Source organism: Oryctolagus cuniculus, chromosome 19 (genome assembly GCF_051225735.1).
Source record: "Oryctolagus cuniculus isolate XC-2025 breed Fujian yellow rabbit chromosome 19, ASM5122573v1, whole genome shotgun sequence".
NCBI classification, from domain to species: Eukaryota; Metazoa; Chordata; class Mammalia; order Lagomorpha; family Leporidae; genus Oryctolagus; species Oryctolagus cuniculus.
Genome location: NC_142885.1, coordinates 34,229,335 through 34,291,248, shown reverse-complemented (window position 1 = coordinate 34,291,248; position 61,914 = coordinate 34,229,335). Strand labels below are relative to the sequence as shown.

At 43.7% G+C, this 61,914-nt stretch overlaps 1 protein-coding gene across 3 annotated transcripts; it reads right to left on the bottom strand.

Moving 5' to 3' along the window:
• Positions 1-19,636: 19,636 nt before the first annotated feature.
• Positions 19,637-59,313, bottom strand: CRCP (CGRP receptor component). 3 transcript variants are annotated; one of them, XM_070064752.2, is made up of 6 exons: positions 59,191-59,313; positions 45,632-45,668; positions 43,265-43,363; positions 41,105-41,375; positions 24,446-24,503; positions 19,637-21,275 (listed from the first exon to the last, which is right to left on the bottom strand). In XM_070064752.2, exons 4-6 carry the CDS (start codon positions 41,125-41,127, stop codon positions 21,129-21,131), a joined length of 228 nt encoding a protein of 75 aa, XP_069920853.1. In that variant the 5' UTR covers positions 41,128-41,375; positions 43,265-43,363; positions 45,632-45,668; positions 59,191-59,313; the 3' UTR covers positions 19,637-21,128. The 3 variants fall into 3 exon arrangements, with proteins under 3 accessions (XP_069920853.1, XP_002722327.1, XP_069920854.1); XM_002722281.6 differs by having other exon boundaries at positions 41,105-41,199; XM_070064753.1 differs by lacking the exon at positions 41,105-41,375.
• Positions 59,314-61,914: the final 2,601 nt, after the last annotated feature.

Sequence of the window (61,914 nt, the reverse complement as noted above, 5' to 3'; positions counted from 1 at the left end):
AAAAAAAAAACTTAAAAAATATCAGTCGATGTGACATCATGGGCCTTCTGATGTGATGTCATGAGAACACACCATCACTCATGACAAGTTTCTGCCCAAATGTTGGACATGAATCTGACTGAGACAGAAAAAAAAAAAAAAAAAAAGAGACAGACAAATCCAAATGGAAGGACGATCTGCAAAACAGCTGCCCTGGACTTTCCAAAATGCCTGTTTCATGAGAGTCACAAAAAACTGGGAGGAGACAGAGTGTGGCCCAGCAGTTAAGTTGCAACTTGGGACCTCTGCATTCTGTATCAGAGTGCCTGGGATGGAATCGCACCGCCACTTCTGATCCAGTATCCTGCTAATGCACCACCTGGGCAGCAGCAGATGATGGCTCAAGTATCTGGGTTCCTGCCACCCACCTGGGTGATTTGGATAGAGTCCCTGGTTCCTGACTTCAGCCTGACCCATTTCTGACTATTGCAGGCATTGGAGGAGTGAGCCAGCAGATGGAAGATATCTCTCTCGCTCTCTTTGTTTCTGTTGCTCTGTGCCTTTCAAATAAATAAAAATAGATAAACTTTTTAAAAAAGACTGAGTGGGTGGGAACTCAGTTTATTGGTTAAGCCATCAATTGGGACTGCATCCCACATCTGAGTGTTGGGGTGTAAGTCCCAGCTCTGCTCATGATTATAGCTTCCTTCAATGCAGACCCTGGGACACAGTGGTGATAACTCAAGTAAACTGGATCCCTACCATGCAGATGGGAGACCTGGACTGAGTTCTGGCTTCTGGCTTCAGCCTGGTCGAGTTCTGGCTGTTGTGTGCATTTAGAGAGTGAACTAGTAGATAGGAGTTCTCTGTCTATTTCTCTGCCTCTCAAATAAATAAAATCTGCTTCGATTACTTTAATGCCTGGTTTTGTTTATCTCGAACAGAAGTCAGAGATGCCAAGTCTTAGGATGATCCTCTGCATTGTTGCTGGCTTGAAGCTGGAGGGAGCCACTGGCAAGGAAGACAGGGCAGCCCCCAGCTGGTAGCCAGCAACGACACGGGGACCTCAATCCCAGGAATTCTGCAGTTGAATTTTCTTGGAAGTGAATTCTTTCTAGCACTTCCAGGTAAGAGTCCAGCTGACACCTTGATTTATCCTTTGTGATCATCTTGGGCAGAGAATCCAGCCAAGCCTGCCCAGACTTCCAACCCATAGAACTGTGGGTGTTGTTTTAAGCTAAGTTTGTAGTAATAACTTGCTATGCATTAGTAGAGAATGAACACATCCTTTGCTTGACCCAGCAGTCCCACTTCTAAGAATTTGTCCTGAAGATATACCATCAACAATAAAAAATATGTTTTGCAATAATTCATTACAATATTATTTTTAACTGCAAAATACTGGAAACTATATAGGTCAAGCAAAGAAGATTGTTTGACTAAACTATGGCATACATAACTGAGCTGTAAAAAGAATGAGTATTTCTATGAACTGGTGTGGAATGATTTCTGGAATATATTAAATGAAGAAGTTAAAGCAGAAATAGAAAAGCATATACAACATGCTGGCTCTTGTATTAGAAGGAAGGGGAGGGCAGGCATTTGTCATAGTGGTTCAGAAAATAATTAGGATGCTGACGTCCTATATCACAGTGCCTGTGTTAGAGTCCCAGCTCTGTGCCTGATTCCAGCTTCCTGCTAATGTAGCAGGGACAACTCAAGTCATTGAGTCCCTGCCACCCACCTGGGAGGCCCGGCTTGAAGTTCTGGTTCCCAGTTTCAGCCTGACCCAGGACTGTCATTGGCTTCTGAGAAGTAAACCAGCAGATGGGTGCACACGCAACTTTTCTCTCTTTCTTTCCCTGTCTGTATCTCAAATAAATAAATAAATTTAAAAAGGCAACATAAACGTACACAAATCTGCTTGTCCCTATAAAATGAGACGTAAGGATGAAATTAGAAAACAAGGCAATTGTTTGTCTACAAGGGACAGAGGGGAATAGAGGGATGTAACATTGCTCCAAGCATAGGTGGATACTTACAAAGTCATGCAAGGGGTGGGCTTTGGCACGGTGCTAAAAGTCACCACTTGGGTTCCCCACATCCCATGCTGGTGTGCCTGATTTGAGTCCTGGCTCCTACTTCTGATCCAGCTTCCTGCTAGTGTGAGTTCTGGGAGGCAGCAGGTGATGGCTCAAGACTTTGAGCTCCTTCCAGCCAGGTGGGAGACCCCAACTGAGTTCCAGGCTTCTGGCCTCAGCCTGGCCCAGTTAAGGCTCTTGCAGGCATTTGGAGCAGTGATTAAGCAAGTGGAAGATCCCTCTCTCTCCCTCTTTCTCTTTGTCTCTCTGCCTTTCAAATAAAATGGAAGTAAAGGAGAAATCTATAAAGCTCACAGAAAAATAAAGTCAAGTTTATTTTGGTGCAAACATTTTTGAAATCCACACACACTTTTTCTAAAAATTCATGGAAATGTGCATTATGGAAAGCTATAATGGATTTCAAAATTTCTCTGCACTGAAATAAATGTTTAATTCCATTTATCCACAAACTTTTTGAAGTTCCCTTTTTTGTATAGCTTTGACTTTTGAAAGCAGGGCAATACCTCATATGTTTAAGAACTAAATAAATCAATAAGAGTGGAAACATGGTAAACTAAAATGGAAGCAATGAAATGAATTGTATTTCAAATGAATACCATAACCACACTGGAAGAAAAAAGAAAGAACAAATTCAAGTAATTTAATACAGTATTTCTCTATATCCCTCTAGCTGGAGGCAAGAGATGGGATGGGGAAGAGAAAGAATTGCCAACAAATCCTGGATTTTTTTAAATATTTATTTTATTTATTTGAAAGAATTACAGATAAAGAGGGAGAGCTAGAGAGAGAAATCTTCCATATATTGGTTCTCACCTCCAATGGCTGCATCAGCCCAGGCTGGACCAGGCTGAAGCCAGAAGCCAGGAGCTTCGTCCGGGTCTCCCACATGGGTGCAGGGACCCAAAGACTTGAGCCACTTTCCTCTGTTTTCCCAGACACATTAGCCAGGAGCTGGATCAGAAGTGGAGCAGTCGGCTTCCAATCCAACTTTCTGCTAATGGCCTGGGAAAGCAGCAGAAGACGGCCCAAGTGCTTGAGTCCCTGCACCTGTGTGGGAGACCCAGAAGAAGTTCCTGGCTCTTGGCTCTGGATCGACACAGCTCCGTCCATTGAGGCCATTTGAAGAGTGAACCAGCAGATGGAAGAGATCTCTCAGTCTCTTTCTTTCCCTCTCCCTCTCCCTCTGTAACTCTGCCTCTCTAATAAATCTTAAAAGATAAATTAAAAAATAAAACTTAAAAAAAAAAAGTGGAGCAGTCAGGACTTGAACCAGTACCCATTTGGGTTGCTGAATGGAAGGCAGCAGCTTAAGCCACTGCGCTGCCTCCAAGATTCTTTTTAATATGATTGCTATTTACAGTGGTCTGGGTAACGCCATCCAGAAAGTATTTTAGATGTAATATAGGATTCAGCTAATGTATTGGATGCAGCTGGGAGCCAGACTTCTCACTGAGGAAGAACGAACATACAAATATGGAATGATGGAGGCAAGAAATTATCTTCTGGCAGGGCCGCCACTCTGGCACAGCAGGTTACGCCGCTGCTTGGGACATTGGGTATCCCATGTTGGAGCAGCAGTTCGAGTCCCAGTTGCTCTACTTCCCATCCAGCTTCCTGCTAATGGACCTGAGAAGCAGCAGGTGATGGCTCAAGTACTTAACTTCTTGGCACCCACGTGAGCGACTCAGATAGACTTCCTGACTCTTGGCTTCAGCCTGGCCCAGCCCTGACTATTGTAGCCATTTGGGGAGTGAACTAGAGAATGGATGATCTTTGTGTCTGTCTCTTTATTCCTCTGCCTTTTAAATAAATAAATCAATCTTTAAAGAAAAGAAAAGAATCATGTGAGTAGGTGTCAGTATATGATTTCTAATATATATTTATATATGCATGTTTGTCACCAATACATATATGTACATATATGCAAACATATGGTGTATTACACAATGCATCTATTTCTTTCTTTAAAAAACATTTTAAAAGATTTGTTTACTTATTTGAGAGGCAGAGTTACAGAGAAAAGGGTCTTCCATCTGCTGGTTCACTCCCCAAATGGCAGCAATGGCCAGAGCTCTGACCCAATCCAAAGCCAGGAGCCAGGAGCCTCGTCCAGGTCTCTCACATGGTATAGGGGCCCAAGGACTTGGGCCACCTTCCACTGCTTTCCAGGCCATAAGCTGGATTGGAAGAGGAGCAGCCAGGACACAAACCAGCACCCATATGGGATGCTAGAGTGCCAGCCCCACAATGCATATATTTCTTAGCTTTGTCAGTTGGAAGAGCCAATAAGTGGACACCTCAGAGGTAGGAGGACATCTAATATCCCAGGCTTGATGTCTAACACTGCTCAGAACTGATAGGAAGTGGCACTCCTCAGAGAGATGGTTGTGTCCAGGGCTCATAGAAGATATGAACAGAACACCTGTTATACCACAAAGTAAGGAAGTAATTTGGGTTACATCACAAGTACACAAGACACAGCTTGTAGGGATTCCTCAGAGGTAAATCTAGGGCAATTTTAACACCAATATAATTTAAATAGTAAATTATAATTCACTAAAAAAGCAGGAACATGAGTCCACACCCTGAGTCTATAAATATGAAGTGTTTCAAAATTTGCATGGATTTCAAATTCTTTTGCACCAAACTAAACATCTTTTAATTTCATTTTCCATGAATTTTTAAATTTATTTTATTTATTTGCAAGGCAGAGTAACAGAGAGAGAGGGAGAGGCAGAGAGAGGGAGATCTTCCTTCTGATGGTTCATTCCGCAAATGACTACAAGGGCCCAGGGTTTGGCCAGGCCAAAGCCAGGAGCCTGGATCTCCATCCAGGTCTCCCATCTTCCCCCGCTTTCCCAGGCAGATTAGCAGGGAGCTGGATTCAAAGTGGAGCAGTTCTGATACGAGCTGTTGGTTTCACAGGCGACAGCTTAAGCCACTGCGCCCCTATGCTGGCCCCTTCCCATGAAAATTTTTTTTTTAAGTACCCTTACACATAACTGGAGAGGAGGCAGGTCTCTTGTTCATGGGTGAAAGCTGAGGACAATCTGGAAAACATAGAGCAAGCGCTAGAGTTTGCAACCACCACGGTAAAGATTGGATTAGGCAAGAAACATGGGTGGATCCAAGGGGGGCGATTTAGATAGAAAATGCAGAATTTGCATGGTCTCCCACACTGCGTATTACTTGCAAAGGAGAAATAAAGAACAAGGATTACACGATGACATAGTTAGGGGTGAGGGGCCAGGATATATTTATTTCACTTTAAGATGGTTCCAGGGAGGAAAAATATGCTTTTATAGTGTGCTATTTTCATGTTTGCAAGCTTTTGTAAGTTTGCAATTATTTCCAAATAGCTTAAAAGGGAGGCAGGGGGGCGGGGAAGCCACTCCATGGAAAGTCTCTGAGCGAGCATCTCTTTAGCGAATTCGAGAGGATTGGGGCTGACCGAGCAGTCGCAGCAGCTGATGGAGGGCACCCCCAAGGAGCACACACTCCTGGCCTTGTGCATGCGTCCCAGCCCAGCTGTGGGCCCCTGGCAGCCGTGGAGAACAGGCGCCAGCGCCAGAGAGCACACGTTCAGGCTCTCCCATCTCAGCTTCTCCCATGTGATCCCGACTCGCTGGGGCTTGTACCGTGACCTCGCCCACATCTGAACTTCCCCCACCCCCTAGCATTGGGGAGACCATGGCTTGGCTTCAGTTTCTCTGGCTCAGCGTGCCCTGGCCTGGCCATGACTCCTCGGGCTCCTTATGACTCAAAGTTCTGGCTCCCCGCCCAAGGACCCCACCCTGCCTATACTCGGTCCTCCCAGCCGAGGCCTCACGAAGGGAACAACACGAGTGGTCCAACCCGGAACCTGCCAACGTCCCAAGACCCTCTTCTGTGCCCTGTGAAGGACATTGTGGAGCTTCCGGTTCTGGGAAGCCAGCTCCTGACCTGGGACACTGCAGATGTGTGCCGATCAGGGGATGAGTTTGGGTAGCTGGTGCTTGATCAGGAATGGCCTCCCGAATGCAGAACACGCCCGGCCCAGCCCAATCACAGGCCACTTCCCCAGAGTCAGGCGGCCCTACCCCCTCCCTCGGTCATGGTGTTGGGGAACCACAGGAAGGAACTAGGGAAACAGACTTGCTCTAGCAACCTGACACTTGAAGTTCAAGTTTCCAGCAACACTTGCTTCCCGAGTTCCAGTGCATGATCCCCAGCTCTGGGGCTGACGTCAGTCCTGGGGTCTGCTCCCACTCCCCATTTCTTCTTCCTTGCTGGGTTTGCTCTGGTCCCCTGTTTCAGTTTCTTGTCTGTGACACAGCGATAATGTATGTGAATAGTGTCGAGCAGTGCCTGGAGCTTAGCTGATGCTCAAAAATTAGAGCCACTGAGATGCTGGCACTGTGGCACAGTGGGGTAAGCCACAGCTGGGGATGCCTGCAGCCTGTCCTGGAGGGCTGGTTCGAGTCCCAGCTACTCCACTTCTGATCTAGCACCCTACTAATGTGCCTGGTAAGCAGCAACAGATGGCCCAAGTACTTGGGTTCCTGCCACACTTGTGGAGGAGCCAGATGGAGTTTCCGGCTCTTGCTTTGACCTGGCCTGACCCTGGCTGTTGTGGGCATTTGGGGAGTGAACCAGTAAATGGAAGATTGACCTCTCTCTCTCTCCCTCTCCCTCTCTGTCTTTTCTGATAAATAAACAAATCTTTAAACAGAGAGGAAGGGGGGAGAGAGAGAAATGCAAATCAAAACCACAATGACAAACTAGTTCACACCTCTTAAGATAACTACTATTAAAAACAAACAAAAGTCCAAGGAAATGAAAAATAACAAATGTTGGCAAGGATGTGGAGAAATTAGAACCACATTGTACCTTGCTGGTGGGAATATAAAATGGTGCTGTTGCTGTGGAAAGCAGTTCAGCATTTCCTCAATAAGTTAAATATAGAATTACATTATGACCCAGGGTTCCACTTCTAGATGTGTACTCAAATGAGCTGCATCACGGACTTACACAGATACTTGTACACCAGTGGCCACAGCAGTGTTATCTACAGTAGCCAAAAGGAACAAGCCAGGTGCTCATTAATAGATAAATAGGTAACCACAGTGTGGGCTACAGGTACAACAGAATATTATTCAGTCATAAAAAGGAAAGAAATTCTGATCATGCTACAGTGTGAATGAATCTTAAAAACACTGTGCTTAATGACATAATCCAGACACAAATGGACAAATTCATGAAGACAGAACTAGAACAGAGGTCAGCAGGGGCTGGGGGCGGACGGGGAGTTCCTATTTTACAATATGCAATCTGAGATGACGAAAAAGTTCTGAAAAAGTTGAGCGCACACTGTTGAAGTCTGCATAGTACCTGATGTGATCGAAATGAAAGCTAAAAATGGTTACAATGGTTAATTTTACATTACATACATTTTACCATAATCTTTTTAAATATGTGGATGAGGGCAAAGGGTTTGTGAGCAGTCTGCAGCATCCTTGGGAATTTTTTTTTTAAGATTTATTTATTCATTTATTTGAAAGGCAGAGACACAGAGGTAGAGAGAGAGAGAGAGAGGCCTTCCATCTGCTGGTTCGCTCCCCAAGTGGCCAAAACTGCCGACGCTGGGCTGATCCAAATCCAGGAGCCAGGAGCTTCTACTGGGTCTCTCATGTGGGTGCAGGGGCCCAAGAAATTGGGCCATCTTCCACTGCTTTCCCAGGTCATAAACAGATAGCTGGATCAGAAGTAGAGCAGCTGGGACTTGAACTGGCACCCATATGGGATGCTGGTACTGCAGGCGGTGGCTTTACCTGCTATGCCACAGCACCAGCACCTCTTTGTGAACTCTTTTGAAACTGACTGCTGAGGTCTTCTGGCCAGGACAGGGCCCCACACTGAGAAGAAACAGCTGGAAGTAATATCCAAATTGAACAGAACCAGGACAACACAGACAAAGGAACAAAAAGTCTAAGGCAGGCATCTTAAAGGGCTAGCCAGTAAATAGTAGTGGTTTGCAGGGTATCGGGTCGTGGTATAACTTCTTGATTCTACTCATTGACTCTAAGAGCCATCATAAACAGTATGAAAATAAATGGCCATGGCTGCACTCCAGAAAAACAATAACATCTGCCCCTACTGGTTGGGGCAGATGTTTGGTGCAGGGGCTAAGACACTGCTTGGGACACCTGATTATTGCTAATGGGCACCCTGGGAGGCAACAGGGAGGGCTCAAATTGTAGATTCCCCCTCCCCACCCCGCCACCCATGTGGGAGGCCTGGGTTGAGTTTCAGGCTCCTGGCTGTGGCCTGGCCTAGCCCTGACTCTTGTGGGCATTTGGGGAGTGAACCAGCAGCTGGGAGAGCTCTGTCTTTTAATTAACAAAATGTAAATAAATAAAATCATAGGAGAAATAAGAAAAAAACATGATTTTTGCCAAACCTCTGGTCTAGATAAAAATGTGGGAAGGGAACAGAATCAGCAGCCATCATGGTTTTGAATATTATAAGGAAACAACAACAGAGGAGTTCTGTGAAGTTGGAAAATCATCCTGAACCACACAACTCCTTCTAGAAATTGCAGAAAACTGATCCCACACACAAGAAAAGAAGAAACTTGTTGAGGTCAAATGCCTCAATTAAGTTATTTTTAAAAAGAAAATAAAAAGCAAAATAGTGTCCCTACAAGATGTACTAGGACACCAGAAACACAGGCCTACCAAGAGAGCTCAAACCTGTACCTCAAGTATTGTATTTTCAACTACTTCATTGAGGTATGATTGACATACAAAAGCTGTATGTATTTAATGTAAACAACTTGATGAGTTTCAAGATAAACACATTTGTGAATCCATCACCACAATCTATGCCATTAACCTACTCAGCACTACCCTAAATTTTGTTCCACCCTCTTTAACAGTATTACTTTGGGGGATGAGTATTAACCATGGACTCTGGGCGGAATAGCACCTCTATAGGACTCACTCATCTTTTTTAATCCCCTTAAAGGATTTGTTATGCGGGGCCGGCATTGTGGCATAGAGGGTAAAGCTGCTGCCTGCAGTGCTGGCATCCCATATGGGCGCCAGTTCGAGTCCTGGCTGCTCCACCTCCGTTCCAACTCTCTGCTAAGGCCTGGGAAAGCAGTAGAAGATGGCCCAAGTCCTTGGGCCCCTGCACCCACATGGGAGACCTGGAAGAAACTCCTGGCTCCTGGCTTCTGATTGGTGCTCCGGCCGTAGCAGCCATCTAGAGAGTGAACCAGCGGATGGAAGACTTTCTCTCTTTCTCTTTCTCTGTCTCTGCGTCTCTGTAACACTGCTTTTCAAATAAATAAATAAATAAATAAATCTTAAAAAAAGAAAAAAGGATTTATAATGCACATAGAGGGAGGGGGTACAGTCCTTGAGAGCCGCTCACCTCATGGTGAACCAAGACCTTGCTCAGTTCCTCTGCTGTGCTCTTGGCATGGGTGTGTGTGTGTGTGTCCAGCCTGTTTTTGATTAACTTGAGGGCCTGTTTGTCCTTGGAGACCTTGAGCAGTTCCATGGCCCTGTGAGGTAAAGCCATACACCTCTCAGATCCCGTTCCACTTGAACGAGGTGTCTTGGTGGTGATGCATGCTCTGGGCTTTTGTTGAGACCCAGGGCCATGGGATGGCACAGAGCTGCCACTTTCTGTAGGTGCCACAGTGGAAGGCTGTTCACCTTGTCCAACCAAGCCTTTGTTCCTGTGACTCACACTCCCCATTTTCCACTTCCTCTGCAGCCCCTGCACCTGTCCTTCCACCCTCTGTTTCCTATAAGATTGGCTATTTTCATATTATCCTGTAAGTTATAACCTGTGATTTTAAACCAATTAAAATCATTAAGAAAATAACAGAAGGCATGAAAGTACCATAGTAAATGAAGTGAGACAACTCAGAAGAAGCAAAGAATTAGAAAAAAAGGAGAAAATTAATTAGAAGAAATAGGATGGCAAATAAATATAGTAGATAACGTGTTAGGGGATAGAAATGGACAGGGTTTTTTCTAATTTATTTGAAAGAGTTGCAGAGAGAGGTCGAGACGGAGAGATGTCTTCATCCACTGGTTCACTCCCCAGATGGCCGCGACGGCCGGTGTTGTGACAATCCAACGCCAGGAGCCAGGAGCTTCTTCCAGAAACCTCAGAGACAAAGTGGAGCTCAATTTTAATGACTGCACCTACATTCCTGGTACACTCTGCTCCTCTACCTTTCCATACTTAGATTTCTATTTTTTTTTTACTGTGGTAAAATACATATAACATAAAATTTACCATTTTAGCCATTTTAGGCGTCTAGTTGCATGGCATCAAGTACTGTTGTACAACCATCACCACCTTCATCTCCAAAGCTTATGCATCTTTCCAAACACCAATTCTGCACCCATTAAAGGACTACTCCCATTTCCCCCTCCTCCCAACCCCTGGCACCCACCATTCTACTGTCTTTATGAATGTGACCATTCTAGCACAATCATACAAAATCTGTTTTTTTGTGTGTGTCTGGCATACTTCACTTATCATCACTCCAAATTTCAATCGTGTTGTAGCACCTGTAAAACTTTCATTTTTTAAGGCAGAGAATATTACATTAAGATGTATTTACTTGAGATGCAGAGCAAGTGAGTGAGTGAGAGAGAGAGAAATTTTCCTATCCACTGGTTCACTCCAAAACTCCCCAAATGATTGCAACATCCAGGTCTGGGACAGGTTGAAATCATTAGCCAAAAAAAAAAAAAAAAAAAAAAAAGAAGAAGAAGAAGAAAGAAAGAAAGAAAGAAATCAGTAGCCAAGAATTTCTTCCTGGTCTCCCACATGGAGCAGCGGCGCAAACGCTTGGACCATCCTCTGCCACTTTTCCAAGAAAGCTGGATTGGAAGTGGAGCAGAACTCCAATATGGGACGCCAACATCACAAGTGGTGTCTTAGCCCACTGTGTCACAACACTGGCCCCTGTACTATATTCATCCACGTATCTTGGTGAAACAGTTATTATCTTTTGGCTGTTGCAAATAATGCTGCTGTAACAGGAGCATATATATTTAAACTGCTTTCAGTTGCTCTAGGTATATACCAAAAAGTGGAATTATTGTATCATATGGTAATTATATGCCTGTTTTTAGGAATAACCATATTGTTTTCTGCAGTGGTTACTACATTTCCACTAGAAATGTACAAGGGTTGCAATTTCTTCATATCCTCATCAACACTTGTTAACTTTCTGAAAAATCATAGTCATTGTCATGTAATTTGTGGTTTTGAAGTGCAGTATTTTAATGACTAGTACTATTCAGTATCTCTTTGTGAGCCCTTGAGCTATTTATGTATCTTTGGAGAAATGTATATTCAAGCTCTTTGCCCATTTTTGAATTGCATTTTTTTTCTGTTGAGTTATAAGAGTTTTGTAGACATTCTGGACATTATCCCCTTTCCAGATAAATGATTTGCAAATACTTTATTCCATTCCATTGTCTTTACAGTCTTATGACAGTGGCTTCTGATGCACATACATTTTTAATTTTGATGATGTTCAAATGGCCTGTTTTTGTTGCCTATGCCTTTGGTGTCAAACTCAAGAAATCACTGCCAAATTCAATATCTTTCCTCCTATGTTTCCTTCTAAGTGTTTTGTAGCTTTAGCTCTTATATTTAAGTCTTTGGTCCATTTTGAGTTATTTTTGCAAATAATGTAAGGTAAATGGTCAACCTCATTCTTTTGCTTGTGGATATCCAGTTTCTCCAGCATCACTATTGAAGATAGTCTTTCACCATTCAATGGTCTTGGCCCATTTGTCAAAAATCATTCATTTATAAATAGGAAGGCTTATTTCTGGGCTACCTATTCTATTAGTTCATGTTTTTTTTTTTTTTTTTTTAAGATTTTGTTTATTTATTTGAGAGGCAGAGTTACAGACAGAGGAGACAAAAAGAGAGAGAGAAAGAGAGAAAGAGAGAAAGAGAGAAAGAGAGAGAGAGAGAGAGAGAGAAAGGTCTTCCATCTGCTGGCTCACTCCCCAAATGGCTGCAATGGCCAGAGCTGCACTGATCTGAAGCCAGGAGCCAGGAACTTCTTCTGGGTCTCCCATGTGGCCCCCAAGCACTTGGGCCATCTTCTACGCTTTCCCAGGCCATAGCAGGGAGCTAGATTGGAAGTGGAGCAGTTGAACTGGACTTGAACTGGTGCCCATATGGAATGCTTGCATTGCAGGCAAGGGCTTAACCCACTATGTCACAATGCTGACCCCAAGATTCCTTAGAACAGATTTTTCTATTTCTGCAAATATCATTAGAATTTTGTTAGAGACTCTTAAATATCATCATTTTGTGCAGTATTGACATCATGATGTTAAGTCTTCCAATCCATGAACATGGGAGGTATTTCCATTTAATTGTGTACCTTTAATTTCTTCCAGTAACATTTTCTAGTATTTAGTGCATAAGTTTTACATCTCCTTGCAATTGTAAATGGAAGTTTTTTTAAATTTTCAGATTGTTAAGGTATGCAAATGCAATTGGTTTTCGTGTGCTGATTTTGTATCCTGACACCCTACCACCTTGCTGAATTCATTTATTAGTTCTAACAGTGTGTGTATGTAATCTTCAGGGTCTTCTGCATAGAAGATTATGTCATCTGTGGATGGAGCTCATTTTATTTCTTCCTTTTCATTGTGGATGTCTTTACTTCTTATAGCCTCAAAACTCGGCCTAAGGACTTCAATTCTTCATATCTGAGTTGGATAAAAGTGACAAAAGAAGTCATTCTTGTCTTGTTCATGATCTTATGGAAAAAGCCTTTTCAGTCTTCAACACTGAGTATGACATTTTCTCTTCCCATACAGTCTTTATGTTTATGATGTTTTCCTTCTCTTAGTTGATTTTTAAAAGGTGTTGATTTGTGTTGTATGCTTTTTCTGCATCAATGGTGATGACTACATGGGTGTTTTTCACCTTTCTGTTAATGTTGTGTGTTACAGTCATTGGGTTTTATTTGTAAAGTCATCGTTGTATTCCAGGAATCTCACTTAGTCATGGTGCATAACCATTCTAACATGGTGGTATATTTTGTCTAGGATTTACTTCAATATTCATAATGGATATTTTAATTGTCTTTTAGTCTTTGTCTGGATTTGCTATCAGAGTAATACTGGCCTCAAAGAATGAGTTAGGAAATATTTCCTCTCTTCAATACTTTGGAAGAGCTTGAAAAGGAGTGATATTAATTCTTCTTTAAAGGTTCAGTAGAATTCCCCAGTGAGCTCATCTAATCTTAGGCTTTCCTTTGTTGGGAATGATTTGGTTATCAATTCAATGTTTCCATAGTCATGGTCTTTTCAGATTTTCTATTTCTTTAGAATTTATCTTGGTAGGTTGTAAAGTTGTAAATTTGAAGAAATTTGTTCATCTTTAATATCCAATTAGTTGGTATACAATTATTCATGTTACACTTTTAATAACCTTTTAAGATTTTATTTATTTGAAAGCCAAAGTGACAAAGAAAGAGGGACACACACACACACAAATCCTCTATCTGCTGGTTTACTCCCCAAATGGCTGCAACAGCCAAGGCTGGGCCAGGCAGAAGCCAGGAGCCCGGGAAATCTATCCTGCTCTCCAACGTGAGTGGCAGGGAGCCAAGCATTTGGGCCATCTTCCCTGCATCAGCAGAGAGCAGGATTGGAAGAGCATCAGGGATCCAACTTAGTACCCCTATATGAGATGCTGGCACTCCAAGCTATTGCTTTAACCCACTGTATCACAATGCTGGTCCCTACAGGATTCCTTTAACATTTTTTAATTTTCATTTTATTTGATAGACGAGAGGGACTTTCCATGTATTGGTTCACCCCTCAAATGCCCACAACAGCCAGTGTGGGGCCAGTCTAAAGCTAGGAGACTAGAACTCAATCCAGGTCTCCCATGTTTGTGGCAGGGATCCATGGGCATCCCAAGTGGCAAATGCAACTGCTGTGCTAACCATCTACCCTATATACTATAATTTCTATTTTATTTATTTATTAATTTTTTGGTAGGCAGAGTTAAGACAGTGAGAGAGAGACAGAGAAAGGTCTTCCTTTTTTTGTTGGTTCACCTCCCAAGTGGCCGCTACGGCCAGCACGTTGAGGCTGGCGCACTGTGCCGATCCAAAGCCAGGAGCCAGGTGCTTCCTCCTGGTCTCCCATGCGGGTGCAGGGCCCAAGGACCTGGGCCTTCCTCCACTGCTTTCCCGGGCCACAGCAGAGAGCTAGACTGGAAGAGGAGCAACCAGGACAGAATCCAGCGCCCCAACCGGGACTAGAACCTGGGGTACTGGTGCTGCCAGCTATAATTTCTGTAAAATTAATAATTAATACTTTTAGCAAACGGAGGTTTTTCTTTTTCCTCAATGTAGCTAAGGTTGGTCTTTTTGAAGAACTAAATTTTGGTTTGTTGCTTGTTTGACTTTTTAATTTATTTTTTAAAGATTTATTTCATTTACTTGAAAGGCAGTTACAGGGAGGAAGAGGAAAAGAGAGAGAGAGAGAGAGCAAGAAAAAAGTCTTCAATCCACTGGTTCACTCCCCAAATGGCAGCAACAGCCAGGGCTGGGTCAGGCCAAAGCCAGGAGCCAGGAGCTTCTTCCAGGTCTCTCACATGGGTGCAAGGGTCCAAGCACTTGAGCCATTCTCCAATGCTTCCCCAAGAGCATTAGTAGGAAGCTGGATTGGAAGTGGAGCAGCCTATATGGGAAGCTGGCACTGTAGGTGACAGCTTAACCCTCAATACCACAATGCTGGCCCTAACTAATTTTTTATTTATCTAATCTTTAAAAAATAAAGAAATCTATTATTTATATATTTCTGTTAGTTTTGAGTTTAGTTTGTTCTCTACTTTTCTTTTTTAAAGATTTTTATTTATTTATTTATATGAGAGGTAGAGTTAGACAGTGAGAGGGAGAGACAGAGAGAAAGGTCTTCCATCTACTGGTTCACTCCCCAGGTGGCTGCAATGGCCAGAGCTGCGTTGATCCGAAGCCAGGAGCCAGGAGCCTCTTTCTGGTCTCCCATGTGGGTGCAGGGGCCCAAGGACTTGGGCCATCTTCTACTGATTTCCCAGGCCACAGCAGAGAGCTGGATGGGAAGAGGAGCAGCCGGGACTAGAACTGACGACCATATGGGATGCTGGCGCCGCAGGTAGAGGATTAACGTACTGCGCCACAGAGCAAGCCCCTCAATTTCTTTAAGTTCTAAAGTTAGGTTAATAATTTGAGATTTTTTTCCTTTTTAAATTTCATTTACTTGTTATTTATCTGAAAGGCAGAAAGAGAGACAGACGTAGATAGATCACTCATCCGTTGGTTCATTCCCCAAATGCCTGCAATAGTCACAGCTGGGCTAGGCAGAATTAAGGAGCCTGGAATTCAATTCAGATCTCCCACATGGGTTACCAGGACCGTTACTTGAGCCATCATCTGCTACCTCCTAGGGTGAGCATTAGTAGGAAACTGGAATTAGAAAAGCCAAGACTCAAACTGGGCTGCTCTACTTCCCATCTAGCTCCTTGCTAATAAGCCAGGAAAAGCAGCTGAAGATGGCCCAAGTGCTAGGGCCTCTACCAGTCACAGGGGAGACCTGGAGGGAGTTCAGGGCTCCTGCTTTTGGCCTGGGTCAGGCCCAGCTATTGTGGCCATTTCTGGGAGTGAACCGGTAGATGGAAGGTCCCTTTTTATATTTCCCTCTCTGTGTTACTTTGTATTTCAAATAAATAAACCTAAAGAGAGAGGAGAGAGGGAAAGAGAGAGAGAAGGAGAGGGAGAGGGAGGGGGAGAGGCAGAGGGAGGGGGAGAGGGAGAGGGAGAAGGGGAGAGAGAGATGTTACAGAATAGCAAAGGATCTACGGAACTGAGAGTCCAGAAAGAGACCCACACAAAGAAAAATGATCTTTGACAATGCAGGAAAAACAATGGAACGAAAAAAAGAGTCTTTTCAACAAAGGAGTAGATATCCATGTGCAAAAAAATTACACATAAGCCTTCCGCCTTTCACAGAAATTAATTCAAAATGGACCAAACATAAATATAAAACTACATAGCCCCTTCAAGACCTAAATACAGAACTGCAGAACTCCTAAAACAAAACACTACATGATTTGGGCTTTAATGATGACTTTTTAGGTACATTAAAAGCATGATAATCCATGGAAGAAAAAAATGAGTAAACTGGTCTTCATTAAAGTTAAAACCTCTGCTCTGCAAAGAGTATGAGAATGAAAAAACAAGCCACAGACTGGGAGAAAATATTTGCAAAATATATTCTCTGGTAAAGGACCTATGTCAAAAATACACAAAGAATTCTTTTTAAAATTTATTTGAAAGAGACAGAAATGTCCCATTTACTGGCTCACTCACCAAACGCCCTCAACAGCCAAGGCTAGGCCAAGCTGAAGCCACGAGGCCAGAACTCAATCTGGGTCTCCCAACTATTTGAGCCATCACTATTGCTTTCCAGGCTGTAAATTAGCAAGAAATGGAATCACGAGTAGAGCTAGGATCCGAATGCAGGTATTTCAATATGGGATGTGGAAGTTCCAAGAAGTATCTCAACCACTATGCCAAATACCTATTCCCCAAAGAACTCTTAAAACTCAAATAGGGACTGGTGCTGAGGCATAGTGAGTAAAGCCGCCACCTGCAGTGCCAGCATCTCATATGGGCACTGGTTCAAGTTCCGACTGCTCCACTTCTGATCCAGCTCTCTGCTACGGCCTGGGAAAGCAGTAGATGGCCCAAGTGCTTGTGTCCCTGAACCCACACGGAGGACCCAGAGGAAGCTCCTGGCTCCTGGCTCTGGATCAGCCCAATTCCAGCCATTGTGGCCATTTGGGGAGTGAACCAGCAGATGGAAGACCTTTCTCTGTCTCTCCCTCTCTCTGTAACTCTACCTCTCAAATAAATAAACTCAGAAATAAAAGATTAACCTAGGGCCTTGTGTTGTGGCCCAGTAGGGTAAGCTGCCATTTGTGATGCCAGAATCCCATATTCAGAACCTTGTACGAGTCCTGGCTACTCCGCTTATGATCCAGCTCCCTGCTAATGTGCTTGTGTAGGCAACAGATGTCCCAAGTGCTTGGGTCTCTGCAACTCATGTGGGAAATCCGGATGGAGTTCCAGGCTTCTAGCTTCAGCCTGGCCTAGTTTTGGCTGTCATGGGCATTTAGGGAATTAGTCAGCAGATGGGAGATCTCTGTCTCTGGCTTCAAGGTAAAGTAGAAAAAGCAAAAACAAAGGAGATACCATAGATACCTATTAAAGTAGTGGCTACATCTGAACACTGACACACAGCATTGGCTCTGACTTGTGGGCCTTCAAATTATACCACTGGCTTTCCTGGGCCTCCTGCTGGCAGAAAGCACTGTGGGACTTCTTGGCCTCTATAGTCTGATGAGACATCCCTTGTAACAGATCTCTTGCTAGAGACATATGGAACCTTGGACTAAAACAAGGTATTTCAAAAGGTTTGCGGAAAATGGAATTAAAAGATACATTTATTTTGGTGCAAAAATTTTCTGAAATTTACATATAGCTTTTTCATAATCCACATTTTCCAGGAAACTGTTGAAGACCATTTGTATGTACACTCACCTCTCAATGGCTATGGGCTCTTGAGCTGCATGGTTACCCAGTGGTTGGTTAGCAAAATGGTACCCGCTATTATGAAATTTTTTAAAGATTTATTTATTTGAAAAGCAGAGTTAGAAAAAGCGAGAGACAGAAAGATCTTCCATTCGCTGGTTCACTCTCCAAATGGCCGCAATGGTTGGAGCTGGGCCAAACCGAAGCCAGGAAGCAGGACCTTCTTCCTCTTCTTCCATGTGGGTGCAGGGGCCCAATGACTGGTTTCCCAGGACATTAGCAGGGAAATGGATCAGAAGTGGAGCAGCTGGGACTCGAACCAGTGGCCCTATGGCACGCCAGCGCTGCTGGCAGTAGTTTCACCCATCAGGCCAGAGCGCTGACCTCGGTACCGATTATTTAATGAGTGAGCCCTGAGTAAACAGCAGCTCTCTGGAGTGGCAGTGGGTTATAGTACAATTCTAAGCAAAAGCAGAAAGGGAAAGTTTTGGGTTAACATCAATCTGGGTGTCTATTTAATTTCTCAACAGTTCGACACTAATTTTCTGACAGAAAACTAGAAAATTTCTCCAGGGGCAGACCTTTGGTGAAGCAGTTAAGATGTCAGTTAAGATGCCCTCATCTCGGGGCCAGCGCTGTGGTGTAGTGGGCTAAGCCTCTGCCTGCAGCGCCAGAATCCCGTATCAGTGCCAGTTTGAGTCCAGGCTGCTCCTCCTCTGATCCAGCTCTCTGCTATGGCCTAGGAAAGCAGTGGAAGATGGCCCAAGTCCTCAGGCCCCTTTACCCATGTGGGAAACTCAGAAGAAGCTCCTGGTTTGTGGTTTTGGATCGGCTCAGCTCTGGCCATTGCGGCCATCAGGGGAGTGAATCAGCAGACAGAAGACCTTTGTTTCTGTCTCTCCCTCTCTCTGACTGTAACTCTACCTCTCAAATAAATGAAATAAAATCTTTAAAAAAAAAAGATGCCCTCATCTCATATCTCCATTGGCAGGGAGCTAGACTGGAAGTGGAGCAGCTGGGACTCAAACTGGCACCCATATAGGATATCAGCACAGCAGGCTGGGGTTTTAACCCACTATGCCACAGCACTGGCCCCTAATTTAATTATTTTGAAAGGCAGAGTTACATAAGAGAAGGAGAGACAGAGAGATCTTCCATCAGCTGGTTTACTCCCTAGATGGCTAAAACGGCCCATGCTGGGCCAGGTCAAAGTGAGGAGCTTCATCCAGGTCTCCCAAATGGATGGCAGGGGCCCATACACTTCGGCCATCTTCTGCTTTTCCCAGGTCATTATCAGGGAGGTGGATCAGAAGTGGAACAGACAGGACACGAACCAGTGCCCACGTGGGATGTTGGAGTAACAGGCAGCAGCTTTATCTGCTCTGCCACAACACTGGCCCCAATCAATAAATCTTAAAACAAAAAAACCAAACTGCCTTCCTGATAGGCCCTAGAGCCTGCCCTAGCTCCTCCCAGAGCTCCTCCTCCCATGAGGTTAAGAGTGACTGGGCTGGGCCGCAGCTTCCATGACCAGGGCGTAATTTAACTGCTAACTACAAGCACAACATGCAAACAGACATATTTTTTTCTTTTTAAAGAATAGGCACATCATCAAAATTTGAAACTATATAGAAGGATATAAAATTAAAGACACATTCCCAGACTCCCTAGCTGTTATTCCCAGATGTGATCCTGGTCAAGTTTCTTGGGTAAATTATGACTTTTTATTTCCAAACTGTTTGTTATTAATGTGGCAGGTTTATCATACATACTATGTTTCTTATAAAGGTAAAATGTTCCAGAGCCTGCTTGAATAAAAAAAATTGAGGCTAAATTCAGGTCCTAGTTATAGAACCAAATTTCCTTAAAATCCAATAAAGAACGGCAATCTAAACAGATTCGATCCTTTAAAAAAAAGAAGCATACATTTTAGTCTTTAGCCAGATTTCCTTTATTTCTATCTATGACAATAGAAACCCTTCAAAGATCTATCAAGTGTCACAAATTGGCAATTACCTGGAAACAAAGTATTATTAACTGGATTAAGCCTTACCTCTATCAAGAAAAAAAAAAATCATCCAACACACTTAAAGAAACCAAAATGACACTGGTACACATATGCCTTGACAAATAAACCAACAGCTTCTAATCAAATTCTCAACGCTCAAGAGAGATCTGAGAATACAATCTCCTGCTATTTTCAATGCTGCCTGTGAACGGACTTCAATTGGTCTCTGGATGATCAGGCTAAGATGGATATAACTGCAAACAACTGTCTGGGAGTTGGGATGAGATATATACACGCGTTGAAATGAACTGGGGGGGTCAGAACTAGACTAATAAATAGTAGTGTTGGAAATAATCTTACCAATGAATGCTTACGGGCATTTTTCTTCCCCAAACAGGAAACAGTGAATGTGGGAAATCAGACTTTCACCAATATTCCTAGAACCACATGCCTGGAGCCACTAAACTTTCCAAAGCCTGAATATTAAAATCATCTTCATGTGGTAATTATCTTAATATTAAAAAAAAAAAAAAAACAAACGGATGCAACCCTGCAACAGCAAGCAAAGTGGAATTCTTAGGAATCCATCTGTTCCTGAGAAGCGCTGCAGAAGCAAGTTCACATTAAAGGTGCAAACCGTTTGTTTCCTGGGCAGATGAACTGCCCTCGGCCTCACAGGCAGTACCTGTGAGAGCACGAGGTGGGGGGCGGTCAGGAAGATGGCCAACTCTGCACTGTCCTTGCCACTGTCCTTGCTGCTTTTCAACAAGAATGGCTTGGTAATTAAGACCAAGTCATTAGTGAGCTGGTAAACAAAACCAAGGCCAGCACAGGAAAGTGGCCTTTAGGTCCAGTTGAAGGGTTGGCCACGCCCTTTCTCTTCTTATCTCCACAGTTCTCTAGGAAATCCTCTGAGGTGAGCCAGGGTCAGAGGCTCGTTTTAACCCAGAGTAACCCAGACGCTGGGCGTCTTTTAGGCATCTAACTAGATTCTCATGGTTCGGCTCCGTCCCAACAGAGCTCTGAGCCCTTGCTTTCCTCAGGAAGTTCCTGGGGAAGCAGATGAAACTAATTACGACACAGCCCATCAAAAGCAAAGCAAGTATTTTACCATCTGTGTACGGAGGCTTCCCTATGACCGTGGCAAAGGCCACAGAAGAAATACTTCCATCACAGAGGGGTCCCCAGCCATTGTCCTCCCCTCCTTAGTCCTTTGCCCAGACAACCTCAGCCAGCCTTCACCATTTTTCTTCCCCTCAAGGCAGAAATATCTCTTTCAGCTTATTTTTCTGATTTTCCCAACTAACCATGAAATCAGACCTGGTGGGATAAAGTGTAAAATCAAACAATCTCCTGAATGTCCGGGACGTGGCTGCTGAGCCCCCATCAAACGCCTGGGCCAGACGCACTTCTATGCAGGCTCCTCTTCGTCCATTGCCACGTCACTGGTGTTCTGTTTCTGCTCAGCTTCTGGCCCCGCGGGCAGAATACTTGTGACAGTGTGGAGAAGAGCTTCGATCTGTTCCTCTGTGAGCCGTTCTTCACTCTCTTCCACTATCTGCAGGAGCAAAGAAAACCTTCCAGGGGTTACAAATGAGCCACACAGTCTCAGCCCAGCCTCCTAAAACATAAGAGCCCAGGGTTTAGGTTCTGAGGCACGCCTGGTCCCCAGGTCCTAACCATCTTAGCCCCATAGGGGAGTGAAGCCAGCTCAAAGCCCAGACCAAGCCAATGCAATTACTCAGAATGGGTTACCGAAAAAACTGAGTTGCAGGACAGCACTCTTTCTTAAAGGAAAAGAAAACCCTCAGAGTTCAAAACCCATCCATGTACAGGCAGGCGTGAATACGTTTTATTTGCAAAGAAAAGTCACCTCTGGGGAATAAAATGGCATTGACATCCTTTTGTATTTCACAACAAGCACATGCCTAATTTGATGAGTTACACCAATAACTCATCTGGTGACTGCCCACCATGTGCCAAATGTTTTCCATCTTTCTTCCAATCATCACCACCACTGTCACTCCCAACAGCCTCTCCCGTGTCTGGAGCCACATCTTGTGCTTCACCTCACTCTTTCTCTTTAACCCTTTCAACAAGACGATCCTGCCCAAGCCAGGCCCGCCCAATCTAAAGCACACACTTAAACACTCCACGTGGCTTTGGTCTTCTTCTGGGAACCTAGAACAGGAGTGTGGGGAGTGAGGGCTGACAACAATATCATACCGTCCCGTGGTTTCGGACACAGTCCTGGACACTCAGCCTCACATCCCATTCTTAACATTATGTGGTCAGCCACCTCCTTAAATACAGTGTGCAGGCCGCCACGTGACTTCCCTATGCTCGTCTGGTGGCACGAGCCATTTATCACAGACACAATCTCAGCACGAGGCGCCCAAGGTCCTATTCCATGGCATTTCCCACAGCCATCTCTGAAATCTGGCAACTGGAACCAACAGGAATTCCCAGAAAGAATCCTGGCAAATTGAAGTAGAGCAAGAAAACAGGCTAGGCTTATAATCCTAACAAGGACCTCAAGGTTGACTGCCTCACTTTACAGATGGACTAAAATGGAAGTCAAAGAAATCATGTGATGTGTCCAAGGTCACACCAGACTCCGGACAAAACACTGGCCTCCTTATTTGCTTCAGCCAAAATAAAAAAAAAAAATGCTTCCATAACTAGGGCATAATCCTGGGTATTCAGAGTGGGGACCACAACACCAAGCAAAAGAGCAGAGTTTACAGGAACAAAGAGAGGCTTCTGAACCAGATGGACGCACATCAGCCACTCACTAGCCCTGCATGCTAACATGGAACTGACCCCTGGCCATGGTGAGGGCACTAAAAGACACGCTTCCCCTGGGACCTTGCTGGACAGTACGAGGCACTCTTCACAGCAGCTAATCTTACCAAGCAAGCGAGAGCTTGCCATGGGCTCCGGGATGAGGTCACGCTAATCCTCCCCATCCCTGCTCTCCATCTGTCCTTGAGCCATGGATAACATATGTTGCCGATTAAAGTTGGAGGAGACACGACATGTGATCTTTAACCCAAAGGGACAAGGATTGGTTTCTTGCTGTTTTGTTTGCTTTTTTTTCTCTCCCCTAAGCTGACTCTCCAACACAGTCTAAAGCATCAGAACAACGAGGACACAAAAAAAAAAAAAAAAAAAAAAAAAAAAAAAGAGTCTTTTTTCGCCTTCAGGCCAGTTCCCCTTGAAAGGAATCGTTTATGGAAGGAATTTTTCTAATTTAATTTTGGGTGCATTTTGAAGGGCAGAAACAACTCTGGGAAGACAATGAAAATTTTAACCAAAAATTAAGTACTCCGTGACCTCGCGACAAAAGGTACTTTAAATAAGCAACCCTAAAGAACATAGGCATTTTTGACCATTCTCTTTATACTTTTCTAAAGGAAAGTTGACAAAGAGCGAAATATTTCTAAAATTGACTCTGGGAGCTGATTTATTCTCATTATTTCTCCAGCCCAGGGTTTTCTGTACTGGAAGTCAACTGGCCTGCTTACCATCTGCAGCCTCCTCTGCTCTGCCCAGTACCACACAGGGAGCTGCCACCACATGCACAGAGCAGCCACTCGGTCTCGGCTCATTTTCTCAGGCTTTCCACTCTAATTCTGAAGCTGTATGCTGTGATGGCAATGCGGACCTGACGCGTGCTGAGGCTCCACCGAAAGGTTTCCAACAGGGAAACAAGAGGATCACATTTGTGGTTTTAGAAAAAGTGACCTACAGGGGTGGAGTTGTGGTACGGCAGGCTAAGCTGCCGCCTGCATGCCAGCATCCCACATGAGCACCAGTTCAGTTCCTGGCTGTTCCACTTCCAATCCAGCTGCCTGCTAATGTGCTTGAGAAAGCAGTGGAAGATGGTCCAAGTGCCTGGGCCCCTGCTACTCCTGTGGACACCTGGATGAAATTCTAGGCTCCTGGCTCTGGCCTGGTCTAGCCCCAGCCGCTATAGCTATACGGGGAGTGAACCAGATGGAGGAACTGTCTCTGTCTCTCCCTCTCAGTCACTCTGCTTTCCCAATAAACATATCTTTTTTAAAAAAGAGAAAGAACATGATCTATGGCAGTGGCAGGGAAAGGAGGGAGCCAGACTGTGCAGAGAGAATGGTGTGAGGACAACAGCAAGAGCCAGGCTGAGAAACAGCGACAGAAATGAGTGCCATGCCGTAGGGAAAAGAAGAAAGAATGAGAGACAGAAGCGACAGCACTTGGGAACCAACTGAACATGATGTAAGAGTGAGAGTGATTTCTAGGGTGGTAAGCCAGAGACAGCGAGCACGTGGGAAAGTGCACACATGCTCCGTGACCTAAGAAAGGAAGCAGAGGAAGAAAAGGATGGAAAGGTAGGAGTAGGGGGAGGTGGAGTCCACTAGAGGCACAGGAAGCTTAATGTTTCCATACAACATCTGGTTGGCAACAACCCCTACAGCAAAGCAAGGCCAGAGTGGCCCAGGTCTTCTGGGGAGACAGCTGCCAAATCACAGGCCCAAACTCCTGGGAAGAATTAAATTTCCTCCCGTCTCCTACCTTCCCTAAGTCCACACTGACTAGGATCAAACTAGTGAGGTCTGCTTTCATGTATAAAAGGAGGTGCTTGGGCAGCCTCTTCAAAAAGACACAGTTGCCGGCTGCTCTACTCTCAGTCTTCTCTACTTGGCAGATGCAGGAAATGACCCCTCAAGTTCAGGCTCCTTCACTCACCAGCTGGATCTCAACAGCAGTCATAGGCCTGTGATTCAGCAACTGAAGCTTCTCAGCTCTGTCAAAAGAAAAGTAAAAAGCATTTAAACTTCCACGCCCCTAAGGCCCTTCAGTTTTGTCTAAGCTGTTTAGAAAGGACTTTGTCAGACAGAAAATGGGAGAACAGCTGGAACACCACTCTTGGCTTCTTCAACTGTAAAATGAGACAATGGGAACATCAGGGGCCCTGACAGAAGGGTATGCAGGTGAACTACAATCCTAACAGGTACAGAGGCATAATGGTAAGAAATGAGGCAACAAGAGAGGTGCAGTTTTATTCTTTGTTAAGTTTATTTATTTTCTTCTAATTGAAAGACAGAGTGACACAGGCAGAAATCTTCCAATTACTGATTCACTCCCCAAATGCTGGCAACAGCCAGAGCTGGGCCAGGAGCCTAGAATTCCAACTAGGTCTCCCACATAGGTGGCAGGGGCCCAAGCACTTGAGCCACCATCACTGCCCCCCAGGATCCATTAGCAGGGAACTGAAAGAGGAGTAGCCAGGACTCAACCAGCACTCCAGTATAAGATGCAGGCATAGCAAGTGGTGGCTTAACGCACACAACACGTTTTAAAATACAGGTTTGACATTGTAATTTTTAATTAGGAAAATGTGAAAACAGTGTTTTCTTAATCTAAATTATAGAAAGTAAAGCTTAACAAAATCATCTTGGTCAATGCTCAGGAAAGACTGATAATTCCCTTTTGAGACTAAGATCAAATGTTACACGGGGTGGGTGTTGTGGCCCAGTGGGTTGAGTTGCCAGCTGGGATGCCACCATCCCTTATCCGGGTGCTGGTTCGAGTCCTGGCTCCTCTGCTTCCAATCCAGCTCCCTATTAATGTTTCTGGGAGGCAGCAGACAACTAAATACTCAGGTACTCGAGCTTCTACCACCTAATGTGCGAGTCCTGGATGGACATTTGGGGAGTGAACCAGTGGAAGGAAGATCTCTCTCTTATCCTTTCAAATAAATAAATATTTTTATAGTGTTATTCAGATTTGACCTGTTATCTTAGTAAATAAACAAACAAGACTCTAAAAGGAGAGGAGTTAAGACACAGAAGTGTAAAGTACAGTTTTCACAATCCAGTAGGGGAAAGAAAACAAATACAGCTGAACTTTGAACATGGGGGTTGGGAACCAACCCCTCCCCACTGCTGTGCTGTGGATACAATTCCACTTCCCTCAAACTTGACTACTAATAGCTTGCTGTTGACCCGCCTTACTGATAACACAATGGATAAACACATATTTGTATTACAGGTTTTATATACGGTGAAAAATACATGAGCACCAGGAGATCATTTCTCACTGCTCTATTTAATTTTCAGGCGATGAACCACTCACATGGAGATGAGGAGCATCACATGTTGTTTTAAGGAGTCCTGGCAACATTTGAGCTCCCTGCAACAGCAATGGGAGGTGGCTACAAACTTATTACAGTAGGGTAGTCCTTGTGTGTACTGCAGTTAACTTTATGCAGTTATGATGTAACCCTGCACCTTCATGTTTCTTTACATTTCTCTTGACTGCATGTACAATCTGTGTTTATGTATGTAAGTTTTGAGAAATTCTAACTTTGCTTTTTTAAAGATTTATTTATTTGTAAAGTAGAGAGGAGAGAGAGACAGAGAGAAAGGTCTTCCACGTACTGGTTTGTTCCCCCAATGGCCTTAACAGCCAGGGCCAGGCCAGGCTGAAGCCAGGAGCCAGGAGCTTCCTCCAGTCTCCCACATGGGTGCAGGGCCCAAGCACTTGGGCCATCTTCCGCTGCTTTCCCAGCACATTAGCAGGGAGCTAAATCAGAAGTGGAGCAGCCGAGACCCAAATCGGCACCCATATGGGATGCCAGCACTGCAAGCAGAGGTTTAACCTTCTATACCACAGCACTGGCCCCAAGAAATTCTCTTTATAATAGATATGAGTATTTTATGGTAGCAAATGATAAAACAGACTATTTTCAACATATATTTTTGATTACCGGTGGTCTCGGCAAGCAGTGCCAACGACTGGATGGCAGGGACCGAGGGCTGCCTGTGGAGGAAAATGCCTCTTGACAAAACAGAAGTACAAAAGCTATTGTAGCCTGCGGATGGCAGGACCTGCAAGGAGAGTGAAGAGTATCTGCTGACTTGGGGGACGCACGTGAGGAAAGGCTGAGGTTACAGGAGGAAAAAGGATAGACTCTCAGAAATTCAGTGAACGGGGCTCATGTTCCAACGAGACCACAGCAATGTGGAAAGAAAAAGCAACTTTGAGAGGTTTCAAAGGGAGACGAGTTCGTCCTGAACAAGTTTTTTAGCGCAGCAGAAGTGAAGTTACCATCTGGGAGGTCTGGATGTGAAATGCGGTAACAAGGACCAAATGGTATGCAGAAGCTGGTGAGGAAAGCAGGGTGAAGATCACCCACTTACGGCCTGAGTCAGGAAATCTGAACCCTCACTCAAAACAAGATTAGGAGTTTTTGCTGTGTTTTCTATCTATCTTCATCCAACAGCAACACAGAACACAGAAAAGTGCAGAAATAGAGACAATCCAGTGGAATTAATGAGCATCTCAGCTCTGAATCAAAACACTGGAACGCAGTTTATCAGAAAGTGTTCTGCCAGACTCTAAACTATTGAAAAAGTCCTTGATCACAAAAAGGATCTCGTGAGCCTTCGAACAAAAACATTCACCGTCACTCCTTGCAACACCCCAGCTCTGGGTCAAAACAACCAAGCGGGTTCCCTGTCCTACAGCAAGCACCGCTGGGGTAAAACCACAGAACTGCACGCTCCACAAACAAGCCCTACCCCCAAGGGCTTCATAACCAAGTCTCCTTTTCTTGCCTCTATGTTCTCCTCTTTTCTTCTAAAGGCTTATTTATTTATTTATCATTTGAAAGATTTATTATTTATTTGAAAAGCAGAGTTATGGAGAGACAGAGATCTTTCATACATTGGTTCACTCCTCAAATGGCTACAAGAGCCAGAGCTGGGCTAGACTGAAACCTGGAGTCAGGAGCTTCTTCCAGGTCTCCCATGTGGGTTACAGGGGCCCAGGCACTTGGGTCATCTTCTGCTGCTTCCCCAGGTGCACTAGTAAGGAGATGGATCGGAAGTGGAGCAGCTGGGACTTGAACTGGTGCTCATATGAGATGCCAGCATCGCAGGCAGAGGCTTAACTCGCTGTGCCACAATGCTTGCCCCCTTTTCCTCCTCTTGCTTCTCAACTCACTGCACTTAGTTCCTGCCCCAAGTAACCACCAAGACTGTTCCTGTGAAAGGGCCCAGAGACCTCCACTTTGGTGAAAAGCCGAACACCCAGGCCAGCACCCTGCAGGACACTCTGTCCTCCATCTCGCCCACTGCCCGCATCTCCCACTCTCTTCAACAGTTCTTCCCAGACACCTGCCCTCTCCTACCATTTCCATGGACCACTCAACCTCCAGGTGGCAGGGTCATGCTTCCACCCTCAGAGGTCTGCCACTTTTCAATCTGCTTTCACAAATAAAGTTATATTTTATTTTAAAGATTTATTTTTATTAATTTGAAAGGCAGAGTTGGGGGGGGGGGGACAGAGAAAGAGATCTTCCAGAATTTAACTATATAGCGTCTTTCCATATGTCCGCACTTACACTGTATTTGTCTTTGTATCTCAACAACAGAGACAAAGCTGGCATGACATAAATATGATCTCAAGGATAAATTGAGGAAAGAATTAGGGTAGCCCTGACTTCTTGAAGCTCGTGGCAGAGACAAGTGGAAAACTCTGGGGACACACGAGTTAAGATTTCACATTCTGAAAGCAGACAGGGTAAGCAGACTCCATAAACCAGGCAAACCTGACAACCCATCCATTTACATGAAGCTTTGCTGGTCCCAAAGGCACAAGTCCCAAGTATGGGGTCAAACTCCAGTGCAATCTGTGCACACAAGAGGTGCTCTGAAAGGTTGGCAAGTCCTCCCTCTACTCCTGCAGACAGAGTTGTATATTTTAAGGAGATCTCAGGATGAGAGCTGGCGCTATAAGCCAGGCTGCCCTACCTTGAGAACTAAGCGCCTCAAGCCAAAAAAAAATTAAAAAGTCAAATGCTTTGGAGGAAACAACATACTACTAGAAACGACATGAGACATGGGACATAGTGTCAAAACGACTTAAAAGCTGAGTTTCGAGATTACCATTTTGCTGAATGAGACTATGAAATCAAACAAGACAAATTTCCTGTCCTCATCTGAAGAACTTCAGTCATGCAGGAATTTGAGCAAGGAAGTTAAGCTCCAGTAAGCACTAATAGATCTGCACCAGTTTTAGGGTTATTACCTGAATCTCCTCTCCCTGAGAAAATGGTGGAGAAAAACTATTTAGGCCTATGGATTAAAGAGTAGCACTTCCCTAGTTCTGGTTATAAATGTGTTTCTTTCAGTGCTGTGGTACAGCCAGGTAAGCCACCATCTGCAATGCCACATCCCATATGAGTGCCTGTTTGAGTCCTGGCTGCTCTACTTCTGATACAGTTCCTTCATAATGCTCCTGGGAAAGCAGCAGAGATGGCCTGAGTACTTGGGCCCCTGCCACCCACATGGGAGACCTGGATGGAGCTCTGGGCTCCTGGTTTCTTTGTGGCCCCAGCCCCCACCACTGCAGCCATTTAGGAAGTAAACCAGCAGATGGAAGACTTTTGTCTGTGTGTGTGTGTGTGTGTATATATATATATATCCCTGCCTGTAAACTAAAGAAATCTTTAAACAAATAAATAAATAGAATTCCTTTAAACCTTTTGTTTTTTTGCTTTCAAAGACTTTTTTTTTGGGGGGGGGGGGGTAAGGAGGGTGATTCTTGTCTTAACCTGCACTGGCTAGCATGAGGTGGTTCAGGTCTTGATGGCATTTGGCAAACAGGTCCCTGGGTCACCAGGCACCAAGGCTATTTGGATTCCAAATGGCTGCTACCTGCTGGAGGAGCCAGGTCCCCAGCAAAGTGAAAGAAGCCTACCAGCTCCCTCTACTGGTTGTTGTACAACACTGCCTGGAGCTTTTGTTCCTGGCAGTCAAAAGGAAATCAACTATTTAATAAAAGGGAGAGATTAAAAGGTCACAAAGGATTTTATAAATCCTCAACTTGGGCACCACAAATTGAAAAATGGAGCTGACCTCAATCCTCCTCTGAAAGGATTATAGTCTGCTTGAAATTTACATAGATTATGACCAATCATGAATAAGCTCCCAAGGCAATTTCTTTTTGTAGGTTTAGTGAACTGTAGCCAGGTCCACATTTGTAGTGGAAGTCATAGGGATTAGGAAGCAAAACATTGGCCCAAATAGCTGGGAAGAGGCCTTACAAGTCAATCATTATGGGGGTTGGCACTGTGGCATGGTAGGTTGGGCCTCCACCTGCAGTGCCAACATCCCATGTGGGTGTTGGTTCTTGTCTGGATGCTCCTCTTCCTATCCAGCTCTCTGTTGATGACCTGGGAAAGCAGTGGAGGATAGCCCAGGTGCCTGGGCCCCTGCATACATGTGAACAATCCAGAAGAAGCTCCTAGCTCCTAGCTTCAGATTAGCCCAGCTCTGGACGCTGTAGCCATTTAGGGGGTGAACCAGTGGACGGAAGACCTCTCTGTCTCTCCTTCTGTCTACAACTTTGCCTCCCAAATAAATAAATAAATCTTTAAAAAATAAAATCAATCATTAGTGGGGGTAGGCATTTAGCCTTGCAGCTAAGACACCAACTGAAACACACATCCCACGAGAATCCCCGAGTTTGGTGATAAGCTCTGGTTCAGGACTCTAGCTTCTTGTTACAGCAGATCATGGAAGCCCACAGTGATGGCTCAAGTGATGGGATTCCTGCTACCCACAGGAGGCCTGGATTGAGTTCCTGGCTTCCTGCTTGGCCTGGCCCAGACCCAGCAACTGCAGGTATTCAGGGAGTGAACCAGCAGATGGGAAATCTCTGTCTGCCTGTCTCTACCTCTCAAATAAATACATTAAAAAAAAAAAAATAGGATGTCTGTTGGAGATAACATGGAGTAAGACCACTAACACATCTCTCTCCTCTGATTATAATTAAAAACTTCTATATAAAATAGAAATCCCATCTTTCTGGCCAGAAGACTGAAGAAGGAAATCTGAATGAAGCTCACAGCTCAAGGGCAGCTTCTTCGTGGAGTTTCAGCAGCAGGTATAGGCTGCAAGGGAACTCTTCTGGTTCAAAGAGTGCCAAACAAACCTCTCTTTGTTTTCCCTTCCTTTCTTCTCCCCCTGCTTTCTCCCAAGGGTAGCCCCAGAGATAATCGCACACATAGACAGTTAAAACTCAGAGAAAACAAAATACTTGCAGAGAGAGGACTAAAAAAAAAAAAAAAAACAAAGGGTTCTGAGTGGGCCACAGAGTCAGAGGAAAATACCAGAAAGAACAGGAAGAGAATTCCTCTAAATCTGCGTTTCAGTCTACACAAATCCTGGGTTTGAAAAACATATGTAAATACATATTTGTGACAGAGTGTGGGAGGTGAGGTGAGGGAAAATTGATCTTTTTTAAAATATTTATTTATTTATTTATTTGAGAGGCAGAATTACAGACCAAGAGTGGGAGAGACAGAGAGAGAGGTCTTCCATCCACTGGCTCACTCCCTAGATGGCAACAATAGCCGGAGCTGGGCCGACCTGAAGCCAGGAAGCAGGAGCTTCTTCTGGGTATCCCACATGGGTACAGAAACCCCAGCACTTGGGCCATCTTCCACTACTTTCCCAATCCATTAACAGGGAGCTGGACTGGAAGTGGAACAGCTGGGACTCGAATAGGTACCCATATGGGATGCCGATGCCACAGGCGGAGGCTTAACCTACAAAACCACAGCCCTGGCCCCAGAGATTGATCTATCTACTGGTTCACTTCCCAAATACCTGCAACATCTGGAACTGGGCCAGGGAGAAGCCAGGAGTCAGGAATTCCATTCTGGTCTCCCACATGCGTGGCAGGGACCTAAGTACTTGGGCCATTATCTGCTGCCTTCTCAGGCACATCATCAGGAAGCCAGATTGGAGCAGAGTGCCCAGAACTAACCCCTTGTCCCACAACACCACCCCAAATAGCCTAGGTTTACCCTGAGCTATTTATTTCCACAACAACCCCAGATGGCAAACATCAAACAGACCAGCCCAGCAAAGACATTGAGAAGAACTGGGCAAGTTCACCACTATTCTAGTCTTGTATGCAAAAAGGACCCAAAGCGGCAGGGCAAAAGTTTTAAAAAACTCATTGACATTGAAACCCTTGCCGATGGAAGGCAAGACTGAGTTGACTGCCTGTTAAAACAAAAGCAACATCAACCAGAGACTTTTTAACAAGATGTAGAATCCAAGCAATGTAAAAGGCCCAGGAAACAACCTAGAATTATCTCAATTGGGAAAATATGACTCATTGTCAAGGGAAAAGATAATCAACGGATGCCAAGCCCGATGATGACCGAAAAATTGGAATCATCAAATTGTTGGCTTTTACAACAACATGGGTAAAAGCATTCTTGAAATAAATGGAATAATCGCAGCTCTAGGAAAGAGAAGTTATAAAAACTGAATAAATGGAAATCTTAAAACTGAAAAATAATCTGAAATAAAAAACTCATGAGTGGGCTTAGTAACAGAATGGCGATGATAGAAGAAATCTGTGAACTTGAAAATTTCCAAAAACTGGTAGGACACACAGGTTTACATAATCAAGAAACTCCAAAAAGATGATTTAAAAAGGCCAAAACAACTTGTAATCAATTTATTGAAAATTGGAAAATTTTTAAAAGTAGTCAGGAGAAAACCACACATTATGTACTTGAGGATCACAGATTTCGGACCAGAAACCACAGAAATGGCAGAAAGACATTTAGGTAACAGCTGTAAAGTCTTAAAAGATCACTCCAATCAGTGAACTATCCTTCAGGAGTGAAAGAATGACGTCTCAGGTCAAGGAAACAGAGAAGTTGAAGGCACTGGACCTGCTGTCAAAGAAGTACTTAAGGAAGTTTTCCAGGCTGAAGTGAATGAAAAGAGAACAGAGAACTCCTGAAAAGAAGAGCAAAAGAAATGCTACATCTTCAGTAAACACAAAAGACTATTTTTATTTTCTTTACAATAGTTAAGAGCATAAAATGTAAATATTAAAACAGTGGAAGGGCCGGCGCTGTGGCGTAGTGGGTAAAGCCTCTGCCCACAGTGCCAGCATCCCATATGGGTGCCAGTTCGAGTCCCGACTGCTCCACTTCCGATCCAGCCCTCTACTGTGGCCTGAGAAAGCAGCTGAAGATGGCCCAAGTTAGTATGGGCTCTTGCACTCTTGTGGGAGATCGAGCTCTAGCTGTTGTAGCCATCTGGGAAGTGAACCAGTGGATGGACGACCTCTCCCTCTCTCTGCCTATCTATAATTCATAACTCTTTCAAATACATAAATAAATTAAATCTTGGAAAAAAAAAACTAGTGGGGCCAGTGCTGTGGTATAGTCGACTAAGCCATTGCCTGAGGCAACAGCATACCATACAGGCACTAGTTCATGTCCTGGCTGCTCCTCCTCCTGTCCAGCGCTCTGCTATGGCCTGGGAAAGCAGTGGAAGATGGTCCAAGTGCTTGGGCTCCTGCTCCGGCATGGGAGACCTGGCAGAAGCTCCTTGTTCCTGGCTTTGCATCAGCACAGCTCTGGTCATTGTGGCCATTTGGGGAATGAACCAGTGAATAGAAGACCTTTCTGTCTCACCCTCTCTCTGCCTCTAACTCTACCAGTCAAATAAATAAATAAATAAAATCTTAAAAAAAAAAATACCCTACTGGGGGGCTGGTGCTGTGGCAGAGTGGGTTAAGCCACCATCTACAGTTTCGGATGGGCACTGGTTCGAGTCCCAGCTGCTCCACTTCTGATCCAGCTCCCTGCTGATGCACCTGGGAAAGCAGCAAAGGATGGCTCAAGTACTTTGGCCACTGCACTCAAGTTGGAGACCTGGAAGAAGCTCCTCACTTCTGGCTTCAGATCAGCCCAACTCTAGCTATTGTGGCCATCTGGGGAGTGAACCACCAGATGGAGATCGATCTCTGTTTTTCCTCTCCCTCCCTCTCTCTCTCTCTCTCTCTATATATATATATGTAGCTCTGGCTTTCAAGTAAACAAATCTTAAAAACAACAACAAAATAAAAACTGCTGGGGCCAGCATTGTGGAATAACAGGTAAAGCCACCACCTGTGATACCAGCAACTTATATGAGCACCAGTTCATGTCCTCGCTGCTCCACTTTAGAGCCAGCTCCCTTCTGTGGCCCGGGAGGGTCAGTGGAAGATGGTGAGTTTTAGAGCCCCTGGAATCCAGGTGGGAAACCCAGAAGCAGCTCCTGGCTTCCATCTGTCCCAGCTCCAGCTGTTGCAGTCATCTCAGGAATTGAGCTAGCAGATGGAAAATCTCTGTCTCTTCCTTTAACTCTGACTTTCAAAATAAATAAATAAATCTTAAAAAAACAATCATTGTAGGCTGGCGCTGCGGCTCACTAGGCTAATCCTCCGCCTAGTGGCGCAGGCACACCGGGTTCTAGTCCCGGTCAGGGCGCCAGATTCTGTCCCGGTTGCCCCTCTTCCAGGCCAGCTCTCTGCTGTGGCCAGGGAGTGCAGTGGAGGATGGCCCAAGTGCTTGGGCCCTGCACCCCATGGGAGACCAGGAGAAGTACCTGGCTCCTGGCTCCTGCCATCGGATCAGCACGGTGCGCCGGCCGCAGCACGCCGGCCGCGGCGGCCATTGGAGAGTGAACCAACAGCAAAGGAAGACCTTTCTCTCTGTCTCTCTCTCTCACTGTCCACTCTGCCTGTCAAAAAAAATAATAATAAAATAAATTTAAAAAATCATTGTTAATAGTATTTTCAATATACGTAGAAGGTAAAGTGACATACACACTTTACTTAAAGTGGTAAATGGTTAGGTACGTATACTGAACTATAAATGGTTACACATGCATATTTTGTTATCCCTATAGCAACCACTAAAGATAAAAATACACAAAAAGATATAGCCAAAAGTCAGAGGATAAATCTAAAAAGAATAAGAATCATATGAACATTTCAATACACACAGAAAAATGCCAGTGCCACAGGCAGAGACTTAGCCTACTCAGCCACAGCACCAGCCCCCTGCAGCCAAAATTTTAATTCTTTTAAACTTACGAGCTCTTCTCACCTTTCCTTTTATTTTTTTTTTAAAGATTCCTTCACCCTTCCTTTTCTCCATGTTCCACAGAAACATTTCCACTGGAGCCAGCCTAGCTTCAGAACCCACCTCTAACTCCTGAGTTATTTGATTACGTCACTTCTTAAAATGGTTTTCAACTACAAGGAAAGGCCAGGTCCTCTCAACTGCTTCAAGCCTCAAATACCACAAATACAAACTGTTAGGGATATACATAAGGCAGGCAACTAACCCAAAACACCTGTAAGGATTAAGTTACTGCTCTTTTTGTTGTAACTTGTTTCAAAACTGTTTATCAATATTAAAGGCTGTAATAATCAAAAAGCATGCAGATTACAGTAATGATTAGGCACATTTCTACACCATGGCCTACATCAGGGCTGGAGAACTTTTTTCTGCCAAGGGTCATTTGGATATTTTAACATCATTCGTGAGCCATACAAAATTATAAACTTAAAAATTAGCCTGCTATAGAGTTACTAAATTTTGAGTTCTACCTATAGTTGGGCCAAACCAATGAAATGATTTTGCAGATCTTACAAGGCCCATGGGCCAGACGTACTAACCCCTGCACATCATTAAATGTGTTTGGAGAAATAACACTAACTTGAGCAGGTGACTGATTAATTACCTGGGTTATCTGAACTCACCTAACTATCACAACAAGTAAAAAATAGTGCTGAGGCCGGCGCTGTGGGTAGTGGGTGAAGCTGCCGCCTGCGGTGCTGGCATCCCATACAGGCGCCAGTTCAAGTTCCGGCTGCTCCATTTCCAATCCAGCTCTCTGCCACGGCCTCAGAAAGCAGTGGAGGATGGCCCAAGTCATTGGACCCCTACACCTACGTGGGAGACCCAGAGGAGGATCCTGGCTCCTGGCTTCGGATCAGCGCAGCTCTGGCCATTGAAGCCATCTGAGGAGTGAACCATAGAATGGAAGACCTCATTCTCTCTCTCTCTCTCTACTCTGCTTCTCTGTAACTGCCTTTCAAATAAATAAAAAATCTTTAAAAAATAAAAAATCATGCTTATCATTCAGAAACCAAAAGCAAAATACTCAAAAAGGAAAAAGCTTAACTGGAACCCTCAATTAATGAACTCAAAGGATCCTCATTTCTAATAGCTTCTATAGCAGCCCCTTAGATGGCTCTGAGAATTAGAATTAAATGACACTGTTATATTCATGAAACACTAAACAAGCTTGATAAATGGAAACTTCTGTAGGTAGAGATGACACTACCCTGTTCCATCGATATTATTTGCACAACCGAGCTCCCCAGAAGGAAGGGTCTGCAATTTAGCACATTAGAGGTGAATCCTCCATAAAGTGTCTAACACACCAAAGATCAGGAACAACTTTGGATAACAAGTCATAGAAACACATTAAAACTGAATCACAAAGAAATGAACAGATCCATAAGTAGTGAGGAAACTGAAATCAGTAATTAAAAACACTGTATTAAAAAAATTTTTAAAAAAGATGGGAGGGATTGGCCAGTGCTGTCACACAGTGGGTAAAGCCACCACCTGCAGTGCCAGCATCCCATATGGGCCCTGGCTCGAACCCCAGCTGCTCCACTTCTGATCCAGCTCTCTGCTATGGCCTGGGAAAGCAACAGAAGATGGTTCAAGTTCTTGGGCCTCTGTACCCACGTGGGAGACCTGGAAGAAGCTCCTGGCTTCGGATCGGCCCCGCTCCAGCTATTGCGGCCATTTGGGGAGTGAACCAGCAGATGAAAGACCTCTCTCTCTCTGTGCCTCTCTCTCTAACTCTGCCTTTCAAATAAATCTTAAAAAAAAAAAAAAAAAAAAAAAAAAGGCGGAGCGGGGTTGGAGGGCCCAGTGTTGTGGTACAGTGGCAGCAGAGCGCTGGTTCAAGTCCTGGCTACTCCACTTCCCAACCAGCTCCGTGCTAATGCGTCTGGGAAAGCAGTGAAAGATGCATCAAGTGCTTGGGCCCCTGCCACTCACATAGGAGACCTGGACGGAGTTCTAGGCTTCTGACTTCAGCCTGGACCAATCCTGGCCGTGTGGCCATTTAGGGAGTAAACCCTTTTTGTCACTCTGCCTGTCAAGTTAATAAATAAGTATTTAAAAAAAGAAAGGAAGAAAAAAAAAGCCTAGGACCAGATGGCTTTACTGGTCAATCCTACCAAATATTTTGAAAGAGTTAATACCAATCTTTCTTGAAATCCTTAAAAACAAAACAAAACAAAAAAAAACTAAAGAGGACTACATCCTTATCCATTCTATGAGTCCTAAAAGTTCTCATTAGCAAAGTGAAATAGACATGAAAACTAGGGACCAATATCCCTCAGTAATATTGATGCACAATACTAACACACAAAAGAACTATGAACACCACGACCATGTATTTATTTAAGGACTGCAAGGATGTTCAACATACAAAAATCAACCAGCATGAGCATTTTGCACAATGGTTAAGATACCACTTGAGAAACCAGCATTTCATATTGGAGTGCCTAGTTTCAAGACCCAGCTCTGCTCCTGATTCCAGCATCCTGCTAAGATACATCCTGAGAGGCAGCAGCGATAGCTCAGGTAGTTGGGATCCTGTCATCTATTTGAAAGACTCAGACTGTAAGCCTGGCTCCTGGCTTCATCTCGGCCTAGCCCCAGTTTTTGCAGGTATTTGGGGAGTGAACCAGTGGATGGGAGATCTCCATCTGTCTCTCAAATAAATAAAATAAATAAATACAAATTGAAGGGAAAAAAAAAAACAAACAAACATGGGGTCAGTGTTGTGGCATGACAGGTAAAGGTGCTGCCTGTAGTACTGGCATCCCATATGGGTGCTGGTTCAAGATCCAGCTACTCCATTTCTGATCCAGCTCCATGCTAATGCGCCTGGAAAAGTAGCAGAAGATGGCCTAAGCCCTTGGGCCCCAGCACCCACATGGGAGTACCAGAAGAAGCTCTTGCCTCTTGGCTTCGGATTGCCCAGCTCCAGCCATTGTGGCCATCTGGGGAGTAAAAGAGTGGATAGAAGATCTCCCTCTCTTTCTCTATCTTCAAATAAATACATTTTTTAAAAAAAAGTATTTAAAAAATTAATGTAATACACTATATTAACAGAATGAAAAGGGAAAATAGACATTTCAATTGCTGCAGAAAAAGTGCATGTGACAAAATTCAATACCTTTTCAAGATAAAAAACAGTCAACAAACTATGAATAGAAGGAAAACCTCTCAACATAGAGTATGAAAAAGCCAAAAGTAACATCATACTAAATGGTGAAAGGCTGAAAGCTTTTTCTCTAAGGTTGGGAACAAGACAAGTATGCCCACTTTTACCACTTCTATTCATCATAGTATCTAAAGTCCTACTCAGAGCAACTGTGCAAGAAAAAGAAATAAAAACCCATTCAAACAGACAAGAAAGAAGTAAATCTCTGTTCACAGATACATGATCTTATATGCAGAACTGTCTAAGATTTGATATTTGTACTCTATAGCAGCTGTGAGAATTACGTTGCTGTGAGAATTAAAATTAAGTGAGAATATTTGATGCTAACAGATGAATTCAGCAAGGTGACAGGATACAAATCAACCATCCAAATAAAACTCTAACAATGAATAATCTGAAAAGGACATTGAAAACACTACATTATTTATAATTACATGCAAAATAAAATACCTAGAAACAAATTTAATCATGAAGAAAGACTTGTATGCTAAAAAACTACAAAACATTACCAATAGAAATGTAAAATGGCACAAATAAATGGGAACACATGTCCTGTTCATGGATGGGAAGACTTAAGTAATGTTAACATGTCAATACTATCCAAAGAAATCAATGTATCAAATGCTATCCCTATCAAAACCCCAAATGGTGTTTTTAAAACAGAAAAAATCTATCCTTAAAATTCTTCTGAAATCTCAAGGGACACTGAACAGCTAAAATAATCTTAGAAAAAAAAAAAAAAAGAACAAAGTTGAAGGAGTCACACTGCCTGATTTCAAAACTTACTACAAAGCTACAGTAATCATAATAGTGTAGTACTGGCACAAAGACAGGTACATGGATCAATGGAATAAAGCCCCAAAGAATTACCTGTATATGTGATCAAATGATTTTTGACAAGGGTATCAAGACCATTCAACAAGGAGAAAGGACAACCTCCTCAACACATGGCATTAGAAAAACTAGATGTTGGGACTGGCACTATGGGTAGCAGGTAAAGCCACCGCCTGCAGTGCCGGCATGCCATATGGGAGCTGGTTCAAGTCCTGGCTGCTCCATTTCTGATCCAGCTCCCTGATAATGCGGGAAAGCAGTACAAGATGGCCCAAGTTCTTGGGCCCCTGCACCCACATGGGACACCCAAAAGAAGCTCCAGGCTCCTGACTTCAGATCAGCTCAGCTCAGCCACTGCAGCCATTGGGGGAGTGAACCAGTGGATGGAAGATCTCTCTCTCTCTAGCTTTCTCCCTGCCTCTGTCTCTGCATCTGCATCTCTATAATTCTGCCTTTCAAATAAATAAATAAATCTTTAAAAAAGAAAAACTAGATATTTACAAACAAAACAATGAAGTTGAACCCTCATCTTACACCACATCAAAAAATTAACAGATCAAAGATCTAAATGTAAGAGTTAAAACTATAAAACTATTAGAAGAACATGGGAGGGAAGCTTCATGACATTGGATGCGGCAATAACTTCTAAGATATGGCATTAAAGGCACAAGCAATTCATTAAAATTAAAAAATTCATGTATCAACAGAGTAAAGGCAACCCCCACAGAATAGAAGTGGGGCCAGCATTGTTGTGCAGCAAGGCTGAGTCGCTGCCTACAATCTCACATCCCATATAAATGCTTCTTCAAGTCCTGGCTGCCCCAATTCTGATCTAGCTCTGCTAATGTGCCTGGGAAAGCAGTGGAAGATGGCCCGGTTACATAGGTCCTTGCAGCCATGGGAAAGACTGGGATGAAGCTTTTGGCTCCTGGCTTTGGCTTGGCCCAGCCCTGGCTGTTGCGATCATTTGGTGAGTGAACCAGTGGATGGAAGATTGCTCTCTGTCTCTCCCTCTCTCTAACTCTGCCTTTCAAATAAATAAATATATCTTAAGGAAAAAGAAGAGAATGTTGAGAACCACTTATCTGATAAAGAATTAACATGTAAAAAAAAAAAAAAAAAAAAGACCTCCTAAAACTCAACAATAAAAAACCAAACCACCCCATTCAAAAATGGGCAAAGGACTTGAAAGATATTTCTCCAAAGTCATACAATGGTCAAGAAGCACATGAAAAGATACTCAACAGTACTTATCATTAGAGAAATGCAAAATCATATCACAATGAGACTATTTCAAACCCTTCAGATGACTATTATCAAAAACACAAAATATTACAGGTAATAACAAGTGTTGACAAAAATATGGAGATGGAAACAAAAAAGGTATAGTCCTTTGAAAAAACAGTATGGTGTTTCCTCAAACAATTAAATACAGAATTATCATAATGATCCATCAATTCAACTTTTAGGTACACATTTAAAAGAACTGAAAGCAGAGTGTCAACAAGACACCTGTATTTTCATGTTCATAGTAGCATTGTTCACAACAGCCAAAAGGTAGAAGCAACTCAAGAATACACCAACAGACGTTAGATAAACAAAATGTGGCTTATACATAAAATGGAATATTATTCAGCCTTAAACAAGAAAGAAATTCTCACAGAGGCTACAACATGGATGATCCTTGAAGATATTATGCTAAGTGAAACAAGCGAAGCACGGAAGGACAAATACTGTATGATCCCACTCACATGAGGTACCCAGGAAAGTCAAATTCAGAGACAGAAAGCAGAATGGCAGCTGCCACAGGTTGGCAGCAAGGGAGATTGGGGAGTTATTGTTTAATGGACATAGTTTCAGTTTTGCAAATGAAATGTGTTCTGTGGACAGGTGTCAGTGATGACTATACGATGTGAATACGCCTGATGCTACTGAACTACACACTTTTGCCTCAAGGAAACACACACATCAGTGTGTTCACTGACCAACTTTTAAAGAAGTACATTAATCTTTGAACCTGACTTTTCATCCAATTTAGTCAGAATAAGACAGGGGGATGATGGGATATGTCATATGAACTGAGAGGCCAAGAAAAAAAATTTAGATGGTAAAAAAAAAAAAAAAAAAAAAAAAAAAAAAAAACACACACACACACACACACAAAACACAAAGAAACCACTAAACACTATTTCTGGCTCTAGAAGGATCCCTATGTCTGTCAATTATTTCATCTACACTATTATGATCCTAATTTAAGAAGTACTGCCTTTTAATTATAAATCACAGACTCAACAAAATATAAATACAGTTACAGAGGAAGGCTTTTCTAAGCTATCATTTCATTATGGTCACTTTCTTCCTACTTAAGACAATTTTTACTTACTTAGTCAGCTTGTGGCTTTTCATTGCTGTGAGAAATTCTCTGACAATCTCAGGACTCTGGTGCCGACATGGTGTTTTTGATATGTACTTTAATGTCTACATACACAAACAAAAAAAAAAAAAGAGGCAAACATAGGCAAAAAAAAAAAATAAAAGAACAAGAAACGGGGAAATCAATGACTACAACTTATAATTTAGTATTTTGAAATTTTGCTTAAAAATCCTTTAAAAAAAAAAAGCATTCAGGAAAGTCAATCTTCATATAAGAATTTCTGAAAGAAAAAAAACCCAGTAGTTAAAACAGGAAGAATAATTAGTGACATTTTAGAATTTTCTGATCTTGGGGCCACTGATATAGTACAGCAGGTTAAGCCTCCGCCTGCAGTGTCAGCATCCCTTATGGGCACTGGTACGAGTTCCAGCTGCTCCACTTCCCATCCAGCTCTCAGCTAATGGCTTGGGAAACCAGCACAAGTCCTTGGGCCCCTGAACCTATGTGGGAGACCCAGATAAAGCTCATGGCTTCTGACTTTGGATGAGCCTAGCTCTGGCCATTCTGGCCATTTGGGGAGTGAACCAGCAGATGGAAGACCTCTCTCTCTGTCTGTAACTCTGCCTTTCAAATAAATAAATAAATCCTAAAAAAAAAAAAAAAAAAAAAGAATTTTCTGATAATTAAAAAAACTCAAATTGACAAATTCGGTTATTATACTTCCACTTTTTAAAAGAGGCGCCCAAAGAATAAAAATCTTGTCCAGATGGAAATACTCATATATGACTAATAAAGAAATGGCTAAGAAGTGACAACTCTTGGTCGGCGCCACGGCTCACTAGGCTAATCCTCCGCCTTGCAGCACTGGCACACCGGGTTCTAGTCCCGGTCGGGGCGCCAGATTCTGTCCCGTTGCCCCTCTTCCAGGTCAGCTCTCTGCTGTGGCCTGGGAAGGCAGTGGAGGATGGCCCAGGTGCTTGGGCCCTGCACCCCATGGGAGACCAGGAGAAGTACCTGGCTCCTGTCATCGGATCAGCGCGGTGCGCCGGCCACAGCGCGCCAGCCGCAGCGCGCCAGCCGCGGCGGCCATTGGAGGGTGAACCAACGGCAAAGGAAGACCTTTCTCTCTGTCTCTCTCTCTCACTGTCCACTCTGCCTGTCAAAAAAAAAAAAAAAAAAAAAAAAAAAAAGAAGTGACAACTCTTACAGAGAAGGAGTGAGGACAATGCACAATGCTTACAAACCATTAAGAGTACATGTTTGGCCCAGTTAAGACATCTGTAACCCTATACCTGGATTTGAGTCTCACCTCTGCTTCCTATTCTAGATTCTTGTGAACGTGCACCCTGGGAGGCAGCAAGTGATGGTTCAAGTAGGTGGGTCCCAGTCACCCAAGCAGGAAACCTGGACTGAGTTCCCAGCTCCTGGCTTCAACCTGGGCCAAGCCATTGCCGGCATTTGAGAAGTGAAACAGCAGATGAAAGCTCTGTCTCTACCTCTCAAAGAAATGAATAAGTAAATAATTTAAAAATCAACATCAGGTAGCAGGTTAAGCTGCAACCTGCAACACTGACATTCCATACGAGCAATGGTATCAGTCCCGGCTGTTCTCTTCCAATCCACCTCTCTGCTAATGTACCTGGAAAAGCAGTGGAAGACCCAGATGGAGCTCCAGGCTCCTGCCTTCAGCCTAGCCCAACCACGGCCGCTGTGGCCATTTGATGAGGAGACTAGCAGAGGGAAGATCTCTGTGTCTCTCTCTTCAACTGTCTAGGTTGCTTTGCCTTGCAAATAAATCAATCTTTAAAAGCAACAACAACTGTATCCTTTCCCTGTGATGCATGTACAACAGTCATGACTATAATAGCTTTCAGTCAGATCTGTGAGTCATGCAGTAAATTACAGAAGCCTCAGGATGAGGATTCCCAAATATGGAACTGGGGTTCAGAGGTGAGGGCAGTCAGACTATTCCTTCCACTTTTGTGGCTAACTAACCACTTCTGTTGGCCAAATCACCCCCACTTTTATATAAACAGAATAAACACTGGGTTAGAGTAACACTCCGCACATGAGGTAAGAGGTGATCTTGATTGGGTGGCCAGTTATCAGCAGAGTAAACCAACAGCGCTCAGTGGTGGCTTAGGGAGGCCTCCAGAAGCCCAGGCTTACTTCATAGGTGATAGTATTCAAGTTCTGTTGCCCAGAACTCTGTTTATTCTTCCCACTTTGTTTACGCCGCTCTTTCAGATCAGTTAGTAACTGGAACACCTAGGAAGAGATATACAAAAGACTTTATAAATACATTTGAGAAACGTTCTATTCCAAGGTCCATGATACTGGAAGATAATTAGGGGGTACGGCACTGTGGCATAGTGGGCAAAGCCTCGGCCTGCAGCACCGGGCATCCCATATGGGTGCCTGTTTGAGTCCCAGCTGCTCCACTTCTGACCCAACTCTCTCCTTATGGCCTGGGAAAGCAGCAGAAGATGGCCCAAGGGCTTGGACCCCTGCACCCACATGGGAGACCCAAAAGAAGCTCCAGGCTGCTGTCTTCAGGTTGGCCCAGCTCCAGCCATTGTGGCCATTTGGAGAGCAAACCAGTGGATGGAAGATTTTTCTGTCTCTCTCTTTCTCTCTCTAACTCTACCTCTCAAATAACTAAATAAAATCTAAAAAAAAAAAAAAAAAAAAATTTTTTTCATGTACATTTAAAAAAAAAGACAATTAGGTAAGTATAATACCTCTTTCTTCCTTACAACCTGCCTCCCAACTCTTGGATTGGAGTAAATATGAATCCCAGAAGCATGAGACATTTAAAAAATGCTCTTTTATCTAAATCAAATAATCCAAATTATTTTAATTAAAATATTTCAAATGTTTCCTATCAGTATATGCCATCTAACTGATCTCTGATCTCAAAAAACATACCAGATATTTCAAAAATATATAAATATTTTTATATTTAGATAAGAGTATAAAATAAATAAATTTTGCTAAACTAAATATATAATATTTTTAAAAAGGGTTTTGTTCCTCTAATATGAAAATTTAGCATAATAATTTCTTTCCAGAAAAGAAAAATTATGAAGCAAGTGATTTAATAGTTTTCAAAAAAGAAAGGACGAAATGCTACATTTCCCAGCAAGAGAAAAACAGATGTGTATCCATGCTGGGGTGGGAGAAGGGATCTCTGCTGTTTCAGAGACTCTGCCAGAAAATGGAGGGAAATACAGGCTCACAGACCATTATTAGATACAATGCAACTCCTATCCCTGCCTGCTGTTCCTTTTACAAATACATGGGGCCCAGTGAATGCATGGTGTCCCCAATGGACAAAAGATCAAACACCTAGCAAAGTTCAAAATGGACAAAGAGGTTCCTAAAAGCCAATGGGCTGACCAACAGACATTTCCTTCCTGTTTTAAGCAGCAACCATTTAGGATGAACCTTTTGGAAGGAATACAGCCAATCGTGTTTATTCCAGTACCTTCTCTAAATATCACACAATGGAAACTCAGACCTCCTTTAACTCTTTATGAGTTTAGACTCTGGCATATGGAAAACTGGGCCTGTCAGATGCTGGTACCAAATAGGCCCTGTGCAAAATAGGTACACAAAATACTATCACATCTCCTCCTTCATCAACCTCTTTCTTTCCTCCCTTTCCCCAGCAACCCTACCCTGTAAGTCCCTTAAATTTTAAGTCTTCTAATCATTCATAATGGTGATTCAACTAAACCTTTACTTTCAAAACAAGGATGGTACCACCTATGGACTGAGGATCAAAATAATAATGTATAAAAAAGCATTTCATAGGTAAAATGGGTAATTATGAAGAGAAATAAGCATTTTATTAGAAAACTTTTGCACACAGAAACAGTGCTAAAATAGATGGCTTCCATCCCAAGAAGGCATCCCCAATGGTTACTAGAATTTTGAGGACTTAGAAAGTTTGCTTGATTTAAAGTCTTCCCATCTTCCCAGAAATACTACGTATGATTTATCAAGCCTCAAATAATTCAAGATCCAACCGACAGGGCCGTCTATCCTGTTTTAAAAGTGAAAACCCGGCCGGCGCCGCAGCTCACTAGGCTAATCCTCCGCCTAGCGGCGCCGGCACACCGGGTTCTAGTCCCAGTCGGGGCACTGGATTCTGTCCCGGTTGCCCCTCTTCCAGGCCAGCTCTCTGCTGTGGCCAGGGAGTGCAGTGGAGGATGGCCCAGGTGCTTGGGCCCTGCACTCCATGGAAGACCAGGAAAAGCACCTGGCTCCTGGCTCCTGCCATCGGATCAGTGCGGTGCGCCGGCCGCGGTGGCCATTGGAGGGTGAACCAACGGCAAAGGAAGACCTTTCTCTCTGTCTCTCTCTCACTGTCCACTCTGCCTGTCAAAAAAAAAAAAAAAAAAAAAAAAAAAAAGTGAAAACCCAAATGAATCCAGTAATTTCTAACTAAATCTAATTCAACAATCCCCAGAAGTAAAGAGATACCTTTCTGGGAGAAAAACATATACAACAGTCCACTTCAAAGCCACTTACCTCATAGTTACTGAGCAGTGCAGAATTGGCATCCTTCCTGCAAAAGAAAAGTAAGTTATTATCAGTCCAGGCTTATACCCTTCTCTGGGTATTAAATATCATAAAAGAATCCAGTAATCCAGTTCAGCAATTTGGGGACTACATCCTAAAACTGAGAAATGTCCTAAATCCTACATGGTTTAGCAGGTTGTAGACAACTTCAGAGTGTTCTTTCTTTTTTATATCCACAGCATATCACACACCCATCACCAAGCAGATGATTAAAATACTATACTTGTCCCAATTCTATACAGGCAGAAGTATGAGTTCCGGAAGGAAGAAGTTGGGGGCAAAAACCACAAAGGGTGAAGGAGTCAATAAATAGTGGGGGTGTTAGAAATAACACCCTCCCGAACCCATGTCTTCTCCCCATACAGCATCAGCCTCCCATTAGCTACTGACTTCTTTGCAGCCAAGTCCTTACACTGAATCAACAGAAAAAGTCTTTGTCTTAATATTAACATCCCACTGCCAAGTCCAGCAACGGTCAAGAATCCCAACATCCACTAAATGCCAAAGGTATTCATCTTCTATGTCAACTCAACAAGCAGAGTTCACTTGTTAAACAGTGGTTAAAAGCCTGATACCCTTGTGTGACAGCTGATCAAGGCAACACATTATATTGTGCGTGTGTGTGTGTGTATAGTGTGATGTGACTTATTAAGTTATAACAGATCTGTTCTATAATATCACATCAGAAAGTATTGTTTTAGCAGTCTAGAGGTAGCACAGTTTGATAAGAGTTTTGAAATCAGACAAATTTGGGTTCATATTCTAGTTCTGCCCATTAAAAAGGGTGTGAATTAAAGTGAGTTAAAGCAAAAAATGGGAATAAGCTACTATCTAGAAGTGTAGCACAGATTCTAAATTCAGCTCCACTATATATAAACTGTGTGAATATGGGCAAGTTATTATCTCTCTCTGCTTAAATTTCCTCATCTATAAAATGGCAATTATAGTGTCAACCCTGTAAGATTGTTTACAGTCTGACACTTGTAAAGAACCTGAAACACAGTAAGTGCTCAATAAATGCCATTATTACTACTACCTGTGCTACTATGAGCACCATAAACTCCTCCTACCTCATAAAACTATGATGACGAAATGAGACTACGTATTTTAAGTTTAGCATCATTCTTGGTGCTTAGTAAGATTTCCATAAGTAGGGACTATTAATTTTTTTAAAAGATTTATTTGAAAGTCAAAGTTACACAGAGAGAAGAGAGGCAGAGAGGTCTTCCATCTGATGGTTCACTCTCCAACTGACCACAATGGCTGGAGCTGTGTGAGCAAAGCCAGGAGTCAGGAGCTTCTTCCGGATCTCCCACATGAGTGCAGGGGCCCAAGGACTTGGGCCATCTTCTACTGCTATCCCAGGCCATAGCAGAGAACTGGATCAGAAGTGGAGCAGCCAGGTCTCGAACCGGTGCCCATATGGGATGCTGGTGCTTCAGGCCAGGGCATTAACACGCTGCACCACAGCACTGGCCCCGGGAATATTAATTTTTAAAGATATTATCTCACTTAATTCTTATCAAAAATTCTGTGATGTAGGAACTATTAGTATGGTTCCTACTTTACAGATGGTGAAACAGAGGCTCAGAAACAGTAATCTACTGAAGGTTACACAGTAAGAAACCTAAGTGAAGCAGATGATAACTAAGGAATTCTGAAAAATGAGACTGGATTGGATGAATGGAAATTAGTAATTAGAATCCTAAAAATTCAGGTGGAGTACTATGGATCTGACATAATGTGTGACAGGGACTTATTGTATGTTTTAAACCAGGAATGGGGCCAAATGATGAAAATGATGGCACAAGATTTCAAAGCATGGGCCAACTAGATGAGTAATTTTCCCAGTCAATAAACAGCAAAACTAGCAGGTGGTTCACCCAGGATGGACCCAAGCCTGACATTGCCAGCATACTGATGTCAGCTTAGCAACCGAATCAACACGTGAAGCTTACCAAATGCCACCAGTGATTCAACAACTAGTTACAATTTCACAGTACAATGTTGCCCAAATGATCACTACTGCATTCAGATCACAAACATAACATATAACAAAAAAAAAAGTGGTATGTGTATTTGGGTTATTTGGCCTAGTGGTTAAGATGTTTGCATCTGGGCCAGTACCATGGCTCCATGTGGGTGCCCGGTTCTAGTCCCGGTTGCTCCTCTTCCAGTCCAGCTCTCTGCTGTGGCCTGGGAGGGCAGTAGAGGATGGCCCAAGTGCTTGGGCCCCTGCACCCACATGGGAAACCAGGAGGAAGCTCCTGGCTCCTGGCTTTGGATTGCCGCAGTGCCAGCTGTAGCAGCCATTGAGAGGTGAACCAATGGAAAAAGGAAGACCTTTCTCTCTGTCTCTGTCTCTAACTCTACCTGTCAAATAAAAAATAAATAAATAAATAAAAAGATTTTTGCATCTGGTATCAGAAGCCCTAGGTTCCATTCCCAGCTCTGGCTCTTGATTCCAGCATTCTTGCTAATGTGAAACCCGGGAGGCAGCAGTGACAGCTCAAGTAATTGGGTTCCAGTCACCCAAGTGGGAGACCTGGATTGAGTTCTTGGTTCCTGGGTGTTAGACGCATTTGGGGAATGGACCAGCAGAGGGGGGAGTTAGCTCTTATTCTCTCTCTCTCTTTCTCTCTCTCTCTGCCTTTGCCTCTCAAATTAAAATAATAACAAAAAGAAGCAAACAAAGGAAGGGCAATGCACAATTAGTGTGGTACAGTTCATCTGAAATTGAAAATGACATATCCAGCCACATGCCATCTTTGTCCACTTAATCAGGAAGTCAGCCTACAAAGGCTTCCTCCTTCATTTGCTTGAAATTGAGTTACAACTCCCTGTGCTCTCTAAAACATAAGGCATTAAAATATCCCTTCCCAAAACAGCTGACTGGGGAAAATAAATACAAACATTTTGCTTCAGGGCCAATGGATCTATCCCAGGTGCCATTGTTAAAACCTCATTCTCAAATCACAACCCCTCCTCCATCATGCAGAGAAAGGTGTCCTTGGTCCCTCCAAGTGACTACTCCATTACTCAAATAATTATTCTTAATGCAAGAATCAAAAGAATAGCATCTGCCTTTTCTAGAACCAATACAACAAAGGAGGAAAACACATATATTTTAATGAATCTTGTTTTGGAACCAAGAGAACAATGGATATTTACACAGGTGCTGAGCAAAAGCTCATTTACTCATTGAATTTTTTTATTAGGATGATAAATAACTTTTCAGTTCAGCTAAATACTTAGAAGAGATGCCAATACATGCTAGACCTTCATTTATTCAATAAAATGTCAATGGGTACACTATCCACCTCTTATGACGTCCTAAATGAACTCTATGTAGTGGGGGAAAAATGTAAGGCAGTTTTTATCCTCAAGAAGCTACTGCAACCACCACAGGTGACAGGTTATTGGGAACAGGACACAGCAAGATCAGGTGGACATCAACTTATCAGGTTATCCAAATTAACAGCACCAATAATGGTGATGCACTAAGACAGACAGATCCATTATAGCAATCCTGCAAAAATGTTAAATTTTAATCTAGTCATAACAATATAATTAGATGATTCCAAGTTGAAGAACATTCTTCAAAATACCAGGTTCTAAGTATCACTGTCATCTGTCACAATGCCAATGTCATAAAAAGAGGCTGGGAAACTCTTCTAGATTAAGGGAGATTAAAGAAACACGACAATTAATGCAATGTGCAATTCTCACTGGATCCCAAAACAGATGGGGGCAGGGGGAGTACCAATCAGAAGGGCATTACTGGGGCAGGGAAAGAAATTTTAGTAACAGTACTACAGCTGGATCAGGCTATTTCCTGGCTGTGATAACAGTATTGCAATTGCAATAGAATGTCCTTTTTCTTGTCTTTTCTTCTTTTTTTTTCTTTTGACAGGCAGAGTTAGACAGAGAGAGAGAGGGAGACAGAGAGAAAGGTCTTCCTTCTGTTGGTTCACCCCTCCAAATGGCCACTACAGCCGCCACGTAGCACCAATCCAAAGCCAGGAGCCAGGTGCTTCTTCCTGGTCTCCCATGCGGGTGCAGGGCCCAAGCACTTGGGCCATCCTCCACTGCCTTCCCAGGCCACAGCAGAGAGCTGGACTGGAAGAGGAGCAACTGAGACAGAATCCGGCACCCCGACCGGGACTAGAACCCAGGGTGCCGGCACCGCAGGCAGAGGTTTAGGCATGTGAGCTGCGGCACGGGCAGAATGTCCTTCTTCAAGAAAGAATGACACTACATAATGTCTACAATTCTCAAGTAGCTCAGTAAAATATATGTATGCATGGGTATAGGAAGAGAAAGTTTAACTCATGTACAAAAGAAACGAGGCAAATACTGAAGCCAAAATGAAATGGTACTCTTTTTTGCAATTGTTCCACAGGTTTGAAGATTTTCAAGCTAATAAACTGAGGAAAATGGAAATGTAAAACTAAAGGAATTTTATAAGGCTAAAAAATTATTATAACTTATAATTTGAGGATATAATAAATTTTCCCATTGTCCTTTACAGCTATTAGAATCTGACAATGGACACATCTATGAATTATAAGTTTTCAAGCTGTTGATCCCTATAGAACAGGAACTGTCTGCTCTGTACCATATAATACAATGTAATACATACACATGCAATCAGACTTCTAGAAATTGTCCACCTACACAAATATTCATATTCCCCTATAGGACTTATAATAGAATGCCACTGGTTTTATTTACAGATGTATAAAACAAATATTACAAATGAATTTTTAAAGTCTACAAGGGTACTTCAAAGAGTTTATGGGAAAGTGGAATTAAAAGTTTATTTTGGGGGGCCAACACTGTGGCACAGCAGGTAAAACTGCCACCTGTAGTTCTGGCATCCTATATTGGCACCAGCTCAAGTCCAGGCTACTCCACTTCTGATCCAACTCTCTGCCATGGCCTAGGAAAGCAGAAGATGGCCTAAATCCTTAGGCCACTGCACCCATTTGGAAGACCCAAAAGAAGCTGCTGGCTCCTGGCTTCAGATTGGCACAGCTCCAACAGATGTGGCCAATTGGGGAGTGAACCAGAGGATAGAAGATTCTCTCTGCCTCTCCTTCTCTCTCTGTGTAACTCTGCCTAAAATAATAAAATAAAATACTAAAATAAATAGAATAGAATTAAAAAAATAAATAGAAAAAAATAAAATGAAATAAAATAAAATAAGACTTCTGAATCTACAAGGGTACTTCAAAGAGTTTATGGGAAAATGGAATTAAAAGTTTATTTTGGGGGGTTGGCACTGTGGCATAGCAGGTAAAACCTCCACCTGCAGTTCTGGCATCCCATATGGGCACCGATTTGAGTCCTGGCTACAACACTTCCCATCCAGCTCTCTGCTATGGCCCGAGAAAGCAATAGAAGACGCCCCAAGTACTTGTGCCCCTGCACCCATGTGGGAGGCCTGGCAGAAACTCCTGGCTCCTGGCTTCAGTTCAGTCCAGCTGCAGCCTTTTGGGGAGTGAACCAGCAGATGGAAGACCTCTCTCTCTGCCTCTGCGTCTCTGTAACTCTGCCCTCCAGATAAATAAATCTTTAAAAAGGAAATCTTATTTTGAAATCCATGCACACAAGGGGTCATCAAAACATTCAGGGTAGGGGCCTGCACTGTGGTGCAGTAGGTTAAACTGCGGCCTGTGACATCAGCATCCTATGTGAAGGCCAGTTCAAGTCCCAGCTGCTCCACATCCAATCCAGCATCCCTACTAATGTGTCTGGGAAAGCAGTGGAAGATGGTCTAAGTATTTAGGTCCTTGCCACCCAGGTGGGAGACCCAGATGGAATTCCAGGCTCTTGGCTTTGGCTTGGCCTAGTCCTGGCCCAGTCATTGCAGCCATTTGGAGAGTGAACCAAATGATGGAAATTCTCCTCCCCACACCCCCAATTCCGTCTTTCAAATAAATAAATAAATCTTAAAAAAAATTTAATCTTCAGAATTACTGAGAATTCAGGGTAATTATATATTATGTAAAAACAATATAAGGGTTTCAAAAACTTTTTGCTCAGTTGCTTGACGTTGACTTGCTATTTGAAATTTAACCTGTCAAATCTGCTTAACTTGCTGAGCCAAATTAATAGATATAAACAGCTACTTTGGAAAACTGGATTCTGAATAAACAGAACACGATGATCTATTGACTTTCCTTAAAAGCACACACATTCACAAAAAAAGCTCACACAAACAGTGCCTATTAATTGCCACACAGTGAACTCTTACGAACGGAATGACGACCAGAATTGCTCAAATTCTCCTTTGTTCAGCCTATGCTATTGATTCAAGTGATGTTTTCGGTACAAGACAACTAGGTAGCAGACACAGTCAAAGAGCAATTTAACCTATAGTATTCTCTTGGGAGCTAGTAAACAAGCATCTTTTCTCTGGTCCGTTACGGAATTGTTATACTACCTAACTTTTTTCAATCTCAGTACTTCCAGCTGTAAAATGAAAGAAATCCTGACACAATCTCAAAAAGATGGTAGAGAGGATAGTGGCTATCTTCCTAACTATGTATATTAAAGTTCAAAAATAAGAGTGAACACAAGACAGGTATATAAGTTATCTCAAAGGGTTAAAATGGGCAAACACCTTATATATACACACACAGTTCACAGCTTACAGCGGTTCAATCTAATGATTTTTTTTGACTTTATGATGCTGTGAAAGTAATATATATTCACAGGAAATCGTACCTCAAACCTCAAATTTGATCTTTCCCTATGCTAGATCTTTTCCTCTGTAGAGCAGCGAGGGGTAACTCTCAGTCAGGCACAAGATCACAAGAAGAAACAACCAATACTCCCCTGTGTATTTATTTATTTGAGAGGTAGAGTCACAGAGAGAGGGAGAGACAGAGCGAGAAGTCTTCCATCTGCTGGTTCACTGCTCAGATGGCTGCAAAGGCTGGAGCTGGGCCTATCCAAAGCCAGTGGCCAGGAGCTTCCTCCAGGTCTCCCACATAGATGCAGGGACCCAAGCGCTTGGGCTATCTTCCAAGGTTTTCGCAGGCCATTACCACAGAGCTGGATCCGACTGGAGCAGCTACAACTTGAACCAGCATCCATATGGGATGCCGACACTCCAGGCAGATGCTAAACCTACTACACCACAGCATAGACCTCAACGTTTTGTGTTGTTAAGCTATGCCATACAGAACATTAGGTATACTGAGTGCATTTTCCATTTATGACATTTTCAACTAAAGATGGTTTTATCAGGGTATAACTTCTGCGTAAGTCAAGAGGCATCTGTATGGAAATACTTCACTTTGCTATGATATTTTGTATCTTTTTACTTGAGAAAAATAAGTTTTTAAAAGATGGTCAAGAAATATTTTTTTTAAATTCTGTCATTAAGGCAAATAAATCACAAATATTCTTCCTTTTAAAAAACTTGGGGGGGGTTGACTCTCACTGGGATTAAACATGACAATAGGTCTGATCTGATTTCATCATCATTTAAAAAAATCATCTATTATTTTTCACTTTATGTTTCTGTGTGGGAGCAAACTGTTGAAATCCTTACTTAATGTATACTAAGCTGATCTTCTGTATATTAAGATAATCGAAAATGAATCTTGATGTGAATGGAAGGGGAGAGGGAGTGGGAAAGGGGAGGGTTGTGGGTGGGAGGGACGGTATGGGGGGGAAGCCATTGTAATCCATAAGTCGTACTTTGGAAATTTATATTCATTAAATAAAAGTTAAAAAAAAAAAAAAAAAACTTGGGGGGGGAGAAGGCAGCACCGTGGTGTAGTGGGTAAAAGCCACCTGCTGTGTCAGTATCCCATATGGGTACCAGTTTGAGTCCTGGCTGCTCCACTTCTGATCCAGCTCTGTTATGGCCTGGGAAAGCAGTAGAAGATGGCACAAGTACTTGGGCCCCTACACCTACATGGGAGACCTGGAGAAGCTCCTGGCTTCAGATAGGCTCAGCTCTAAGCCACTGTGGCCATCTGGGGAGTTAACCAGCACATGGAAGACTTTTTCTCTTTCTCTCTGCCTCTGCCTCTCTGTAACTCTGCCTTTTAAATAAATAAATAAAATCTTAAAAAAAAAAAAAGCCAACAACAAAAAACTTCTGGGGGCAGGCATTGCAGTGTAGCAGGTTAAGCCACCGCCTGCAACGTAGACACCCCATAGGGGCACCACTTGTGTCCTGGCTGCTCCACTTCTGGTCCAGCTCCCTACTAATGTATCTGGAAAAGCAGCAGAAGATGGCCCAAGTGCCTGGGTCCCTGCAGCCACCTGGGAGATCTGGAAAAAGCTCCTGGTTCCTGACTTCAGGCTGGTCCCGCCCTGGCTGTTGCAGCCATATGGGGAGTAAACAAATGGATGGAAGCCCTCTCTCCCCCTCCTCTCTGCAACTCTAGCTTTCAAATAAATAAATAAATCTTTTAAAAAATTTTAAAACCATCTGGTGTCTGTCTTTATATACTTTTACATACCCCATAGCTGAAAAAAAAAATAGTAAAAATGTAAGGGAGTGTTTCTTTCAAGCCTCCACGCTACAGGTCCTAGGAGCGTCTGATAGAGACCCAGTATGTATTTACTGAAGAGTCAAAGGCCCAGAGAGGGGTCACAACTCATGTTGGAGACCAGGCAGCAACCAGAAGTGAGGTCTCCAAACCTTTCCACTACAGGGGCCACTCCACTTCTAAATCATACATCCACCTCAGAAAACCTCTTTTTCCCATAAACTACAAAATTGGTTTTTTTAAAGATTTGTTTATTTGAAAGGCACAGTGACAGAGAGGAGGAGAGACAGAAAGAGAGAGGAAGAGGAGATCCTCTGTTCATTGGTTTACTCAATTGTCTGCAACAGCCAGAGCTGGGCTAGGCCAAAGCCAGGAGCCAGGAACTCCATCCTGGTCTCCCCATGCGGGTGGCAAGAGCCCAGATCCTTGCATCATCATCTGCTGCCTTCCTAGGCACATTAGCAGGAAGCTGAATTGGAACTTGAGCAGCTGGCACTCCCAAGCAATGCCTCAACTTGCTGTGCCACAATGCCCACCTACTGCAAAATTCTTGATTGATTTCAGTAAGTCACTGACTCCTTGGGAGAAGCATACAGGTTGTTACAGGAGTAAAAACCCTAGATTCAAACTGTTTCATTTAGGAAATCAGAAAATCTATATGCCCAGAAATTAGGATATTAGTTAATTAATTTATAGTTATTAAACTAATAAAGTTTTGTTATATTACTTCATTCAACAAGTATTTCTTGAATGCCTACTGTGTGCCAGACATAGTGCTAAGCACTAGGTAGACATATATTGGTCCCTGCCTTCATGATACTAAACAACTAAATACTTCTATTATTAAAACTTGTGGCCAGCACCGTGGCTCAATAGGCTAATCCTCCGCCTGCGGCGCCGGCATACCAGGTTCTAGTCCTGGTAGGGGCGCCGGACTCTGTCCTGGTCGCTCCTCTTCCAGTCCAGCTCTCTGCTGTGGCCCAGGAGTGCAGTGGAGGATAGCCCAAGTGCTTGGGCCCTGCACCCACATGGGAAACCAGGAGAAGCACCTGGCTCCTGGCTTTGGATCAGCGCGGTGCGCTGGCCGCAGCAGCCATTAGAGATGAACCAATGGAAAAAGAAGACCTTTCTCTCTGTCTCTCTCTCTCACTCTCCACTCTGCCTGAAAAAAAAAAAAAACCACTTGTAATTTTTTTAAAGATTTATTTATTTGAAAGAGTTACAGAGAGAGGAGAGGCAGAGAGAGAGAGAGAGAGAGAGGTCTTCCATCCAATGGTTCACTCCCCAATTGGCCACAACAGCCAGAAGCCAGGATCTCCCACGCGGTGCAAGGGCCCAAGGACTTGGGCCATCTTCTACTGCTTTCCCAGGCCATAGCATAGAGCTGGATTGGAAGTGGAGCAGCCGGGTCTCGAACCGGCATCCATATGGAATGCCAGCACTTCAGGCAAGGGTGTTAACCTGCTGCGCCACAGCGCCGGCCTCAAAACTTGTAATTATTTAAGCAGAAAGTAAACCAAGGCGATGAGAAAGGGAAAAAAAAAGCCGGGGTGGGGGGTGGGGGGGACTGATTTTGGACTGACTAAAGAGCAAAGGCATCTTTAAAGAGACACTCCATCTGATAAGGGGGCAGGGCAGGAGAGTTATACCAAGGAGAAGGAATAGCAATTCAAAGATCCAAAGGGAGGAATGGGCTTGGAAAGTCAGAGGAACAACCTGACAAATTGTGTACTTTGAAGGGGATGACAGTGACAGAGATACAGCTGAGGCAAGGTTATACAGGGTCTTGTAGGTCCTAGTAAGAAGTGCAGATTTTCTTCAAGGACAATGGAAAGCCAATGAAGGGTTTTACACAGCAGGTGACCCGATCCAATTAATATTTAAGCTCACTCTGGTTGCTACATAGACAAAGCAGTGAGAGCCAAACAGCTATTTACTTAATCCAGACCAGAGATGACAGACTAGAGTTAACAGTGGAGCTGGTGAAAAGTAACCCTATATTTAAAATGTTTGAAATGTAGAGATGACAGGACTGGCTGATGGTTATGGGTATGGAAAAGGGGCTAGGTTTGTGCTTTAAGTAACAGGAAAAATGGGAAAAGGGGATCAGAAATGTATTTCAGGGAACAATCAAGTTATAGATGATTAAAATGACCAAGTGAGAGAAAATAGAGAGAAAGCCTCCCAGGACTAAGAAACATTTAGATGCCAAACAAGGGAGGAAGGGCAGCCAGGGAAGGACACTGGGAGGTCCTTGCTGTAGAAGACAATCCAGGAGAGCCTGACACAAGGCCAGGAGTTCTAGCATTTCTCTATCAATTGATGCTGAGGGATCAAGAAAGCTGAGGCCAGAAAATCAGTTTTGGATTCGATAAGACAGAGGCTCAAGTAATCTTCACAAGAGCCATTTCTGCAATAAGGATGAGTCCAACAGCAGGCCAAGTGAATTAGGAGATATAACAATTTTCAAGAAGTTTTGCTGTGAGGGGAAGCAGAAGTGTTGGGCAATAGGTGGGCAAGAATAGGTGAAATAGAAATAGGTGAGGACGAGGGATTGTTACAAGATGTACGCTATGGGTATTAATTTGAGTGCTCAGTGTCTCCCAAAGGCCCACCTGTTAAATATCTGGTGCCCAAAGTCTTATGTTAATGGCACTAAGAGAGTAGAAACTTAATCCAGTTATGATATTTGAAGGCAGAGCCTTTGGCAACGGATCAAATTGGGTCATTAGATTTCAACCTCCATTATTAAAGAGACCACATAAACATGCCCATTCCCTGTCTCTTGCAATATGATTTGAGGATTCTGCCAACATGAACGCCATCACCAGACACTGAACCAATGAGATCTACCCCATCTTGGACTGTGAACTAAAGAATCCTTCTCTCTTTATAAAATTAATTGCCTCAGGTATTTCATAAAAAGCTGACCAATACAATGTATAGGTTGAACTGGCCTGTATACTGATAGGAAATACTCTGGTAACGTGGGAAAATTAATGATGATGGCTTATATTAATTTATGAATGATTTCATGTTGCAGGCTAAACCCCATTAGTGGGTTGCTTGCAAACTTAATTTAGTGGGTCAACTTTTAGTAAACTAGACAACAGCAGAGTAAACTGAATAACTTAAAATATGGACCTGGGGCCAACACAGTGGCATAACAGGTAAAGCCACCGCCTGCAGTGCTGGCATCCCATATGGACACCAGTTCGAGTCCCGGCTACTCCACTTCCAATCCAGCTCTCTGCTATGGCCTGGGAAAGCAATAGGAGGCCCAAGTCTTTGGGCCCCTGCACTCGTGTGCAAGATCCAGAAGAAGCTCCTGGCTCCTGTCTTCGGATTGGCACAGCTCCGGCTGTTGCGGCCAACTGGGGAGTGGACCAGTGGATGGACAACCTCTCTTTCTCTCTGCCTCTCCTCTCTGTGTAACTCTGACATCCAAGTAAATAAATAAATCTTTTTTTAAAAAAAGTATGTACCTAGGCCAGCACCGCGGCTCAGCAGGCTAATCCTCCACTTGCGGCGCCAGCACCCCGGGTTCTAGTCCCGGTTGGGGTACCGGATTCTGTCCCAGTCGGTGCTCTTCCTGTCCAGCTCCCTGCTGTGGCCCGGGAGTGCAGCGGAGGATGGCCCAAGTCCTTGGGCCCTGCACCCGCATGGGAGACCAGGAGAAGCACCTGGTTCCTGGCTTTGGATCAGTGCGGTGCACCGGCCGCAGCACGCCGGCTGCAGCGGCCATTGGGGGGTGAACCAACGGAAAAGGAAGACCTTTCTCTCTGTCTCTCTCTCTCACTGTCCACTCTGCCTATCAAAAAAAAAAAAAAAGTATGTACCTGTCATTTCCGTTTTATATGTAAATAGTGAAGTTAAAGTAAAAAAAAAAAAAGTCTGGGGACCAGCACTGTGTCTAGAACGTTTACCTTCCACCTGCAGTGCTGGCATCCCACATGGGTACCGGTTTCTTCACTTCTGATCCAGCTCTCTGCTATGGCCTGGGAAAGCAGTAGAAGATGGCCCAAGTCCTTGGGCCCCTGCAACCACATGGGAGACCCAGAAGAAGCTCCTGGCTCCTGGTTTCCAATTGGGCCAGCTCCAGCCATTGCAGCCATTTGGGGAGTGAACCAGCGGATGGAAGACACCTATCCCCCTTCCCCTCCCTCTCCCCGCCTCTCTGCCTTTCAAATAAATAAATAATTCTTTATTTTAAAAAAAAAAAAGGTCTGAAAACCACCAGTTCATAAATCACTAACCACGAAGCAAAAATTTAACCTAAAGGAAAATGTTTTCATCGGTGCCACAGAAAACACAATATAGACATGCCTACAAGTTTACACCAATCATGTAAAAAGCCACATGCAGAGTAGAAGCAAAAGTTTCTATCTGTACTCGGTACGATGAGGAAACATGGAAAAGATCACGTGGCGTTAAATTGCTGGAACTTTTACTCCTTGCTTATACCGTGCACACACCCGCCTCGTACTGCTTCTGATCCAGTCCAGATACAATTCCTTCTCCCAGAAGCCCCGCCCCCTCCCCTAAAGGGCCGATAGCTCCTCAGCAAACTCAGATGCCACCTCTTTGTGAGGGTTTCTCAGGAGCCCCCTACCCCCAAGCACAGCTCTGTTCCAACCCGCAGCCATCTCTCAAGGGCTTTATGCTTTCCAAGTCCCCGCTCGGAAACCAGGTCGCGCTGCCACTGGGACCCAGGAAAGGCCAGTAAATGAATGAGGGAGGGAGGAGGCCCACTGAAAGCCAGCCGACCGAGTCTCACTGGGCCGGGCGCCCCAGACACCGGGAGCGGAGGTTCAGCGCGGCAGAGCGAGAACCCCCGTCTTCCTCGGTCCTCCACTCCCAAGACCCGGCCGTCGCCGCTGAGCCGGAGTCGCCGCTGAGCCGGAGTCGCCGCGCCCTCAACCCTGTCTCTAACAGCTCTCGGCTCCCAGCGGTCTAACCGTCTCCAGCCGTGCACCCAGACCCAAAGCTTACACTTCCATGTCGTCCTCGCGCCCTCGGCCCCAGCAGCCTGCAGATAAGGAGCCAGCCGCGGCGCCGCCGCAGCTCCCCTAACCTACACAGCACTCGCGGCGGTCGCGGGCCTCCGCGGTGCACGCTGGGATCGCCGCGCTGCACGCCGGGATCGTGGTGGAGCCGGGAGGTTCTCGCGGCCGGGCGCCGCTCGCCTGGCCGAGCGGGCTGTCTAGCGTCTGCGGACGGGACTTAAGCAAAGTGTTTTCACGAGTTAAGCTTCCGAAGGCGTGGTCGTTTTTGTAGGCCTTTGCAGTGTTAAAAAAATCCCAGGGCGGGGGCCAAGAGGAGCTGTGCTCTTCTTCGGATCCAGCTCTGCTATGGCCTGGGAAAGCACTGGAAGATGGCCGAGTGCTTGGGCCCCCGCACCCGTGAGGGAGACCCAGATGAAGCTCTTGGCTCCTGGCTTCAGAGTGGCCTAGCTCTGGCCCTTGTGGCCGTTTGGGGAGTGAGCCAGCTGATGGAAGACCTCTTTCTCTGCCTTCCCCTCTCTGTAACTCTGCCTTTCAAATAAATAAATCTTAAAAAAAAAGAATAAATAACCTTAACCTGAACAGGCTGTGTCTGAGCCCTGGGGCTGGGGCTTTTCTCGGAGTTTGCCCAAAGTACATTATCTTTCTTGAGGAAAGATGCGCAGGATGGGATTTTTTTTTGCTTGGAAATAGCCAAAATGCCCAACAATGGAGAATTGATCATGCTTCAGCCATGTATGTAGGCATGCAAAGTGGATAAACACAAAATGGAATATTACTCAGCCATAAGAAAGCATGGAGTACTGACATTTGAAACAAAATGAAAGGAATTAGCATTATGCAAAGTCAAGCCACAGAAAGACAAATACATGTTTTCGCTCATATGTGGAATATATACGCATGTGTGTATAGTAAAAATGTGGATGCCATATTATTTGGTGTATATTTATAAATGTTGTCTTCACGATTTATATCCCTACACAATAATGCAGCCTTATTTCTTCATTTTATGATCTTTGTCATGAATCCCATGTTATATTAATATATCCACCCCTGATTTCAAAAAATATGAAGTATATTTACAAATGAAGTGAATATGGAAAAGTGTTAAATGAAACGAATATGGAAAAGTGTTAAAAAATAAATATATGTATGCTCAGTGAACGCTATACTCCTCTGTATTCTTTGAAATATTACAAAATAAAAACATTTTCAGGATAGGATATTTAGGAGCTGGCACTGTGAGCTCAGCCTCCACCGCAGCACCAGTATTCCCTGTGGTGCCAGTCAGTGTCCCAGCTGCTTCACTTCCAATCCAGCTCCCTGCTATGGCCTGGGGAAGCAGTAGAAGATGGCCCAAGTGCTTGGGCCCCCGCACTGATATAGGAAACCTTGAAGAAACTCCTGGCTTTGGATAGGCTCAGCTCCAGTCTTTGTGGCCATCTGGGAAGTGAACCAGCAAATGGAAGACCTCTCTCTATGTCTCTCCCTCTCTGTAACTCTACCTCTCAAATAAATCAGTAAAATCTTTGAAAAAAAAAAAAAAAGGCTACTTAAAAGATGCAAGTTGATGTGGCGTGACCTAAAAAAAATCATATAGGAAAAAATTACCTAAAGGTATTGGGAGGTATAGCCATTTATGTGTTAAAAACAACTGGGAAGGTTGATGTCTTTTGCCTTCTCTATATGTTGATATGTTTGAAGTGTTTTTTAAAGACTGGAAGGCAATATGGCAGAATATGAACAACAGCAGGATGGTAAGTCAGTTGCTACTTTTCTGTTTTTTTAAAATATACATTTTGACAGCATATCAGTTATCATTTACTAAGTTCATTCTTTTTGCAAGGCTTTTGCTAAGCACTATGTTATTCCGTGATATTAACAGTGCAAGCTTTGCAGTTAGCCAGCCTGTGATCCATTCTCCTCCATCACTTTCTTTTTTTTTTTCTTTCTTTTTTCAAAGATGTATTTCTTTGAAAGGCAGAGTTACAGAGACACAGAGAGATTGATCTTCCATCCACTAGTTCACTCCAAAATGGCCACAGTGGCCAGGCCTGGGCTGGGCCAAAGCCAGAAGCCTGGAACTCCATCCAGGTCTCCCACATGGGTGGCAGGGGCCCAGGTACTTAGGCCATCTTCCCCTGCTTACCCAAGTGAAATAGTAGGAAGCTAGTTCAGAAGTAGGGCAGCCTAGAGTCTAACTGGTGCCCATATGGGATGCTGGCATCACAAGCTGCAGCTTAACCCACTGTACACAACACCAGTTCCGAAAAATGCATTTTCTTAAAACATTTATTTATTTGAAAGGCATAGTTTTAGAGAGAGGCAAAGAGGAAAAGATCTTCCATCTGCCCAAATGGCCACAATGGCCAGGGCTGGGCCAGGCCAAAGCCAGGAAGCTGCAACTCTACCTGGCTCTCCCATGTGCCAATTTCCACTGCTTTCCCAGGCTCATTAGCAAGGAGCTGAAGTGGAGCAGCAGAGACATGAACCGGTACCCATATAGGATGCCGATGACACAGGTAGGGGCTTTACTGGTATACCACAATGCTGGCCCAGAAATACTTTTTTCAAATAATCTAACTTACTTTAAAAAAAAAAAAGATTTATTTATTTATTTGAAAGGCAGAATTACAAAGAGGCGGAGAGAGAAAGAGGGAGGGAGAGAGAGAGAGAGAGAGAGAGAGAGAGAGAGAGGTCTTCCTTCCATTGG

Excerpts from the sequence above, each read along its gene's own strand:
- CRCP (XM_002722281.6), bottom strand. Across the intron at positions 41,200-43,264 it reads TGAATACTATCACCTATGAA|ACATTAAAGTACATATCAAA; the intron begins GTAAGCCTGGGC and ends TTGTGTATGTAG. Across the intron at positions 24,504-41,104 it reads AAAAGCCACAAGCTGACTAA|AGCTGAGAAGCTTCAGTTGC; the intron begins GTAAGTAAAAAT and ends TTCTTTTGACAG.